At 40.7% G+C, this 72,089-nt stretch overlaps 1 protein-coding gene across 2 annotated transcripts; it reads right to left on the minus strand.

The window, feature by feature from the left end:
• Positions 1-431: 431 nt before the first annotated feature.
• ptgis (prostaglandin I2 synthase) lies at positions 432-46,405 on the minus strand. 2 transcript variants are annotated; one of them, XM_008110129.3, is made up of 10 exons: positions 46,249-46,405; positions 31,243-31,366; positions 28,453-28,631; positions 26,111-26,254; positions 25,645-25,799; positions 22,938-23,119; positions 16,001-16,166; positions 8,002-8,183; positions 5,207-5,358; positions 432-4,487 (listed from the first exon to the last, which is right to left on the minus strand). In XM_008110129.3, the coding sequence occupies exons 1-10, from the start codon at positions 46,257-46,259 to the stop codon at positions 4,340-4,342; spliced, it is 1,443 nt and encodes a 480-aa protein (XP_008108336.2). In that variant the 5' UTR covers positions 46,260-46,405; the 3' UTR covers positions 432-4,339. The 2 variants fall into 2 exon arrangements, with proteins under 2 accessions (XP_008108336.2, XP_008108335.2); XM_008110128.3 differs by lacking the exon at positions 46,249-46,405 and adding an exon at positions 45,298-46,055.
• Between the last annotated feature and the right edge of the window lie 25,684 nt (positions 46,406-72,089).

Below are 72,089 nucleotides of genomic sequence, written 5' to 3' on the forward strand. Positions count from 1 at the left end.
CTGTCGATTTGTTGTAAAACATGTTTTGATGCTTAATTTGTAAAATCATAACGTAATTTGATGTTGAATAGGCTTTTCCTTAATCCCTCCTGATTATCCAAGATTTCCGCTTATCCAATGTTTTGCCGGCCAGTTTATGTTGGATAAGCGAGGCTCTACTGTAATACAATTCAGAGCAAATAATTTGGATTTTACATGACAGTGGAGAAGGCTTTGGATAACTATAGGGAAGAGCACCAAATTTTGTAACATACCAAAGGATCGGGCTCCTGAACTATATAAATGTATGGAGGGTACTTCCCCACTTAAGGGGGTCTCACCAGGCAATGGTCATATGCGTTTTCACAATTCTTGCATTTTGGCCATAAGGACTAGAAATTTGCTCTATGAAAAGAATGAAACTTGACATTATCAGAGTTTTAACTCTTGGATCCAGTATAAAATTCTTTATTGCTTATTTTTCAGTTTTATTTCTGAGCTTTCTATAAAATATTCAGGTGACACAGTCAAAAATAAGAATACATCATCATAAAAAAAGAACAAAAATGTCAATAAAACCGCAGAAACACTGCTTTAAAACACTCTAAAGAGGACCCCCCAAAAGGCAATAGCAGCATAAATGCAACTTAAGCAAGAATTCACTGAAATGGCCTGCCTAAAAGCAAGCAACAAAGGGTCTGAATAATAGACCTTCCTTGGCACTCTGCTCCAAATCTCTTCTAACACATCAAACTGTTCAGTACCTTATTTTTAGCTTTCATTGAACTGTGGGGCACACACAACTTTGCTATTGAGAATATACCTTTCCTTTAGTGCAATCAAGAGGGGCATCTACACCTCAGAATTAATGCAGTTTGACGCCACTTTAATTGACATGGTTCAATGCTAAAGAACCATGGGAGTTATGGTTTTATAAGGACTTTCATAGCGTTGAGCCATGGCAATTAAAAGTTGGGTCAAACTTCATCAATTCTACAGTGTAGAAATACCCAAGATGAGGGGTGGCATTTTTTGGGTAACACCTCCTTTAAAAAAAGAGCTATACTACATATAACTGACCATGAAAACTTGGCTCTTCCATCTCAAGCACACTAAAGCCAATGTGTATTAATTAGAAGATGCATGACAGTTTTGTGAAAAGCTATAGGTTGTAATAAAATTGCATCTCAAAGGAAAAGAACTCATTATGACACTAGCTCAATTATGCCGATCGTTCTACTCAAGTGTGCTGATCACTTCATGCTCAATTTACCTATTAACTGGCAAAATAATCAAAGACTGGCCTTCTGTTCCCTTGCTCCTAATATGCCATGGGCTGCATAAAAATTAAAAACTTGTTGTAATTCAGGAATCCTTCTGCAGTAGTAGGATTGGATTTCACCTTGGGTTGTTATGCTTGTTTGCCTTACCCAGGCATGAGCATCGGTAACCCTTCACACAATTTTAGACTTCATGTCCGATAATATTGCACCTTTGGCTATGCCATTTAAGGCAGATAGGAATTGCAGACTTTAAAAAACCAGTCCCCACTATGCCTACAAGTCTGTCAATCACAGCTTAATGTAAATCAGGGCTCTGCTTGCTCTTTAAGGTCTCAGAGCCCTATCCATTTTAAAATGTGATTATTCTTGTGAAAGCAAACAAAAGCCATGGTTTATATTTTCATGCACCTTTAAACCAGGAACATTTGTTAACCTAAACTCTTCTCTAGACCTGATCCACAACATTTTGAGGGGCACTCCTTCCCTGTCAAAACCCCTCACTCTCATAGGGATGCACGCAACTGAGATCCTGTTCATTGTGTGCTTGGTTTAAGGACTCCAATGGTGCTAGAGTGCATGGCCACGATTCTGAGGTTATCCCATTTATGGCTCTAGGGCAAACAATCTGGTTCCCTCCTCTTAAATGGTTCCACTCTCTTGCCATCTGTGAAACAAAGCTCAGCTGTCCTTCAAACTTGTGACTCTTAAAAAAAATTGGTTCTTTATTTTTTTTTAAAAAATGAACCCAAAAGTGCGTATCAGGAAAGTAACATTCAAAGTGCATTACATTTTGATAACTGCCTGCAAAAACAAAGGAGGAGGAGAGGGAGGAAGAAGAAGAAGAGGAGGAGGAAGAGGATGATGGTGAGGAGGAGGAGGAGACTGCAGGGAAACCAAAACTGACTGATGTTTTCTGTCTTTATATGGCATACTGTAGTAATTGATATTTTATTTATTTACAGTAGAGTCTCACTTATCCAGCATTCGCTTATCCAACGTTCTAGATTATCCAACACATTTTTGTAGTCAATGTTTTCAATACATCATGATATTTTGGTGCTAAATTTGTAAATACAGTAATTACTACGTAGCATTACTGCATATTAAACTACTTTTGCTGTCAAATTTGTTGTATAACATGATGTTTTGGTGCTTAATTTGTAAAATCATAACCTAATTTGATGTTTAATAGGCTTCTCCTTAATCTCTCCTTATTATCCAACATATTCGCTTATCCAATGTTCTGCCAGCCTGTTTATGTTGGATAAGTGAGACTCTACTGTATTTATTTAGGATATTTCTATCCCACCTTTTTCCACAATGCAAACCCAAGGCAGCTTACAAACAGAACACAAACATTAACATCCTTCAATCAGGAAAACAAAATAGATAAAACCATGATAAAACAACAGTCAATAAAATCCCACATTTCAGTTAAAACCATAACCTCTTCCCCAGTGTATCCTCCTCCATCCTGATCACAAAATCCCCAACTCCTACCATGGCTCAATTAAAGGCCTTGTTAAATAAGAAAGTCTTAATCCCCTTCCTAAAGCTGAGTAAAGATGGAGCAGCTCTTAGTTCTTCAGGGAGGGAGTTCCAGAGGGCTGGGGCTGCACCCAAGAAGGAGCCTTCTCTAGTTATGGGTAAACACATATTGGTGCGGGCTCGTGTGTAGATTCGAGTTTCCCTGCTTGATCTAAGTTTGTGTCCTGGGATGAAATGGGGGACACAGTGATCCAGATAAGCTGGACCTAAACCATATAGGGCTTTATAGGTGATGACCAGCACCTTGAATTGAGCCCGGAACCGGACAGGCAACGAATAGAGCTGCTTCAGGATAGGTGTAATATTCAGGATAGGATATTAACAATATGGAACTGTATCTACAATCCCTGACCTCACACACTCACTTAAAAGTCAAAATAGCACTTACACATAGCTGTCAGCACACCTAACTGGAACATATCTTATGCAGGGACCCTTTCTCAGCAGATATTGTTCCTATTACTACATTACTCATAGGCAGTCACTACTTAGGTCCAATGTAGTATGGTAGTTTGAGTATTGGACTAGAATTCCAGGGTTCAGCCAGGAAGCCGTTGATTGCTCTTGGGAAAGTCACTCTTTCTCAGTTGAAAAAGACAGTGTCAGACTTTGTCTTAATAATCTTGCTATGAAATCCATCATAAGTTGGAATCAATCTGAAGGCACATAACAAAATCAAAAGGCCTCTATTTAGGCCTTTGACTAAACAAAGAGATGCCAGAAGAGAAGTGACAAGCAAAATCTTACTTCCCCTCTTTGTTCATCTTCAAATGTATATCTGTGAGTGTATTGGGGGGAAGAGAGAGAGAAAGAAAGAGAAGCAAGGACAGATGGGGCTTTAAAAATGTGGAAAGCTATTGGAGAAAATCAATATGCAACTTCAGAACAAATCTACTGACTTCAGTCATAAGTGGGTATAAAATTGCAACCTAAGTGTTTACAAGATTATAACCTTAGTGATAAAACAGAAGATAAGGAAGTAAAGAACCAGAAAAAAAGATACAAAAATAGTTTCTGACAATCTTGCAAAACAATTGCAAAAGAAACAACAATTTAAATAACTCTTCCAATTTACCATCCCCCTTGCGAATAATAAAAAATGGACCTCTATGGTATTTAGCACTTGGTACTAGAAGAAAAACAGTAAGCCAATAATGAACTACTAGTCATCCTGATATATTTACTAGTTTACTTCATGTTTGTGTTGGTTACATGAAGGTGATTTTCAAAGCTATCATGGGGTGAGTTGTTTCCAATTATCCACTTATACCGCCATACATGTCCAAGAAGGTTGAGCTGAAGCAGTGTGGTAAAAAATAGCCAAACTCAAATGCTGAGGCTTTTGTATACAAAGAGCATACATGTGACACAGTGAACAACTTAAAATGGCCTCTTCATAGTTATTGCTTAGGTCTTCCTTTGGGATTATCATGGAGAAAATGTTTTTCAACAGAAACCAGCAACAAGGTGGTTTTTTGCTGATCAAGAGGTTTCCAGAAGGACTTGGTTAGGAGAAGAAATACGCTGCTCTACTGCTCTTTCAGTTTATATCGAACTATGACATCAATTTCTGGCTGCAACATTCCAAAGCCATAGCGTTCCTTGTCAAAGTCTGGTATCTTTGCCTTAGGATCTTTCAGTTCCAAATCAAAGTATGTTAAGAAGAGAAAAATGCACCTGAAATGATAAAATGATCAGATCAGTAAGGCCTAAGCTGCATAAATATTTTGGATTCATATAAAGCAGTTACAAATATCTCTGGATAGTCTGAATATAATTTCAATAGAACAAATATTATAGAGTTGGCCCTCCAGATTTGGTTTAGATTTCTGTAGATCTGATTACAATTTTCTCTCAATGATCCTCCATTCAAACTCCATGGTTGACCATAAAGTCCTGATGGAGGACCTAGACCAGTGGCTCTCAACCTGTGGGTCCCGAGATGTTTTGGTCTTCAACTCCCAGAAATCCTATCAGCTGGTAAACTGGTTGTAGGCCAAAACACCTGGAGACCTACAGATTGAGAACCACTGATCTAGACATTTCTAGAGAAATGTTTTCTCAAGTAAAAAAAGCTTTTTTCCATTTCATATTTTTTCTACTTTTGATGGGGCCCTGCACCCCTAATCCCAGTGAATATGGAGAAATGATTTTGGTTCTAAAATCCACTTGAACAGAATGCCTATTTGCATAATAGCCTCAATGAATTCTATGGAAAAAGAAAGAGATGCACAGTTTTAATGGGTCCATATTTGCAGATGAAACAACTGAAAACTGCATTGCATCAAAACCTTTCCTTTCCTTGTTCGTTTGAGAGATTTATTTTCTGCCCCAAGCCAAGAATGCTTTCTTTTGATTAATATTACTGTTACAGAGGAAGCTACTTATCCACTCACTGTTTGATACTATTCACTGCGAAGAACTTTCCAATACAGACGTTGATTCCTGCTCCCCATGGCATGGTATAATACTTCAGTTTTTCTCCTCCTTTATAGAAGTCTGTTTTTTCTGTTCCATCGGCATTGAGGAACCTGTCATATTTGAATATCTGGATCAGAAGGGATCAAAAAGTTCAGGAGTGAGACAAACTTTCATCTTATCGTGAACTAACAAGTGTTTAAAATGAGAGTTGCAAGCATTTTAAAATTCTGCAGGATACCATTTGGATGTTCAAACAACAATCGTTTCCCTTAAAAGGTTACAGGATTGGTCCCAGCTATAGTCACACTGAGGGTAGACCAGGCATGGGCAAACTCCGGCCCTCCGGCTGTTAGGAATTGTGGGAGTTGAAGTCCAAAACACCTGGAGGGCTGAAGTTTGCCCATGCCTGGGGTAGACCTACTGAAATCAGTAAGGTTTGTCTCAGGCCCCATCTACACTGCCATATAATGCAGCTTCAGAATGCAGTTTAACTGTATTGAACTGGATTATATGAATCTACATTGCCATATAATGGAGCTCAATGAAGTTAAAGTGTGTTATATGGCAGTGTAGAAGGCGCCTCAGTGGGAGGAGATTAGTATAGTCACATAAGGAAAAAACTGCAATGAGATTCCTTTCATGTTGTTATAGATGCATCCCTAGATAATTTGCCAGTCCAAATAGCATTTTAGTGTTAGTTCATTTTTGGTAAGTTTCTACCTATTTGAAAGATTCAGGATAAGACAAAACTGATATATCTTCCTATCCCTATTTTGGAGTGAAACCTTAAATCCATTGTGATGCAAGGTAGAGAAAAGTGACTTGTTTGAACTGCAGTTCCCAGAATCCATCAAAAACTCACCTTCCCTTTCCTGCCTTTCCTAACAACTTGCAATAATTCTAGACATAGAAGTTGAACATGGTAAAAATGAGAAAATCAATTGCAATATTCATTGGAGATTCTTCCTCACTTCATGTTACAGCAATTAGATATTATTGAGTAGTTTTTTGGTTTGGGCTCCAGAATAGAATACAGGAATTTTATTGCTTTTTGCGATGCTGGTGAGCATCGTATAATGTTGCAAACAATAATTTAATGAGACTTGTATTGCAATAATATCAGCATCATTTCTGCCATGATGGTCCCTGGGAAGCTGTTGTCAGAAGAAAGAATCCCAGTTTGAATCTTTGTTAACAGAGAGAAAATTAATGGAGGGAGGAAAGGAAGGCAGGTTAGGAACACTGAGAAGGAGAAACCTCACTGATATATTTTTAAAAGAGCTTTAGACTGTTGTCACAGCAACGGCCAAAGAAGAATTTCACTCCTCAAAGTGCACCAATGCTGGTCTTTATTTAGTACTGTTTATATAATGCTATTTTAGGGATCTTAAATATACATTCAGAAAACTCGTTTCTTTTCTCTTGGGCGGGGGGTCCAATTTGGCGAGTAACAGTATATTCAAGTTGTCTGATAGATTACTAAAACATTAAGTTATATGGTGTTATATGAGTGAATCATCACACCACATTTACAGAGACTGATATTGTATCAACTGCTGCCATGTTTTTTCAGTGGGAAGTATTAAAACATTCAACATCGAGTCATCGGGTTCAGAGAAAATCAGAAGTGTGGAAAGCAAGTGAGGTGTGTAGATGTGTGTAATCCACTCTTTGTGACTCCAGAATGGAGCTTGCAGCAGATTCGAATTTAATTTTTTAATATTTAAATGGCAGCACAGATGCATTCGGATTTTGCTCCGAAAAGTACTTCTAATAACAGCATCAAGTGACATTCCTAGAAGTGATAATCCCAGTTCAAGTGTTTTCAAATTCAACAGTTCTCATTATGTATCTTGAGTTGTTTCAGCACATGGAGACACTCACAAGCCTTGCACCATGCTGTTGACCCTGGTTGATCCCAAAATGGTAGCCTGGGGACTGTGTGTTTGGAAGATCCAGGGGATGGACTGCAGGGGGATTTCACTGTTGCTTCCCTGCCCCACTTCTGTGTTTTAATACTGACATTGTCAATCATAATCTTTGGACACAGCTATTGAACTAGATTCATTTCCATAAACTGAGCAGAATTTATCCTGGCTCTGCTAGTAATTGAATGCTCAAAACGCCTTCAGAACATCCAGGTCCTCTTTTATTTTAACCTAAGCAGCCTCCCCACTCACATCTCTCTTGTTTTTATTATTTTAGGCCTAGGAAAGGACCAGGAAGGGAAGTAATCTGTTACAAAAAAAAAGAGGATGCACTCCTGGGTCTAAAATGGCACAAGAAGGCCAGAGGGACATTTTGGACTAAAAATGGGAAGATATTTGAAGGATTTGGTAAGGGATGACGCACTAAGGGCTCCTGGGAATTAATGTAGTTCCTGGCTCCCACAGTTGTCCAGTTTTGCTTTAGATTAACATAGACAATCACATCATCTGTGATGGTATCATGTATAGGCTTGGTTTTGTAAAGGCAACTATCTCACATTAGCTTTACCTGTTCCTGGGAAAAGTGAAACTGCCAGAGCTGGTTTGCTGATAGAGACAAACATATTTATGTGCATTTTCTAATTTTCCATGTGGATTTGGATATGGTCACAGTCATGATAAGTGCCTATAGTACAAAATGTATCACTACAGAACTGATTTGAGCTCAAAGGAAGGATGCCACACACTGCATCACATTTTCAAGTTAAGCACAAGCGTACCACAAAAGGAACCTCTCAAAGAAGCTGACGTGTGGGATATGATTCAAAATGGCACTGCATTACCTCTGGCTGCTCATAGATTTCAGGGTCCATTTGAGGGCTTATGTATGGAAAGAGGCAAAGCCTATCTCCTTTTCGCAGGCGGTATTCTCTGCAATCATGTAGTCTCAGACACATGTCTTGAAGGACTTCTCTGGTGATAAAAGGAGCTGCTGTCAAACGCAGAGTTTCATTCAATGCGCTGTCTGCACAAAGAAGAGAACCAAAGGGGGAAATTATGGTAGCCAATAAAAACACAGGAGGAAAGGCGTGGGTGGCTGTCTTTGCATCCAAGCACAAAGGAGAGGATGGCTCGGTTTCCAATACAATGGCTTCCTGAAATTACACAATGAAATGGCTTTCAAAACCTGCCTGCAAATGCAGGAGTTCCTACCATTTCCTGAGCCAGCAACAAATGAAAAGTAATACAAACCATTGTAAATGTGCCAGAACATTTGTTAGAGGTGTATCATTGTAACACCAGCATGAAAAAAATATATGTTTTCAAATAGTTTGAAGAATCAGGTGTCAGTGCTAAACAGTTGTTAATACCAAAGGGATGGGCACAATTATTTGCTCAGGCATGAAGCCCACTAGTGATCTATCTTGTTGGGCTGTGGTGATTATAAGGAAATAACACATACAATTTTGAACTCCTTTGTTCGAAGGATGGAAAACCCTTAGTCCTGCAGTTGAAATGCAACTTTCATAATCCCTTACAGTGGCTATGTAGGTTGGCACTTACGGGAACTGAATCCCCAAATATCTGCAAAACTACTTATAGAGAAGGAAGAGAAAATGGGCATAGCCCCTACACACAGGAACTGTCGCCCTCAAAATTAAATTTTCTAACAGTCCCCAGATGTCTAGTATTGAAGAAAGAGAGATAGGGTTAACATCTAGAACTCATATTTTCTGTGCGCGCATTTGCCTGGCCCTTTTATTTGGATGCTAAATATCTAAATGATCAAAAACTTTTTAAATTACTGCAATACTAGCAATTTGGAAAGGAAGAAAAAGTTTATTGGGGGAAGAGGTCTCACCTCATTTTAGATTCCAAAGGTGTATCCATACAGCACCACACCACTACTGGGATTTGTAGTTTGGGGCAGGGCAGTTAGAATTCTTTAGCCCACATCAATGAATATCTGGCAGAGAATTCAGAAGTCCTAATCAAACTAAAAATCCACCTGTTGAAAGCCTGATACTTTGAGAGCTATCCCAGTGTTACAGTTTTCTAATGTAGATACATTCTAAAACTCAAGTGGAAAGGTGGGATAATAATGTAATAAATATATGTGTGTAAGGACATCTGGCCTGCATTGTCTGTAGACACCTCCAAGGTCATGTGGCCGGCATGACTGCATGGAGCACCGTTACCTTCCTGCCAGAGCGATACCTATTGATCTACTCCCATTAGCATGTTTTCAAACTGCTTGATTGGCAGAAGCTGAGGCTAACAGTAGGGGCTCATCCCGCTCCCCGGATTTGAACCACCAACCTTTCAGTCAGCAAGTTCTGCAGCTCAGTGGTTTAACCTGCTGTGCCACCAGCGGCTCAATCAAATAAATATATTTTTTTAAACCAAGAAAATGAGAACCCAAGAGTCGTGGTTGGAAAATATTATGACTATTAATATTGTGTATATATACTTGTATTTTGTACTAAGCACCCACCCAAAATTTAAGATCAATTTCCATCGAAGAAGAATTGGAAAAGAATATATGAAGACCAGGAGACAATGTGAGAAGACACAAGAAAATACAACCAATTGACTTAAAATTAAAATTGTTATAATCTTCACTATTTTATGAAATGTGTGTTAAAGAAATAGAGATGAAGACTTGGTTGTAACAATGATAACTTTGTAAAAGAACTCCCCATACCCCAACAATCCCCACCCTCTTTGTTTTCTCCTTGCAACATATTAGACATTTGTAAAGATGCAACTATACCATAACAATCATTTTAAAAAAAGAATGCAGACCTATGATTAATTCTGTGCATGTTTGCTTTGGGAAAGATATGTGCATAATGCAGATGGAACTGTGGGAAATATAAAAGACATTTAATGCGTGACACTTTCTCCACATCTACATTATACAAAAGGAGGAATTGGAAATTATCTGTGATAGTCTTTATTTGCTTTCATACAGATACTGCAGGTAATTCATAAAGCCCCATTTTCCACTTCTTTCAGTATAGCAGAGAAAAGAGGGAAAGAATGAATGTCACATGTGTAGGACCTAGACAACATATTGCCTTTTAACAATAACAAGCAGCTAATGTCCATGGTAGTGTATAGAGAACTTAAATGACAATAGATGGGATTCAAAATGCTTAAAAAAAGAGTATGAGGTGATCATTTTTGGCACTGCCCTGTTTCCAAACAGCAAATGCTCCAGAGCGTTTGTTATCCCTTACATAGCTTGGGAAATGCTTCTTATACCACCCAGTTCCCTTATGTGGACATGTTAAAAGGTCTTTAAAGAAACACCTTATCAGAAGATAAGATTGTTCTTGGATTGTGCTATTATGATCTACAGCTGCAGAAGGAGTGAATTATTTACTTTTGTTTGGAGCCAACTCTCCAAGAAGCTACTTTTATATGGATCAGGTGATATTGGGCAGAATTCAATCATGTACTTCTCAGCTGAAGATTTAAGCAGCAGAGCCCAAGCCCACATTCACCATGTGACGTGACAATCTGTCAACAGAGCCTTTTCGTTCCAAGCAGTCGTGCTTAGGACAAACAGTCTTAGCCTTCACCCGTGTTCTCTTGGTTTTAACAAGTGTATTGGGCATCTCCTCTAGCATCCGCAAAAGGTCTTTTGCATGGCATATGCTGATCTTTAACAGAAGAATAGTGTGAAAATGTGTCACTGCAGAGACAAATCAACCCAATGTTAAGAATGGCTCTGAACACAGTTAATGAGTATTTTACTTAAGGAGATCTGGTTAATGAAAAAGAAGCTGTCGACTAATGTGGGATTTATATTATTTGGAACAGATGTGGTAACTTAATAGTTGTGCCAAATAAATTCTCCAGTGAAAGGTTGCTTTAATCTAAGTCAGTGCCTCTATATATAATGAGCTAGACATTGATACTACATTTGTGTTCATTGGCCCACTTATTTATTTCCTGGAAAATCAGTTTGAGACTTAGAAGGATAGCTACAAAGGAACTGAATGAGATCCTCAAGTGGAAAGATATATTATTGAATACCAAAATCAGAATTATCCATTCTACAGTATTTCCAATCAAGGCATTTGAAATGTGATACTTGAGGAAAGTTTCTGTGAATACCATGGAGATCTAAAAAGACAAATAAAAGAGTTCTAGATCAAATCAGACCTGAACTTTCCTTAGAAGTCAAGATTACTCAGTTGAGGCTGTTGTACTTCAGGGATACTGTAAGATGGAAATGAAGGTGCTGCTTTTCAAGATAAAAGACAGAAGGCTTTTCACTTTCTCTTGGGTTAGAGGTACAGACCCAACCACAGTGGAAGCTGAAAAATTGTGAATAAAAACCACAATTTTGTTACCTTGGAGAACATCTTTTCAAGAATTCCCCAGTCCTCCAGTGTGACACTATGATCCATGTCTGGTGGATGTTGACCATAGAGTCACCTGGAGGTCATGGAGATTCCAAAAGATAATATATTATTGAAATCACCACATGATCAAATTCACAAAATAAAACCCACAGATGTGAAGGGCTAAGTATATAAGTAGATCAATTGAAAGAAGCCACAGCTCTGTGTTTGTTAGTCCTGAACAAGATAGTTGACAACTGGGGCTCTTGGAGTCTCTTATCCATAGGACCCCTAAATGTCAAAGTCAACTTGGTGGCAGATAACATGAGTAAAGATGAAAGAGAGGTAATTTTGATGGAAAAATATGGCAAAAAATGTTCCAAACTTTCCACTCAAAGTGAGGGGAGGAGACGTAGCTGATGCTGATTGCTTTTCTCATGTCATGAAGCAGTCAAATCTGACTGGGCACATGACACTATGACATCACACTACATGAGTTCAGATGGGCTAGATCTAAGCATTTTAACCCTAGAGTATCTCTCAAAAATCTTACCTTCAAGGCCTTACATGGTCCAGGGCCGATGTACCTGAGGGACCGCCTCACCCCCTACAAACCCCAGAGATCCCTCCGTTCTGAGGACCAAGACCTGCTGGAAGTCCCCAGTTTTAAGACCTTGCATTTAACTGCAACTAGACGCAGAGCCTTTTCAGTAGTGGCGCCATCTCTGTGGAACACCTTGCCACCTGAAGTCCGTGCCTTGCGGGACTTGTTGGCCTTCCGCAGGGCATGTAAGACACACCTGTTTCGGCAGGCTTTTGAGTTCTGTTGCTGATGTTTTAAAAGGTGCTTTTAGGATGTTTTTAAGATGTTTTTTTTAAAAGATGTTTTTAAAATGTTTTTTAAATTGTTGATTTTAGCCAGTTCTTGTAAGCCGCTCCGAGCCCTAGGGGAGTGGTGGCATATAAGTTTGAAAAATAAATAAATAAATAAATAAATAAAATAATCTTTAAATCTCTGGTGATCCCTTTTTAAAGTTATGATAAAGTTATGATTTTTAACAAAAAAAATGTTAAGAAAAGAAAATTACAAACTCTTTTGTAACTTGTAGTGATCTCCTATGGAATTTCATGGTTCCAGTGAACCCTAGTTGGGAAACCACAGAATAGATTACACTGGCCAATACAAATGTTCCTCAAATGTTAGCCCTCTTTCTGGATTTATATAGCCCATTAATTCCAAAAATGGCACCAGGTTTTGCCTATTACCTCTAGTTTTTGAAATACAATATATATGCTGTATACCTGCTCACCCATAGAAAATCGTAATAATTCTATCTAAGAAACTAGAGCTGATGCAGTCTATCCAATGTAATTTTCTGAATCAGTGCCCCAACTAACCCTAGGAACAGGCCTAAAAAGCAATAATTATTTTTGTTGGGCTTTGTGATGCAACTGGCAATAGAAACCTTCTTCTTCTCCTTTAAGAAAAGTGCAAGAGAGCATTTAGCTTCCTTAATGATTATGTAAGCTCCTGTTAGATTCGGGTGTTGGCCAGTCTAATCCACAAACACTTCCCTTTCCCATTACCAGCCCACATTAACAATAATCACATATTCGCATAAATATTGCAGAAGAAACTCCACAGCAATTTAGATTTATAGTGCATTATGGTGCAGCGTAGGCAAACAAATTAGACACAGTAGGAGCCAAGCAACTCATTGCATTTTGGATATTGATTCCTGGACACAAGAAGTCTGTACAAATAGCAGTGATACATTTCTGCAGCTTTGGTCAATTTCCAGGCGATATTAACCATAGAGTCATCCTAGAGGTCCTAGAGATTTGTGGAGAGGTGTTCTTTCAGGTAAAAATAAACAGGTTTTTTTTAAAATGTGTGTTTCCCACCACTTTTGGATTGGTCTTGTGCCCTAATTCCTCTGAACATGACTATTCTTCTAGTATCAGTATCTGTATCCATTGCTGGTGTTTAAATTTCCAAATCAGGATTCTGCCCAAATATGCAGGATGTTGATACTACCAACTAGCCTGGAATGAAAGAGGGCTCTCTATAAATGTCTAATGTGCAGCTAAACTATAGTTCAATAAATGTCAGAGGAGTAATCCAATAAAGAAAACCATAGGTAAAGGTTTCCCCTGACGTTAAGTCCAGTCGTGACCGACTCTGGGGGTTGGTGCTCATCTCCATTTCTAAGCCGAAGAGCCGGCATTGTCCGTAGACACCTCCAAGGTCACGTGGCCGGCATGACTGCATGGAGCGCCGTTACCTTCCCGCTGGAGCAGTACCTATTGATCTACTCACATTTGTATGTTTTTGAACTGCTAGGTTGGCAGGAGCTGGGGCTAACAGCGGGCACTCATTCCGCTCCCGGGATTTGAACCTGGGACCTTTTGGTCTGCAAGTTCAGCAGCTCAGTGCTTTAACACACTGCGCCACCACCAGGGGCCCAAAGAAAACCATACATGGATATAAAAAGTTTTGAAGTGGCTCTTGAGATTATATGTGATTACATGTGTGAGGCTGTGTATTTGTTACACAGCCACCCACATCCTCTAATAGTAATTGAAGGTCGAATTTAGAAGAAGTCACATTCTCTCAGCATCAGGGGAAGATACTGAGTGACACATAACTAGTGAAGGACTTTATACCCTAACTCCTCTTGGAAGCTAAGCAGGATCAGCCCTGTTTAGTATTTGGATGGGACACTGCCAATGAATACTTGGTGCTATAGGTTCTATTTAAAAATGTAGCTGATAAAACCACTTCAAAAAAATTCCTTGCCTAAGAAAAGCTTATGATACTCATGGGGTCACCATAAATTGACACGTGTTGAGAAGGCACGCACACACATTTTACAGAGCCCTGAGCACTACAGCAGTCATTCAACAATCCCTAGGAGCTGTCCAAGGTCCTTTGAAACCTAATATTTTTCAGCCACACTTTCAAGTCTTGCTCAGTTTCACATGGATTCCCAACTTGATCAATACAGGACACCTTTTGTCTCCCTCTGTGTGTACATAGCTCAAGTTATCTGTTAACTTATGGTGACCCTGTGAATTTCACATGGTTCTTCCAGGCACGGAATACTCAAAGGTTATTTTGCCAGTTCTTTCCTCTACAATGTAGCCTACAACACCTGGTATTCATTGGTGGTCTCCTATTCAAGTTCTAACTAGAGCCAACCCCACATATGTTCCAGGATAAGATATGATTTAGTGTCTTTAGGATATTTAGGCCACTAGACATCCAATCAAATACAGGGACATAATGCTGTAGTGTATGACAGAATGATACACTATTTCCTACACAAAAGGGCTTTCTTTGTGGCTACCTGTAAAGATGTTCTTTCATAGGGCCAGGAAGAATTGACTGAATGAGGCAGGTGCCTCAGGCAGCTCATTTTGGATGCCACTAAAGTGCAGTTGTTAGTTATTTGATTTGTAATATATTTTCACTACCAGAAAGTAGGAAAAATACTTTCATGAATGTCTGCCTTAGATGCTAAAAATTTGCTAAAAATGGAAATAAATAAATAACATATAATAATAATAATAATAATAATAATAATAATAATAATAATAATAATAACAATAATCCTTTATATATGTACCGCTTCATTTCCAAGAGAGGACTCAGGGCGGTTTCCAACATGTGTGCAAAATTCAATAGTCAAAACATCATACAGCAGCATAAATATAACAAACATAATAAAAACAACATCATAAGACAACAGTAAAAAAACAGTTCAATTAAAATAGACACAGTTCCAGTTCCAGTCATCAAGGAGTCAAATACCAGTAATCAGGGCTGTGAGGTAGACATAGTCAGTTATAAGGGATAAAGATTTGTACATCAGCTTACAATAAAATAATATATATCTTGACTTTTGAGCTGAGGAGCACTGTTTGCTGCTCTGACTTGGGCAGTAAAATGTCTCGAGATGACTATAATGGTATCTACCGTAGTTGCTAAAATAATGGTCTATGAGTAGGAATGAATTGCTCGACATAATTTTCTCATATGGTTTGCTTAATAAACCCTACGGCACTTGGGGAAAAAACTATTTGTTTGGACTGCAATTCTAACAATGTCAATGCTTTCTTAGGGATTTTGGGAACTATCATTCAAACTATTTTTTCCAAGACATGTTCTAAGCATAAATGCAAGTCCATCCATACACATGCAACTGCCTTTATCCAAGTAACTACAAAGGAATTTCAAAGATAAGGCAACTGGCCAGTATGTGAAGATAGCTATTGTCACCATAATGAAACTGTAATCAGGGAAGGGGGGTATAGCAAATGCAGCAATCCTTGAACCATGGATGAATGGGAACTGAATGCATAAGGGTAAGTTGAATGGAGGAAGAGTGACTCCAGGACCCACTGGTGGTAGCAATTATTTCAGTGGATGTATCCAAGTACCTGACAAGTACCTGAGAATGACACTGAATGAAAGTTTACTGACCAAAAATGGGTGTGCTGTCCAGTTTCTCTTGACTGATCTCATGCACTTGCCCGGTTGTTTGTTTTCTGGATAATGTTTTTTCCATTTCACCTCTGACTGCTGCCATAGCTGAAGGGTGTTTTAAAAGAAACAAGAGAAGCCAGAAAACTGCAGGTCCTGCATTACTCTGAAAATAAAACAAAAACATCATTTACAACAACTCCAGAACCAGTTATTTAAAACACCATAGATACAAGGAGAAAATCCATGTATCAAAGCCAATGTAACTCTCACTTTGATTAGAAAAATAACACCTATTTCATTCACAATATGAAAGATCTTTGCTGGTAGTCCAGTAAATCAACAACAGAACAGCTCTTGAAGGATTGCCTTGAAAAGCTGCGAAATATCTTTCAGGCACTTCTGCATTATTAATGGCAGTATTCCCAGAACTAATCGACTGGTTTAGAAACATGAAGAATCTGACAATAACCTCATTAAAAAGGCAATAATAGAAGGGAGTTGGTCAAGCTTGGTGAATTTAGACATACATCTGAAAGAAAACCTGGAAAGGAAAGAAATGTTCAGTCTTGAAGCAAATTACATTCACTTTCTTCACTAAGATTCATATGTGGCATGTAAGAGACATCAGTACTTGTAGACCACATATAACATCCATCCCATTCTAACCCAGTTCAAGCATTGGCATCCATGCATTTTCAGCACATGCTGAAGAAGCGAAAGAGCTGAGTGCACTTATAGTTCCCATAATTGCTAGCTGCAGCCTACTCAGTGAACTGAAGTTGGATCTGGAATGATGTCTTTATATATTCAGATCCATGCAGAGAGAATCCTGCCCATAGCACAGGTGCTCTCTCCCAAATTAATTATCTTTTACAGGAGGTATAATTTGGATGCCTCTAGTAGAAATCTGTCAGGGTCCGAATTTTGTGCCCTGTCTGGAAGTGCCCAAAGATTCTACTTTGAGACTATGGTATTCAAAGAAGTGAAACCCTTTTAAGACAGGTGTTGTGAACCTTTGACGCTCCAGGTATACCAGACTACAATCCCACTTATGGTTTAGGAATGTGGGAATTGTAGGCTGAACATCTGAAAGTTCATCCATTTTCTCTCAAGTATGTTGGAGTACAAGACAGCTATCAAAACTTCAAGGTCAATATACTGAGGATAATGTTAACATCTTTACCATGCAGCATATTCGTTTTTCCACATAAATGACTAGCAAGCAAGATTGTGGTCCAGATGGAAACCCCCAGCATTGTCCAGGTAATAGATGAAAACTCTTTCTGGCTCTAATGCATGACAAAAGGGACCATATTTGGGATGGAGTTGTGCTGAAACCACCTTCCCAGAATTTGATGCCTTCCCTAGCTTTATGAAAAATTAATGGCCTCGAGGACTGAAGACATGAATAATGTCATGTCTTACTTGACTTACAGTTCAGCTGTGGAGCTGATTGAAATCACTTGTCTGCCTGGTAATTCTCCACCGAACTGCAGATCTTCTCTTCTACCTGACTGAATTTTGGTGTTGCTTCACCAGCCCTAAATCGGCCTTTGGTGTTGAATCACTGCTGCTTAGTGCCTCCAGTTTGACTTGCGTTACCAGTCCTCAAGAACTACTGCCATTTTTGAACAAGCAAAATAGAATACAGAAAGGCTAGAAAATAAGAATCAGTAGAGGCTGAGAACACATGAAAAGGAGCCTTGGAATCTGGGAAACAGAGCTGAAGATTGAGATTTCTTAGCAAAACAAAGGTTGGGAATTACTGGAGGATGCAAAATCTGAACATGGTACTTTTGCTCCATCATGTGGGGATATCATGGAAAATTTTTATGCAAAGACCACAATAACCCTTGTAAGTTAAAGTGAAAAATGCAGTCTGCCTTAAACAATACCTCATTTGCTCTCAGCATAGGACCCAAAGTGGCTCACAATAATTCAAATTTATCTTATGTAGTCAAAGTCCCAGATTCAATTGTAGTTATAACAAAAGTTTGTTTATATTTAAAATATAATGGTTCCAATTGGAGATCTCTGACAGCTTCTCAAGTTCAGTGATCTATTTAGTCTGCAGCTCAATCAAGGCAGAACAATGCTATCGTTCTTCTTATATCAGGTCTCAAGGGAACTTACAAGATACATTATAGCATACTGAGCACTTATGAGACATCTCCATTTACTTTTTTGAAATAAAGCTCCAAGAATTTTGATTCTGAGTTTAGATTAATTTTTCAACATTTTCTCAAAACTGTTCTAAAAAGTAAAATGTCCAAACTCAGGTGTCGAGAAAGTCTAGAGTTGGAGCATATGCTGCTTTGATGCTGAAGACTACAAGCTAGAATGTGTCCAGAGGAGGGAGACCAAAAAGGTCAAGGATTTGGAAGCCAAGCCCTATGAGCAGTGGCTTAGGGAGATAGATATGTTTAGCTTGGAGAAGAAAAGCTTGAGAGGGGACATGACAGCCATTTTAAAAAAAATATTTGAAACAATGTTATACTGAGGAGGGAGCAAGCTTGTTTTTTTGACTGCTCTAGAGATTATGACACAGAGTAGTGGTTTCAAACTACAGGAAAAGGGATCTCACCAAAACATTAAGTCCCGATTCTTAGATGGGCAGGAGGGAAGCAGGGGAAAGTGTTGGGAAGAGTGGGGAAACCATCTTACCCCATTCTCTCCTGGCAGGGTCCGTCTTTGGGGATGGCTAATCATCCCACAACCTTTCCCCATCTTCTTTTCACTTTCTCTGGCTTCCCCCTATTTTCTAGTACGCTGGAAAGATAGAGTCCCACGGGCAGCCACTGGAAGTGGCTGTGCGTCATGGAATGGTCTCTGTGGGACTCCGCTTTGCCAGTGGGAGAACACAGGAGAAAACATCCATGTGATGAGGTCCTTAAGAGAAACTTTCTGACAGTAAGACCTGTTTGACATGGAATAGGCTGCCTCAGAGTGTTGTGGAATCTCATTCTCTGGATGTTTTAAGCAAAGACTGGATTGTTTTGATTGTGTATTCCTGTATGGCAAGGTTTGATTAGGTTTTCTTGTGTGGCAAGGTCAGATTGGCTGGCCCTTGTAATCCACTCTGTGATTCTATGACTAGGCAAGTTGAACTTGGAAATTATGCAAACACCTGCCAGTGTCTCCTAAATCTCCATTAAAGACAGATTAACAACACATTTTGGGAAACCATGTCTTGTTGTCCCAGCTGGAAAGTTTTGCTCACTCATGACATAGACAAGAGTGAAGATGTCTGCTTCAAGTGACCAAACATAGAAACCCCATCAGCAACTTTCTACAAGAAGATGCTCTGTGAGGTTGTACTTTGCCTTCCTACTCATACAACTAGCAGATAAATGTTCTTGGTAAATTGAGAGCTCATATTTACAAGAGTAGGAGGTCTTTATTACAAGACCCCATTTCTGTTCTCCATTCTACTTTCTGCCATGCCAACAAAGCTATTTAGAATCCAGGAAATATATTCCATGCCCAATCAAGGGGAAAGGAAATAATATTTGATGGCCCAGCACTATCTGCTTTTTTCTCTGTTTTTCTTTTTCAAAATTGTGATGATTAAGTGAAATGCAATATAGCATCCCCACTCCTAGCAAGTGCTCCTGCAGTACATTAAATCCAATAGAGAGGAGTGCAAGCCATAAATAATTCATGATGTTTTTAGAAAGGGGAAGTGCAAGTTGATTCTGCTCAAGTTTTCAAGGAGGTGGCTGCTCTTTTAATTAAAGTGCAGGCATTTAAAGGGGGGAGGGACAAAGTGCACATGGGTTTTTCATTATTCATGTGGTGGGTTTATTAAAAAAAAGTAAAATCTCCTCCACTTCATTGGAGTCTACTTTCATGAAAACTCCTGTAACTGTCTTCTAGGGGAAACTGCTGTATGGTGCAAGGGTGCAAGGTGGGAGGGAAGTTGATGAGCAGTACAGGGATGCTTCAGTTAACAAAACCTCTGACAAAGAAGCTCCTAGATGGAATCCTGTTAGGAAATGGTTCATTGTTAACTGATTCATAATCAAGTAAAGTTGAATTACTCCACTGTGCAATATTTATATTCTCAGGAGGAGAGCAGAGATGCAGCTTCATCATCGAGGCCATTGCGTAAGTGAAACATGTTTGTTGTGCAATATACACAATGCGCAACTTGTTCAGGCATGCAACATGTCTGTTGTTCAATGGTTTGGATGCACAACATGTCCCAATGCACAACTTGTTCAGGCATGCAACATGTCCTGATGTGCAATGAGAGTCCCATTATGAATCATCTCAATTCACTAGGATGTTTGGATATTGTGTCGGTGACATACAGTAGCTCTGCCATTATAAAGTCATGCATTGTACTTATAATGCAGGATCTCGGTTATCTTTTACAGTCTTTTAACATCTGCCTACTCCTCTTTTCATTTTGTTCTCTGCTAACTGGACATTTTTAGTAATATTAACACCAGAAATATATTGAGGAAGGGCTGGAGCCCTTTGGGTGTTGGGCTATAGCAGCATGCCTACAGTAAAAAAAAAAAAAAGAGGCAATAAAGTTTGAGTTGGAAAAGAATGAGCTTCTGCTCCTCTGTTCCAGTCTTTGGATCCCATGTGAGAGAAAAGCAGGATATAAATTAAACAAATTATTCTCTAGCAAACCCTATTGTAGCTATGAGTGCATGGCTACAAGAAGCAGAGTAAATGGCATTTCCTTCCAGGATCCCTTCCTGAGCATATGTGAATAGCAAAAACACATAGAAAAGTGTTAAGAAGATAATCCTGCCTCATCTGTGTCCTCTGGCATGTTTAAAAGTAAGGAGCTGTACATGTAATCATAAAAAATCATAAGCATAGTGTAGCTTTTGTTGTTAACTGTTGTCAATTCAACTTTGACTTGTAGTGACCCCATGAATATGAGTCCTGCAAGTCACCCTCTCATCTACAGTTCTGCTCAGATCTTGCAAATTGAGGAAGGCAGCTTTCTTGGTTCAATCTATCCATCTGGAATGTGGTTTTCCCCTTTTCCTACTGCTGTATATATTATCCAGAATTATTGACTTTTCTGTTGTGCCATGTCTTCAAATGATATGGCCAATGTATAGCAGTCTTAGTTTGGTCATCTTAGCTTCAAGGGAGAGTTCAGGCTTGACTTGCTCTAGGACCCATTTATTTTTAGCAGCCTGTGGTATTTATAGAATTCTGGAAAAAGTTTCCAAATGGTCTCCAGAAGCTGAAAATGTTTTTGTTTACAAAAACAGAAGTACACTCTATAAACCAGGGGAATGTAAATACGCCTTGCAATTAAAGAGATTGTCCTTGAATAGAACTCCTTTCAGTCTTGAACTGAGAATATTTCCAGAACTTTCATAATTGTGGTCTCTCATAGAGTCCAGTATAAAATAAATTCATCAATTATCTTTAATTTTTCTAAAATAGAATCAATATTACACAGTCTTAATTCATTGGTTTCTGTCTCTTCATCCCCTTATTTTGATTTATTAATCCTCTAAGTGTGTGCAGGTGCAAGGGTTGCACAATCATATCAAAAAGAAACAGTAACCTGTTGCAGTCCAATATTGGAAGAAATTAACCACTTATTTATTTTAAAAGAGGGTTGTTTTTCCCTCTGTGGGTGAATACTTCATTTAGAATAGTAATATAATCTGTCTGTCTATCTTTCTGAGAGTGTTAGTGTGAAATGAGAGACAGAATGATATAATGGTTTAAACGTTGGACTCTTGAGTCCAGGGAAATCCAGTGGGCAAGTCAGAGAAAGACAAAGGCAAATATCCTCTGAACAAATATTGCCAAGCTGTGACAGTTTCAGCTATAGATTGCCATAAGTTGGAAACAACTTGAAGGCATGCAATAACAACAACACATATACACTCAGAAGTAAGTCCCAATGAGTACAGTGAGAATTGCTCATTGGTAAATGTGTACAGGATTGTAGCCGGAGACATTCTAAAAGTGTATTTGAATGCACACACTCCTTTGTGATGTTTTTTCCAACAATGTTTTTCTTAACTAATCACATTCATTTTATTTCTTGGTGCTAAAAGTATTGTACATTATTTTCCCCACCCATTCATCCCCATTTTTATCCTAATCACAGCTATAGCATTATGTTGCAAGGGAGTATTGTCTCTAAGGCATATTCTTTACTGTCAACACATATTACTGCCTTTTGTTATTCTGTGCTTTCTAATCATTTCTAACACATTACATTCCTACAGTGAACCTATAACTGGTATGTCTTGGTAAGATTTGTTCCGTAGAATTTGTCACTATATTCCTCTGCGGCTGAGAGAGTCTGACTTGTCCTTGGTCACCCCATGGGATTTGATAGCCAAGGGAGGATTTGGAACCTAGTAGAACACTTACCGTATATACTCGGGTATAAGCCGACCCGAATATAAGCCGAGGCACCTAATTTTACCACAAAAACTGGGAAAACTTATTGACTCGAGTATAAGACGAGGGTGGGAAATGCAGCAGCTACAGGTCAATTTCAAAAATAAAATAGATATTAATAAAACTGCATTATTTGAGGCATCAGTAAGTTAAATGTTTTTGAATATTTATATAAAACTGTAATTTAAGATAAAAATAAGACTGTCCTACTCTGAATACCTATATACTCAAGTATAAGCTGAGCTGAATAGAAGCCGGCCAGGACCCTCACTCGAGTATAAGCCGAAGGGAGCTTTTTCAGCCCTAAAAAGGGCTGAAAAACTAGGCTTATACTCGAGTATATACAGTATATACTTTGGCTCTCACTAAAGCTGCCTCACATAGATATTTTGGCTGAAAGTCTTTATGTCCCTACTTTAGCTCCTCATGAATTACAGAGAGGGAAAGTAGAGCATTAATTGTGCCTCTTGTATTGCAGTTGAGTCAGATCATGAATGAGAAGTATTCCCTGAGAAACTGGGATGGCATTTTCTACCTGAGTGCTCCAGAGCTGGAGCAGCATTGCCCGAGTTTGCATATCTTCATCCACTCCCAGGTCGACCAAATGCTGCTTATAGCTGTCCAGCCAAACACTTCGGTTTGCTCTGCCATCCAGCCGTTTCACAGAAAGTAACTCCCAAAGATCCTTCTTGATGCTATCAAATTTTTTCTTCTCCCCTACATGTAGATAGCCAAAAAAAAAATCATGCTGAATTTTTATAACCACAACATTATCCTGCCTTCCTTTAAGAACAAAAGAGCACATATAGAGGCTGACCCATTTTCCCCTGTAAATATAATACACCAAGGATAGGTTTTAGGGTCAAAATTGTGGATTTTGATAAGACCCATAAATAAGTGAAGGGACATTCCATAGACAGCTGAAGGTCAATAACCTCAGGGAACAGCCACCCTTGGCTGCCACCATTTCCCCAACCATTCAAAAAAGTTATTCATCACTCTACTCAGAGAAGGAGGTTTCCTTTTTGATCAAAGTTAAGGTGCAGCATTAACCCTTATCTAAAATGAATCTTCTCCTTCTCTAGGTAGAGTGGCAAAAGGTGGCAGCTTAGTATATCCTGGGAGGACCTAAAAAACAACAACAACACCAATACCACCTACTTTCTTGGCACACTTTGACGAGACACCCCCTCCCCCCCAAATGCTATTGCAATGTTTTCCCACCCAAACATTTGAAAAGGCCAGAAACGGTGCCGCAGTAAAGAAAGTAGCAGGGGTTGGTGCTTCTTTTAGGTTCTCGAGGATGGACTAAGCTTTCACATTTCACCACTCTATTCAGAAAAGGGGATTGTTTCTTTTTGATAAGAGTTAAGACATTTATATTGAAGTTAGCCCAGGGGTTTGGGAAGAGGGGTGTCAGTTTTTTAATTAAAATTTCTAGACTTATACATGACTATATACTGTAGGTCCAAAACTGTAAGCTTAGCACTGGGATGGGTTTCCCAGTTTTATATATGGGCTATTACCAGTAATTACACTATGTAACACGATTTTTGTTCCTGGGTTATTAATGTCATTTCCTAATTGGTTCAATCACAAAAACATGGAAAAGGTTTATTAAACTGCAAAAACTTTATTTTTGTGGAACATCCTGCAGCACATTATGCTTTGGTTTTTCAATGAATATCTCATCGAGTGTCAACCAATTCAACATAGTTTGTGGCAGCCACAAAAACGATGTTTCTGGAGTATAACAACTACTTTCAAAGTAAGTAATGCACAATTTAACATGAAATAACACTTTCAAATCAGGAACAGAACATTTTTCAAATTGTGTTACATAGTATTATTTAGTAGACCTATTGCAAATGTTTAGTGTTTGTTTATTACATATACAATTACCTATCTACTTTCCAACTGTGTTTGTTTGCTTTTTACTATTTCAAGTTCCTCCAAAGCACCATAATATTGTGGTCAATATTTTGAGCAATAAGAAGAGTTATTGCATTGTTCCTTGTTGTCTGGGGTCTGGGGTGGGTTTCCTTGTTCTTTAAAATGCTCTCCAAAAAGTATTTAAAAAAATAACTGGAAGCATTTTCAAAAAGAAACAAACATTTCTTAGGGTTGTTGTATGTTTTCCGGGCTATTTGGCCATGTTCCAGAAGTATTCTGTCCTGATGTTTTGCCCACATCTATGGCAAGCATCCACAACCTCTGAGGATGCCCACCATAGATGTGGGCAAAACGTCAGGAGAGAATACTTCTGGAACATGGTCATACAGCCCAGAAAACATACAACCCTGTGATCCCGGCCATGAAAGCCTTCAACAACACATTAAACATTTCTTACTATCTCCAAACATACATTTTTAGCAGAAGAAAATTGGGGGGGGGGGGACAAGGGCATTTTGGGAAGTTGGAGGTCCCTGGAGGTGCACTGGACTTCCGCACTGGACTTCCAAACTGGACATATAATTCCCATTTTTCTGTCTTGGGGCACCAGATATAGTTAGCTTACATTCTTAAGGTTGAAAAAGATCATAAGCAATAGTCAGCAAGATGTTTTCTCCCACAAAATGTATTTCTCTATTTTAATTATTGGCTATGAAAACTAGTAGGCTAGAAATGCCTCATACAGTTTATTCTCTTTCCTTAAGGTAAAGGTAAAGGTTTTCCCTGATGTTAAGTCCAGTCATGTCTCTTTTCTTACAAATATTCTAATGGACAATCAGAATTACGTTTTTGAGCCAGTAGATGATACTGAAAGGTTACACAATGGTGCCATCTACTGCTCGTAGGTTTCCTCTTTCCTTCATTACATTGCAAGAAGATTTAGTTCAGCCTCCTTCAACCTGTTCTCCTTAAAGATGAACAAATATATTCTGGCATAATCTACTTGTGATAGAATAGACTGTAGATTGTATAACATAATATATCTGTTGGTTGTTATGGTGCCACATGACTTTTTGTTGTTTGACTCCAACAGTCTAACAGTTTCCCTGCAAATACCACTCCTATCAGCCCTAAATGCCCAGTGGTGAGAAATTACACGAGTTACATCCAGAAACATCTGGAGAGCTGCAGTTCTCCATTGTTGAATTACGTCCATTTAAGTAGAAGAACAAGAACACCACAAATAAACAACCATATTTAACTGTTACTGCAAAACTTAGGAGACCATTAAATCGAGAATCTCCCGGTTTGACACTTCAATATGACAATTCTTGGCCATTAACACCAACCTGCACTCAAGCTGGAACGGGCAGCTTTCATCAAAAGACGGTCTAGCTTATAAAACTCATTATATACTTCTAGTGAGTGAGCCTGATCTTTTGTTTGACTAGCGACGTCTTCATAATCCTTCATTTCATTGCCATAGAGTGTCAGGTATCCAGCTCTGCAAAGCAGGGAAAGTATTTTTTTAAATGCTTATAATCAAAAGATCAGTCTTGAGCAGATGTGTTCAAAGTTTGTCAGTACCATTTGCAGACAGATGAAATCACCTCCTTCCTTCTACTCCAGATAGCTTATTTTCAATATCTGATCTGCCTTCCTGGTATTTCCTTTTCCTTTTCTTAAACTCCATGACACTGTTGGGAGTTAGGGGTTGACCATAAAGGACCTAGATATTCTTAGAAAGACCATAATTGCAATGTGTAGTCCTCAGTGGCACTGTCATCTCCTCCTTTTTAGAGGAATGCCACTCACCTGAGCATTGTACTGTAACAAAGGTGAAAGAGGTCCTCCTCTTTCCACTGCCGACTGGCTATACTTGGGTCATAAAGCAGCACAGTTCGCAAGTTGAAGGACATTGCCTTTGTCAGGGAGGAAAGATTTGGTTTTTGCAGAGTCCTGTGGAAACAAAAGGTGTTCCATGAAACTTTAACTTCCTTTCCATTTATACTTCCAGAACTGAGTTTCATCCAATACCTGTTACAAAACATTTCCCAGTTGTGGTGTTGACATTTTGAAAAATGTCTCATAAAACTACTGTTATGCTGAGCCGTTGTAGGAAAATGCAACCAGCAAGGAGGAGGAAGTAATGTTAGGATCCTACATCTAAGTTTCTGGTGATTAATTTTGAGATGACAGAGCTATAACATCATAGAATAATTATAGAATAATAGAGCTGGAAGAGACCACATGGGCCATTTAGTCCAACCCTGTGCAAAGCAGGAAAAGCACAATCAAAGTACCCTGACAGATGGCCATCCAGCCTCTGTTTAAAAGCCTCCAAGGAAGCTATGTTTCTGTAATGATAGCCAACCAGGCATATATTCCCACCTTGGTCTTACAGGATTGCCCATGACATGCTTGGAACTCATAAAAATGTTATATGGATATTTTATGATTTGGTAATTATCTTATTAAAACCAGACAATAAAAACAATATCGAGTGCTGCCTTATTCTGTCATACTGGTCTACTGAGGCCAGTTCTGTCAACACTGAGTGGCAGCTCTCCTTTAAGGTTTCTGAATCTCTCCTACCTGGAGTTGCTAGCCTGGGATCCTGTGCCCTCTCTCTCTCCCTCTCTCCCTCAGCTACAGCCCTTCCAAAGAGGTATCTGTCCTTTCAAATTGCTTGAATTAGCCTTTCCATGATTTGTAAAGCTGTGGAGGGGAGGATGTGAATAAACAGCCACTTATGTCAATGTTTATCAGTTTGAATAGTCTTGGAAAACAATTTTTGCTGTCTCAAGTAGCTGAACCACGTCGTCCAAGAGTGACCCTCGAATCTCTTGCCAAGTTGCACATAATATTGGCTGTGTTTCTCTGGTAACTTGCTTCTTTTACTTACAGCTCTAAACTATTTTTGCCGGCCCAGAGAAATGGGTCAGCCACAGTTACTCCCAGTGGAAATTGTTCTTTCTTGCAGCTTTCAACTAATCGCTGATACAAATCTGTTGACCCAACATAAGGCTGTTACCAAGAACCACATAGATATTCTGCAGCCCACTCCTGTATTCCTGGACTTGTATATATACTTTTCAGGTGTATATATCCTTTTCGCGATAGTCCCCTCACCCTTTAAATGTACCTTTCTCTGTGGCAGTTTTGTTTTCCTTTCATTTGTCAACATAAACTCCAAAGTCTGCCAAATTCTGCTCTCCAATAGCTTTCTCTTCCCACTCCCCCCATAACACAATCTGTTTTAAAGGATTTAATGAAGTTTGTAGCTACACAAAAGATTTTTAAAGCATGAGTTAATAAAAACAGACACATTTAAAAGTACAAAATTCAAACAGGAAGATTCTTTTTTAAAAAGCAACAAACTGCTGTAAAGCTAGGCTGGTTTTTTAAAATATTGTTTTGGTAAGGAACCTTACATGATGTAATAGAATCAACACCATATGCTATTTTCAGATATATCGCAGCATAGACTTATTAGAGGAGCCCCCGGTGGCGCAGCAGATTAAACTGCTGAGATGCTGAATTTGCTAACCGAAAGGTTCGCGGTTCGGGGAGCGAGGTGAGCTACCGCTGTTAGCCCCAGTTTCTGCCAACCTAGCAGCTCGAAAACATGCAAATGTGAGTAAATCAATAGGTACCACTTTGGTGGGAAGGTAATGGCACTCCATGCAGTCATACCAGCCACATGACCTTGGAGGTGCCTACAGACAATGTCAGCTCTTCGGCTTAGAAATGGAGATGAACACCAACCCCCAGAGTCAGACACAACTAGACTTAATGTCAGGGGAAAACCTTTACCTTTATCTTAAACTTATTTTTGCACATGTTCTTGTTATGTGCCTTCAAGTTGTTTCCAACAAAGATGGGAGGAACCCAAGGACACGGTCATGTGTTAACTTGGCTGCTCCTAATGGACTCTAGGACCACAAAAACCTTCAATAAAACCATTTTCTTTTGTTGTGGGGCATCTACAAGGACCACTGTGTTGTCCGTGGGCCACACAATGCTAACCCCTGATGTAGATAAACATATGAATCATTTTTTTGTCCAGTGTCATGATTAAAATAAGATATTGATTAATTTTGTGGTGTCAGGCCATATTGCCAATGATCTTCCATCTAAGAGCTACACTTACTTACATTCTTAACATGGCCTTTTCTTCATTGGGGTCATATTCTGGGAGTCTGACATCAAACATTCGGTCCATTAAAATGCGTGCATATGGGTTGAAGTCCAACTTGGAGCGAGATTCCCAAAGCACCACATCATATGAGAGGGGATCCAATAAGATGGTGATAAATTTGCCTGCAGCTTGAACCTTAAATACAAAAAAAAGGAAAATAAAGAAAAAAATTAAATTAATGTAAGCCAATGAATTTTAAATTGACTCTGACTTTAGGAAGGTTGTGCTTAAGTCAAGTCGCTTTCCATTTATATTTTGAATAGGTAGGTTTTTTTTTCTCAAGAACCACAAACTAAACAATTACAATGGGGGTGATAAAACTCAGGAAGTAATTGCTATACTCATTCTCAAATAGGTTCTGAAATTAACCAATATGATTTTGTTGCAAATGATTCAGTTAATGAAAGACTGTGTTGAGTAACAATGACATCTAAATCTATTCAGGAAGAGATTATGTAAGTCTCCATAACACTATGGCTTACACTTACACTAATGTGGGAAAGATCCATGTGATTCTGTGTGACTGATACTTTTATGCCTCAACAAAATAATGAGAAAAATTATGGACAAGAACTGGCTTTGGAGACAAAGCGATGGTACTAAGATCATGTTAGCAAATGGCAAGGTCATCAAATGATGGATATTAGTTTGAAAAAGGAGAAGCATCTACACCTAATGTAGGGAAAGTGTCCAGAGTTCAGCTGAGAATTGTCTCATTCCATAGGTTCTTGTTCTTTTCATTTTCTTTGAGATATTATTTATTTAAAATGTATCCTCACTTTTGAGAAATCCAGCAAACAGAATGTGGAGAAAGCATTTTTGGAGTCCAACCTCCCACTGGGTGAATGCGTTTGTCTGTGTTAACCCAAATTAGCTCCCTGTATTGTGTAGCCCTCACAAAGGTGATTCACCCCACTTTGGGATAATGAGTCAGTATAGATGTGCCCCTAAAGTTGGAAAGGGTCACAAAAATCATCTAGTCCAACACTGTGCCATGCAGGAATACACTGCTAAAGCACTCCTTAAAAATGCCCATACAGCTCTGTCTAAAACCGCCAAAGAAGGAGAATTTACCACCTTCTAAATGAGGTCTATTTCATTATCAAAGTGTTCTTACAGTTAAAAAAATCAAATTTTAAGTGGTATTTCTTTCTCTTTTTTTGTAATTTGAATCCATTGGTTGCTGTTTTGTTATCTGGAGCACCAGAAAACAAGTTCACTCCATCCTCTCCCTGACAACAGATATTTAAAGGTGGATATCATGTGTCTTCTCAACATTTTTGCTACTAGACAGTCTAGAAATAATGCAAATGTATACACATAAATGAGTCATCTGAAGGAGCTTTTCCTATAACAGGAGGTATGGATTTATTTTTCTCTGAAGAATGAGCAACAGGAGATTGCAAAAAACAGTTGTCTAAACATAGAAGCTGAATGTTGTTTTGAAGAGCCACAGCTGCTTTGTGACCTGCCAAAGAAATATGACACAGAAGCTATTCTTGTGAGCCATCTTGGATAGAAAGCTTTTCACAGTGAAGGTTGCCAGGTCACAATCTGGAGATCATACCTGCCTGCTTTAAAGCTGTAATTCAGGATGCAGCTGCTCAACCTTGTCCCACCCTGTTCCTTCAAGTGATCCCTTGGTACACCCTCATCTCCTGTCCACTGGGAGGCACAATGAGAACTATGCTTGCCATAGTAGTCCCAATTCTGGGCGGAGAGGCAGCATACAAATGAATGAAATAATAATAAATAAGGGCTGCAATTCTAAATCACGATCTATGTTGTGTATTTTAATGCATACCTAGCTACATAGCAGAGGTACTACAGAACCCTCTTAGTGAATTGTGAAGATATGTATAAAGGCACCGGGGAGAGCACTCCTAGCCAGATTGGGCATTGGTCATGCCTGATTCACATTGGTGCCTGTTGTGTATTGGTTCAAATGCACAATGGTAATTTTGCTTACTCCCCTAAATAGTAATGTCATGGAAGCCTCTTGCCGAATATACATTGAGCAAAACTGTTCCTGTCTCTTTCCTGCAGATGCAAGCCCACTTACATACAAGTAAGTTCCCTAATGAAATCCAAGAATAATCACAAGCAGGAGGAGATGTGTATGGGAAAGTAACGCATAGAGGAGCTCAAGGGGATCAATTGCATTTTCTCCTGCTATTATGGTCAGCAAATTGGCTGTTGGGAGGCTTGATTCATCCTATTTGAATTATTCATTCCTTCATTCATGAAAATATTGATGACTGATTAAAATATCCTGCCCTCTATCTAAACATCTCAAGGTAATGTACAATAAAACCAACCTGATGAATTAAAAATAAGTTAAAAAGTTAAGAATGAACAAGTTATCTAGTTGTTGTTTTTTTAAAAAAAAATCACTATAACAGGTTAATATAATTTTGAAAATGCATAACTATGTACATTTTAGGATTAGGGCAAAAAACAAAATCAATTAGGCTTCACAAACCAAAGGAGTAGCTACATTTTCACTTGATGCCAAAATGAAAACATACATAGTTGGCACCAATCAGGTCTGCAAGGGGAAGGTATTCCATAATTGGGATGCCACAGCAGTGAAAGTTACTTTTTGGACTACAGCTCCCAGAATCCTCTCATGAACATGGGAGAAGTGCCATCCTGGTTTGGGATTTTTGAGGATTATAATCCAAAAAAGAAAGTTTTCCAAATGTCATTGGAAAGCCCATCCAGAATCATTGCAACATATACTCACTGTGAAAATATCCCCATGCTTCTTCTTCATTTCTGATAGGAACTTGACAGCATCTTTGCCAAATTCTAGAGCATGACCAAGCCAAGGAATAAGACCTCTATCAAGAGGAGGTTCATCTGGTCTCCTGGAAACAATATCAATGGATATAGACATGAATCACTACATTGTTGTTTAAAACTTTCAGAATCTTTCATAAATAGCACCAAATTTAACAATGTAACAAAAAAAATCACAGGAAAATAACTACAATTATAATGAAAAGGGGGAATCAGCAGTGATCCATAATATATATTTTCAAAAATAAAGACTGCTGGTTGAAATACACAGCCAAGATATCTTAGTAATAGGTTAAGCATATGTCCTAGGTTATGCAGACAACCCTCCACTTGAAGGTTTCCTGTTTCAACAACTGTCCAGTTCAAGTCCAGTATAAAGATAAACACAAAAAAAGAAAGCAAGGAGTCTTGAAACTAACCACTAATACTTTTCTTCACTTATAACCTCATCACACTGGGGCAATTGCCCCTTTTTCAAATTGTCCCCACTTTGGGGATGGGGCCTGCCAGGCACCCCAAAGTGCCGAGATGTTTCCTTGGCCATGGCAAAAGGCAAGGTAACGCCATCAGAACTACCCACTTTTTTTGTCCTTTTCCCCATCTGATGGGGACAGGGACAGGGTGCCAACACCTTGTCCCATTGAATATGTTGTGATGTATGGTTTTATTAATGGAAATTATAATAATTGGCCAATATGATTTATCAGCAACTTTGTTAAGTACAGTGGACCCTTGGTATCTGCTGCAGTTTGGTGCCAGGGCCCCACATAAATACCAAATCTATGGATGCTTCAGTCCCATTATATACAATAGCATAGTAAAATTGTGACAAACAAAATGGCAAAATCAAAGTTTGCTTTTGAGATTTTTTTTTTTTTGTGGGGGTGAATGTGAATATTTTCAAGCCATGGATGTTGAATCTGTGGATGCAGAATTCATGAATACAGATGTCTAACTGTATACTACTACTACTACTAATAATAATAATAATAATAATAATAATAATAATAATAATAATAATTTTATTTTTGTACCCCGCCACCATCTCCCCAGAGGGACTCGGGGCGGCTTACAGATATAAAACCAGCATATAGTAATATCAAATACAAAAACACACAAATAAATTTAAAAGGCATTAAAATCACAATCATTGTAAAACACATGAAAAACACAGCAATAAAAACATAAAATGAGCTGGGCAAAGTGCACTGAGTGGAACTTGTAAACAAGAAGGAAGTTAAGGTGCTACAAGGTCATGGGAAGAGCCTTAAACTGGGGTGAACTCTGAGGCTATGTCAAGGAGTTAACCAACAGGTACAACTGGTCAGAAGAAACTGCTAGTACAAGGGTTTAGCATACAGTGGGCGGTACTTCTTCAAAGGCCTGTTTGAAGAGCCAGGCTTCCAAGGTGGCAGCTTGCCTAATTTCCCTGGGGAGCTCGTTCCAGAGCCGAGGGGCCGCCACAGAGAAGGCCCTCTCCCTCGTCCCCACCAACCGCGTTTGTGACGGAGGCGGAAGCGAGAGGAGGGCCTCCCCCGATGAACGAAGAGATTGTGCGGGTTCATAGGGGGAGATGCGGTCAGAAAGGTAAGTGGGTCCCAAACCGTTCAGGGCTTTGTAGGTCAACACCTGCACCTTGAATTGGGTCCGGAAGGTGAACGGCAGCCAGTGGAACTCCTTAAACAGGGGAGTAGACCGTTCCCTGTAATTCGCTCCTGTTAGGATCCTGGCTGCCTCCCGCTGAACTAGTTGGAGTTTCCGGGCCGTCTTCAAAGGCAGCCCCACGTAGAGTGCGTTGCAATAATCCAATCTAGAGGTAACTAAGGCATGGACCACCGTAGCCAGATCAGACTTCACGAGGTATGGTCGCAACTGGCGCACAAGTTTTAGTTGTGCAAAGACCCTCCCGGTTTTATTACTGAAAATTATAGTAATTGTTTAGTTTTTGGTTGTTTTAGTAATTATGATACAGAATACCGGCCTTACTATAATTTTCATTAGTAAAACTAAGTAACCTCTCCTGACAAACTGGATCAAAACATGCTCTGATAGCCAACATACAGGACCTCCTTTTCCACTTGCTGCTAATGTCTAGTAATTGAGACTAAATAACTATTATGAATATCCAACAGTTATATAACTTCATTCTGCAATCAACTGAAGGATGGGTGAATTACATTTCCATTAGGTTTGGTGGTGTGTCAGACCAAGAGTGACTTTGTCCCCCATCCCCCAACCTTACTGTTCACATTATCACCATAACCACTTTTTCCCCATTTCTATTCACACACACAGTCTGCCTATAAAGGTCTGTTCCTAGAAAAGTCCATGTATCTATGGAGACAAGCTTACCACTTCATCACATAGGGCTTTTTTTTTTTTGCCTTCCTAGGACACTTCCCCACCAGTCCAGTGATGGATGGGCATGCTGCCCATCACACAACATTGCTGGACTTCCAGCAGAGACCCCACCACAACCAAAGTAGAACCATCCTAGGAAGCTTCCCTCCAAATATGAGAGCCTGCCTGTGATCTGTGCCACTCTGGCAATGCTTCCCCCATGTGATGGAGTCGCCCCTCATCCCTGAGATCCCTGTCATTTTGCAATGGAGGCCGGTAAAATGGCACGGTGGGGGAGGTCCCCCATGAAATCCTTAGTTTACAAAATATTTTGCTACCAACGGTATTTCAAGATCCCTTTGCATTCAACATTCTTAGTATTAATAATATTATTGATGGATGTCAAATAAGCTTCAAAAGAATCCTAAGATTCCTCAAAACCGAGTTTGAAACCCTCGGTACATGGATACAGATAATTATGATGCTGGGAATATATTATATGATAGATGCAAGGTGATTTTTATTTTGCTTGCAAATTTTTACTAAAGTAGGATGCCAGCTGTTTATTAAAAGTATGTTTTTGGGAGAGAGATGACTGAAAGATGTTGCTGTAGCATGACCAAGTATCCGAAGGGGAAAGAGAAAAGTAAATTTTTTGTGTTGGTCTTGCCACAAATAGCTGTCAAGCAATGCTTTTACTGTGCAATTGCCCTACCTCAGTCATATAATTTTATATAACCAGGACTCCTCCAGCCAACCCACAGCAAGGAGAGGTCTGCAAGCTTTTAGAAAATCTAATTTGCAGAAATTAAAAACAAAAAACAAACAAAAATATTTAGAAATGTATTTAGTGACCATGAAATACTATTTTAAGAGGCAAGGGAGTGAGATGGGTAAATGAACGGAACGGCATATTGTGGAAGAAGACAGCAATAGGAAATATAAACAATAGAATTGCAAAGTTCAGTGTGGGACATTACTCTTATAGCTTTAATAGTTATCATCCCAAAACAGGAAGACATGGCACATCAGCCATGGATTATCTCCTTGCTCTGCCTCCCCTTTCTGCAGTTGTATCCTGCTCTCCCTCCTATAACCATTATTGGCTTAAGGAGAGCAGGAGAAAAAGAAGAAACCTGGGTGTCACCAGAGTGGCACTGTTCTCCAAAGAACACCCCACCCCATGAAATTTTCATTCTGTCCCAAAATATATAGCACTGAAATAATGTAACACTTCACTTGAGCATTTAGAAATATAGTATACGGATCTCAAGAAAAGGAAGGCAAAGTAGAGATCTACTGTGGCCCCCAGCAGCTGCTGCATGGCAGTTGCCCTCATGCCAAATATTAGGCCCTCCTATGTGAAGAACAACCAATGATTAAATCTGAGTTGTCAACTGTTGCCTTCCCTCTCAGCTTAAAGATGCAATCTTACTGTGAGCCAATCTTAATTCTGTGTTTTCCTATTTCTGAAGTCATAGATTTTTGTTAGAAAGCGTGACAGAAATGGAAATCAGCATTTCCATTAATCAAAATCTAGCTGGCCACATAGTATTTTTTTGCAGACCAACCACTTTGTTTATATATGCTGTGGGCTGATTTATTCTAAAAGTGGACAAGCAGGGTGACGTCTTGTCTCCAAAATCTTCCTGTGAATTTGAAACTGAGAAGTTAAAAATAAAATATTGCAAAAGGTGTTTATTGTTTTCCATGGGATTTCAAAGCTCTGTAGGTCTTTTCAGCTGCGTTTGTGATAGTTACTTAATACTTATCCATCACCAGAAATGAGCTGATCCTCCAAGTGGGACAAATGGTGACATAATGGGAAATAATGCAAATAGGCAGCTTATGTTCTTGGTTACTTAGTCTGTCCAAATTTATGGTTTTTGATATAACTCATGGATAAGTTGAGGATCCTTCCATGGAGAGGGGAGAGCACCAATGTCAACTTAGGGAGTCAAATATCCTTGGCAGTTGCCACAATTTTCCCATCAAGTTATTTTAAAAGTCCAAAAGCAACACCATAGTGGAGACAGTAGAAAGGGTCTTTTAGGTTCTTCTGGGATACACTAAGTTCTTGCCTTTTGCCACTCTATTCAGTCCTTTTTTTGATAAGAGTTAAAGTAAAGTACTTTTACGGGTAAGTCCATCCAGGTTTTTGAGATTGATCTTTTTTTGGCTAAATAGGTTACACTGAGGAACCTCCAGGCTTTGAAAAAACAAACAAACATCTGATATGCACATTTTAAATTAAAATCACCTGTCAGATTGAAAATTTGATTAAAATGCTCCTTGAGAAGAGGTTAGCCCATGAAAAGGCTGATAGATGCCTTTATTCAAGATACAAAGACAACAAGTGGACATTTATTTTGACCTATGTTGAGGATCTGATAATTTCCGGTGGGAAAAGACAAAACAGTGATGATATCATAGAAAAAGTATGTAAGAAAATAGAAGTGAAGCAATGACGATACATTACATATTATCTAGGAATACAGATTGAAAGAAAAGATATGTGAAGACAACCAAGGATGCTTAAATGTCTCTCAGATATAGGAGATCAGTCCTCATCTTAAACATGTTGACTTAAAGTATCATGAAATGGAAATCCAACCCCAAATAGGGAGACAAGTTGTCCAGGAACACCTGGCGCCTCTAAATGAATTCAAGTCCCCAGGGCCAGATCAGCTACATCCAAGAGTATTGAAGGAACTAGCTGAGGTTATTTCAGAACCACAGGCAATTATCTTCGGGAGTTCTTGGAGAACAGGAGAAGTCCCAGAAGATTGGAGAAGGGCAAATGTGGTCCCTATCTTCAAGAAGGGAAAAAAGAACGACCCAAACAATTACCGTCCAGTCAGCCTTACATCGATACCAGGCAAGATTCTGGAAAAGATCATTAAGGAAGTGGTCTGCAAACACTTAGAAACAAATGTTCTCTTTTTTTCATCCAGTTTTTCATTCTTGACAGCAACAATTACACAGCTCTTCACAGCTGACAACTCTTTGTCAACACATTTGGTTGGCAAACATTGTATTATCGAAGGGAGGTTTCAGGGTTTTTCCCTAAAGGTTTTAACATTTTTGTAATCTTGGACTTGTTTCATGCTTTTTTAGGTCACAATAGTGGTTATCCTCCTCTTGAGGCATTAGAATATAGCACTGAGTCCATATAATTTATAGCCAACTTTTCTGAACATTAGTAATAAAATCAGATATTGTTCACGCAAATGTAATGGAATTGAATACTGCTATCACTAAATCTAATCCTATGGAAGCTTGTATTTAAGGCTGAAATTCTATGCACACTTGCTGGAGATTTTTAATGCACAGAGAACAGAAGAACATATTTTGGAGTGAAGGTGAATAGTACTACTTTGCAATTCAACTAGCATTCATCTGAGCCAGGAATATTTCTGTACAGTCCAAAAGCAACACACATTTCTGGCATGTGCATAAAGTCACTTTGTAGGTGTGACAATATTTTCCTTTCCCTGTAATTCCTTACTAAAATAAATAAAAATTGAAATTCCCTGAGTTTATTATTATTATTGTCAATACCACTTAGCCAATGCGAATCTTTGGATTGGGTGTGTACATATGTACAGTTTGTTTGGAAAATGCTATATGGAGAGAAATTATCAACTTTTCCCTTCCAGTAATACAGTATTGATTAATTGCCCCTGTGAAACATACAGAAAGTCCCCAAGTTACAAACATCTGACTTACAAACAACTCATAGTTAAGAATGGGGTGACACAACAGGAAGTGAGAGAAATCTACCCCTAGGATGGGAAATCCACTCCTGAAAGAGTTATCATGGGGAAAAGGGGTCTCAAGTTAAGTTTTCTACCAATCCTTGTTTCCACAACAAGCCAAATTTTTCAAAATCCAACTATTACAGGGACAGAAAGTGAGGTAGAATATTCCGAACAGGGCCACAGAGAGCAAAAGAAACACCACAGGGGTGTTAACCCTTCCTATACTATACGTTTGGCTGTAGTTACACTTTAAAAATATATATGTTCCGACTTACAAACAAATACAACTTAAGAATAAACCTACAGAACCTATCTTGTTCGTAACTTGAAGACTATATATACAACTCAGCCTTGCTGACCTTACAAAAACATATACTGAGAAATCAAGTCATGAATGTGTGCTGACTGTGCAGTAAAAGCGCCTTGATTTTCTACATCTCAGTGTCATTACTACTATAAATATACAATAGAAAGAAATTTCAACTTGATCTTTATTTCCTATGCTGTCCCTCAATTTCTCACATGCCTTATTTAAAGTGAACCGAGTAATCTAATTGGTTTATAGTTAAAATGAGGTTATAATCTAACTATAATCTATTGCCATCTTTTAATGTTGGTCATGTTCCTTGGTGGCTCCCAAGGCTAGAGTTGGGAAATGTTACTTTTTCTGACTATAATGCCTAAATTCCTGTGACCTGTGTAGCCAATGGCCATGAAAGATTTTGGGAGTTGTAGTTTAAGAATTAACTTTCTTAAACTCCTCTCTGCTCAAGGTTGCAGGAACAGAACAATGACAGAAATTGACTGTGCCAATATCAACAGCATCTGAACAGCAACCAAAATACACAGTTTGACAACAGAAAAGAACAATAACCGCTTGGCTCAGCATCAGGGTAAAACACACATATGAAATTGTTGCCTTAGTATGAAGTAGGACTTTTTAGTCTTTCAAACTTTTAAGGGATTATAGCTATTTTGTTTCATTGTTTTTTTTCAAAGGAATAAACCTAAAAATATCAACATTCCCATGTGTTTTTTTCGTGGCATATAATCTTTGTTGCCATCTTTTAACTACTGAAATTATATTGTTATATTGAACAATCCTAACAATTTTTCTGAGAAAAACTCCCATTCCATTCAATGGAGCATAATTTCATATCAAATACCAGATTGTAACTTTAAACAGCATGCCTAAAAATGGAATGGGAGTAAGTCTCATTGAATTTCAAGTTGTTTAGATCTAGACATACACTGAATTGTGCTAAATGTATTGATTAAACTGTACTATTTCACCAAACCTTTAATATTTAATTCCATTCTTTGATTTTAGAATGTTCTGCTATTTTATTGTAATGAAAATACTTTATCTATAATACATACAGGCTGAGAACCTCTTATCTGGAATTCCGAAGCCCCAAAATACTCCCAAAATCCAAAATAGTCCACATGGATGGCAGAGGTAGTGACACCTTTGTATTCCAGTATTTAAATGTACACATAACTCTTTTCTTGCACAAAATCCTTACAAATATTGTATGAAATTACATTCAAGCTATGTGTACAAAAAACCTGTTAATTTCCTGTTTAGACTTGGTTCCCATCTCCAAGAAATCTAATTTTGCATGTAAATGCAAATACAAATATTCCAAAATTTCGAAAATAAATCTGAAATCCAAACGCATCAAAAGTTTCAGATACATGTAGTAATTTTATAGTAATGTATGGTACATTTTTTCAAATTTTAGGTTTAGGTTTCTATCTTCTTTTTAAATTGTATATTATACTTTATGCTTTTCTTCTAATTTGCCCAAAATGCTCATTTTGTGGAAAGTTGTGGAGGAAGTTGAAAAACGCACCAAATAAATAGTGTAATTATCTCAATTGATAAACATGTGTAACTTGACACAGTAACATAACAAACAGGCATCCTTATCAACTCCTCCTCTGGTGTATGTCTGTCCAGAACTTCCTCAACAATATCCAAGAAAGGAAATTCCATTGACTCCCTAGACATCTTCCTCCCCATGATCAAGTTATTTTCCAGACTGTGAGTATTTGAAAACAACTTAGAGGGTCCATAAATAATAGGAAAGAACGTCAAAGGTAAAATCCTTCGCACATTTGATGTATGTGTGTATAATGCTGCTATATCAGGCATGGGCAAACTTGGTCATTCCCTCCAGGTGTTTTGGATTTCAACTCCCACCATTCCTAACAGCCTCAGGCTCTTTCCTTTTCCCCCTCAGCCGCTTAAGCAGCTGAGGGGTAAAAGGAAGCGGCCTGAGGCTGTTAGGAATGGTGGGAGTTGAAATCCAAAACACCTGGAGGGAATGACCAAGTTTGCCCATACTTGTGCTATATCCCATGGAAAACCTTTGTCTTAAATCCCACATTGTATCTGTTTAACTGCAAATGCAAGTGGTTAACCTTTGTCTAAAATGTGTGGCCTTTCTTACAATAAATCCAAGAATTGTTGTATTTTGAAAGACAATATAGAACACACATGATGAGGTAATTTGACTGCTTCATCATAAGACTGTGCCTTGGACCCAACACTGTTTTTAAACATATATACAGTAGAGTCTCACTTATCCAAGCTAAATGGGCCGGCAGAAGCTTGGATAAGCGAATATCTTGGATAATAAGGAGGGATTAAGGAAAAGCCTATTAAACATCAAATTAGGTTATGACTTTACAAATTAAGCCCCAAAACATTATGTTATATAACAAATTTGACAGAAAAAGTAGTTCAATACACAGTAATGTTATGTTGTAATTACTGTATTTACGAATTTAGCACCAAAATATCACGATGTATTGAAAACATTGACTACAAAAATGGCTTGAATTATCCAGAGGCTTGGATAAGCGAGGCTTGGATAAGTAAGATTCTATTGTATTCTGGATTGTAGAGGTCTGGTCTACAAAGAATGCTGAAGGATAGATATTCTTGCTTTAATCTTTATTCAGAACAGATGGCACTTGAAGTCCTCTGGTCTATTGAAAAAATTGGGAATTTTGGGACATTTTCAAACCCACCTTTATATTCTGTGTATGTATTAAATATGGGAAGGAAGAAATTGTGAGAGCTAGAATGGTGTAATGCTTTGAATGTGTGACTTGGACTCTGGGAGACCAAGGTTCAAATCCCTACTTAGCCATGGAAACCTATTGCATGGTCTCAACCTATGTAGAAAGCAATGAAAACCACCACCATATCCTGAACATGCCTAGAAAATGTATTGCCAAAGGCTTTCATGACCGGAATCACTGGGTTGCTGTGAGTTTTCCAGGCTGTATGGCCCTGTTAGGAGCCACGGTGGCGAAGTGTGTTAAAGCACTGAGCTGCTGAACTTGCAGACTGAAAGGTCCCAGGTTCAAATCCCAGGAGCAGAATGAGTGCCCGCTGTTAGCTCCAGCTTCTGCCAACCTAGCAGTTCGAAAAAAAACATGCCAATGTGAATAGATCAATAGGTACCACTCCGGCGGGAAGGTAACAGCGCTCCATGCAGTCATGCTGGCCACATGACCTTGGAGGTGTCTACGGACAATGCTGGCTCTTCGGCTTAGAAATGGAGATGAGCACCAACCCCCAGAGTCAGACATGACTGGACTTAACATCAGGGGAAACCGTTACCTTTACCTATGGCCATGTTCCAGAAGCATTCTCTCCTGACGTTTTGCCTGCATCCACAGCAGGCATCCTCAGAGGTTGTGAGGTCTGTTGGACACTAGGCAAGTGGGGTTTATCTATCTGTGGAAGATCCAGGGTGGGAGAAAGAACTCTTAACTGTCTGAGGCAGGTGTGAAGAAATCACTGCAACAGGTTCACTTTTGGGTCACCATAATTCAGAAAAGGCATGCGTCAATTCAGTACATGTCTCAACCACATTAGAAATGACATGTGGCTAAATTATTAACTGGGAAATTAAAATGTCAACACAATCAGGACTGATACCCTTGATGTAAAGCCAAAAAAACATCCGAGAACATTTTGTAGCAGTGGCCATGGAAGATCCAGTTTCTGATATGGGCCTATTCCCAAAAAGAAAAGAAACACTTCCTACAGACTAAATATGGCATAGACTTTCAGACGCCAGTCAGAAGTCACTTCCTTGGGTGGCGTCACATATTGTTTTATTTGGTGTGTGTATATATATATATATATATATATGCACCTATGCATACCAAGAAACTTGAGTATGCATCCCACAGACAAAGGAAAACTGGAAGCTTCTTGGAGGAACAGATCAAAGTAAGTCATCATCCTGTTTTCATCTGTGTCAACACATATTCACCTGGAAAGCTCATAAATGGGACATGAATAAAATACTACTTTTCTGATTGTGATCTGCAGAGAAATCATATATCTACTGGAGAGAGAAGAAATCACTAACAGGATAATAGAATCATAGATTTGGAAGAGACCTAGTGGGCCATCCAGTCCAACACCCTGCCAAGAAGCAGGAAAATCACATTCAAAGCACCCCCGACAGATGGCCATCCAGTCTCTGCTTAAAAGCCTCCAAAGAAGAAGCGTCCATCAGTCTTATTCTATGTGATTTTTTGGGTATAACTTCACTTCAAACCATCTCTGCCAATAGCTGACCCCCCTTCTATACTGCTATACAATCCAGATTGTCAAAGTGGATAATCCACATTATCTGATTTGAACTGGATAATATGAGTCTACACTGACATGTAATCTAATTCAAAGCAGATAATCTGGATTTTGTATGGCAGTGTCATCACATCTTCTGGCAGTGCATCTACAACTTCATCATATGTCTCAGTTAAGAGGAAACTTTTTTCTAGTCATTTATTCAGACGTTTCTACCACTCTGTTCGATTCGACAGTATTATGTTCACATATTGATAGGAAGGGGCATTTCCCCTACCCACTTTCCCACCCATTCCCATTAACATTCATATGAACTTTCATTGTGTTCTCATTCTATTCCCTTTAGCCTTCAACACTTCAAATTTTCCAAATATGCTTTGGAAGATACAATAATTTTGGACACCTTCTGTAGCCTCTAGTCTACCAAAATGATATACTCCCTACTCAGCCTGGCCTCAACAGTCCTGCTCGGGTATTGCAAACACATTGCTCTTGCTTCTATATTTGCATAGACACCTGTAATGGGATCTTCTTTTGAAAATAAAGCAAAACAAAGAACTCTCCAAGTCAGGAATCAGCCAGGCTTTGAAGCTGCAAAGCTTTTCAATGTTAATCACATTCACATGCTTGTGGATTTCAATGGCTTGTGGACAATTTCAACAGAAAGAAGGAAACCATGAAAATGAACAAAATCTGGCTACCAGTATTTTAAAAACTCTAAAACCAGAACAGTAAATAAAGAACACCACTCAGAAAACATAGGAATTCCAGACATGAATCAATCAGGGCCAGCTAACTCCTCTCAACAAAAGATTCCCCCAGGCAATAAGCAGCCAGATATGAAGCTGAATAGCTATTCAATGCTAATCAAGTTGACCAATTGAAAGATTCACACGAGCTTCAAATAGACAAGAGGTTTTTCTCCCACCCTGAACATCCACAGATATATAAACCCCACTTGCCTAGTTTCCAACAGACCTCACAACCTCTGAGGATGCCTGCCATAGATGCAGGCAAAACGTCAGGAAAGAATGCTTCTGGAACATGGCCATACTGCCTGGAAAGCTCACAGCAATCCAACCTCAATATAGGTTGAGCATCCCTTACCTGGAATGTTTAAATAACCAAAATCCTTTACATGGGCAGCTGAGATAGCGGCATCTTCACTTTCTGGTGATTAAGTGCACAAAGCTTTTTTCATGCAGAGAATGATTTCTAAAATGTTTATCACATTAACTCCAGGCGGTTGGTACAGTAGAGTCTCACTTATCCAACATAAACGGGCCGGCAGAATGTTGGATAAGCGAATACGTTGGATAATAAGGAGAGATTTAAAAAAAGCCTATTAAACATCAAAATAGGTTATGATTTTACAAATTAAGCACCAAAACATCATGTTATACAACAAATTTGATAGAAAAAGTAGTTCAATACGCAGTAATGCTATGTAGTAATTACTGTATTTAAGAATTTAGCACCAAAATATCACGATGTATTGAAAACATTGACTACAAAAATGCGTTGGATAATCCAGAACGTTGGATAAGTGAGTGTTGGATAAGTGAGACTCTACTGTACAAGGTATATAGAAAAGAGAAATTGGTTTCTCTTTCAGACTTGGGTTCTGCCGGGAGGATAATAGCTCATGATTTATGTATATGCAAATACAGGTGTTTCAAAATCTGGAAAAGCAAATCTAGAATCCCAAATGCTGCCTGGTTCCAAACACATAGATATTTTGTAGCCCACCCCTGTATTGCTCGACTTGTATATATATTTTTCAGGTGTATATATACTCTTCACAGTAGTCCCCTCACCCTTTAAATGTGTCTTTCTCTGTGACAGTTTTGTTTTCCTTTCATCTGCCAACATAAACTCCAAAGTCTGCCTAATTTTGCTCTCCAATAGCTTTCTCTTCCCATTCCCACCACAAAACACTGTTTTAAAGGATTTCATGAAGCTTGCAGTAGCTACACCGAAGATTTTTAAAGCATAAGTTAATAAAACCAGACACCTTTAAAAACACAAATTCAAACAGGAAGATTCTTTAAAAAAACAACAACAACAAACAGCTGCAAAGCTAGACTGGTTTTTTAAAAAAAAAATTGGTAAGGAACCTTACATGAAGTAATAGAATTAGAACCATATGCTATTCTGAAATATATTATAGCATAGACTTATTATAAGAGCCTCTGGTGGTGCAGTGGTTTAAACTGCTGAGCTGCTGAACTTGCTGACCAAAAGATCAGCAGTTCGAAACTGGGGAGCAGGGTGAGCTCCCACTATTAGCCCCAGCTTCTGCCAACCTAGCAGCCTGAAACCACGCAAATGTAAGTAAACCAATAAGTACCATTCCAGCAGGAAGGTAACGGCGCTTCATGCAGATACGCCAACCACATGACCTTGGGGGTGTCTATGGACAACGCTGGCTCTTCAGCTTAGAAATGGAGATGAGCACCAACTCCCAGAGTTGGACATGACTGGACTTAATGTCAGGGGAAAACCTTTCCCTTTGCCCATAGACCTCAGAAGCTAAACGGAGAAACCTGCACCAGCTCTCTTTTCCTGCAACAAGAGACACATCAAGACTGTAGAAGAAATGCAATCGGACCTTGCTTTAACTGCCAGCACTCCATGCTATGGAGTCAAGGGAGTTAATGCTTCGGCTTCTCTGTCAAAGAGTGGCAGTGCCTCCCAAACTACGACTCCCAGGATCCGGCAGCACTGTGGCAAACTGTGCCAATGTGTCAAACAGCATCCCTTCAACAGGTGTATCTCGCCATCTCCTTCTGTAGGAGCTCCCAGTGGTGCAGTGGGTTAAACCCTTGTGCTGGCAGGAACTGATGACTTGAAGGTTGGGTTGCTGACCTGAAAGTTGCTGGTTTGAATCAAACCTGGGGAGAGTGCGGATGAGCTCCCTCTATCAGCTCCAGCTCCATGCGGGGACATGAGAGAAGCCTCCCACAAAAACACTAGGCAACATCCTTGCAGCCGGCCAATTGTCTCACACCAGAAGCGACTTACAGTTTCTCAAGTCGCTCCTGACAGGAAAAAAAAATCCTCCCAAAGGACAACTCCCAGGATCTGGCAGCACTGAGTCAAACTGTGTCAGTGCGTCAAAGGGCATCCCTTGGACAGGTGTATCATAGAATAGTAGAGTTGGAAGAGACCTCATGGGCCATCCAGTCCAACCCCCTGCCAAGAAGCAGGAAATCGCATTCAAAGTATCTCTCCATCTCCCTCCGTGACCCCTTGCGCCGCCATCCCTGCCACTCACCGGCATCGCCCGAAATGCAAAATTGCCAGAAGTATCGCCAGAAGCCCCAGAAGGGCCAGGACGGCCATCGGGAGGGAGGGAGGGAACGGAAAGGAACGGAAGAGAACGGAAAGGAACGGAAGAGAACGGAAAGGAGAAGGAAGGAAGGGAGGAAGAAAGGGAGGGAGGGAGGAAGGAAGAGAGGAAGGAAGGAAGGAAGGGAGAGAGGAAGGAAGGAAGAAAGGAAGAAAGGAGGAAGGGAGGGAGGAAGAGAGGAAGGAAGGAAGAGAGGGAGGAAGGAAGGATGGAAGGAAGAGAGGAAGGAAGGGAGGAAGGAAGGATGGAAGGAAGAGAGGAAGGAAGGGAGAGAGGAAGGAAGGGAGGAAGGAAGGATGGAAGGAAGAGAGGAAGGAAGGGAGGAAGGAAGGATGGAAGGAAGAGAGGAAGGAAGGGAGAGAGGAAGGAAGGGAGGAAGGAAGGAAGGAAGGGAGAGAGGAAGGAAGGAAGAAAGGAAGAAAGGAGGAAGGGAGGGAGGAAGAGAGGAAGGAAGGAAGAGAGGGAGGAAGGAAGGATGGAAGGAAGAGAGGAAGGAAGGGAGAGAGGAAGGAAGGGAGGAAGGAAGGATGGAAGGAAGAGAGGAAGGAAGGGAGAGAGGAAGGAAGGGAGGAAGGAAGGATGGAAGGAAGAGAGGAAGGAAGGGAGAGAGGAAGGAAGGAGGTGCGGCCGGCCGGTCCAAGGAAGGAAGGAAGGAGGCTGGGAGCCGCTGGGCTGCTCTCTTCTCCGTCTCCCGCTCTCCTTCGTCCGAGGCCTTTTGAGCAACTCGGTCTCCGCCCCTAAAGGAGATCCACGCTCCCCTGCTTCCAGCCGGTGCCAAGCTAAACGCGTGGGTTGTTTTCCGGCGAGGGTTCCCCCCCCTTTTTTTTTCTCCCTCTGCTGTGGGTGGGACGGGGAGTCGGGGACCGCTTGGCTCACCTTCCCAGCATGTTGTGGAGTGGACTACCCCGATTCGGCCCCGCGAAGTATTTCACATCTCTCTAGAGGAGGCTTCCCTTCGCCCTTTGCCTCCCCCGGCGGCGCTACCGTCCCATCGGCAAAGCCACCGCCTCTGTTCGCTCACAAAGCAACGGTGATGCCGGGCGGGGGAGCAGGAGGTGCGCTGGCATGGCAACTACCCCGACGCCAGGCATGGGCAAACTTGGGCCTTCCCTCCAAGTGTTTTGGACTTCAACTCCCACCCTTCCTAACAGCCTCAGGCCCGCTTAAGCGGCGGAGGGGGAAAAGGAAGGGGCCTGAGGCTGTTAGGAAGGGTGGGAGTTGAAGTCCAAAACACCTGGAGGGAGGGCCCAAGTTTGCCCATGCCTGATATAGATAGATAGATAGATCCTTAAAAACATCCCTTTGGAAATAAATGGCACTCATATTAAAATCTTATTGAAAAGGCAATCTTATTGAAAAGGAAAAAAATGATAACATATCCGTTTGGCAAATGTGAATCTCCATGAACATGTGGAGGCCACCTTTTGAAAACCACAAGTCAAGAAAAGCATGACCTTGTTAGAAGTCAACCCTTTGAACAAGTGATATTCATAAGCATTCGGGCAGTGGCACACAGGTAACTCAGCTGTTAAACTGAAGAACCATGTCTTTGAACTGTCAAGGACCCAGGAGCCTCCGGTGGCCTAGTGGATTAAAGCCTTGTGACTTGAAGGTTGGGTTGCTGACCTGAAGGCTGCCAGGTTCGAATCCCACCTGGGGAGAGCGCGGATGAGCTCCCTCTATCAGCTCCAGCTCCATGCGGGGATATGAGAGAAGCCTTCCACAAGGATGGTAAAAACATCTGGGCATCCCCTAGGCAATGTCCTTGCAGACGGCCAATTCTCTCACATCAGAAGCAACTCAGGTTGCTCCTGACACGGAAAAAAAACCTGTCAAGGTCAGAGACATGCCACTACAAAAATATGTTTTGTTAGGAGAGGATGGTTGTTTCTTTGAAATTTCAGTTGCAGTTGTAATTGTGATTGCCCGAAAAGATATACACTCCCTTGAAACCTCTTAGTCTAAAACATGCACTCAGAGTTTTTTTTTAAAAACAAAGTCTTCTTGGAAAAATAACATATCTTGTTTACTCACAAACATCTTGTATTAATTCACCATACAGGCACATTTCTTATTAAAGTTCAGTTATAGATAGAATATAGTTCTCTGTGTGTTGAGTACACAGGGTATCATTCTTAATCAATAGTCCATAGTCTTTAGGTATAGTTGTATTCACTGAAGTCCATAAGTCACACTTCCCTACTGAAGTCCAAACAGCAGCATGTAACCACCTCCACTGAGATCTGATACAAACATGCCTCCACCTCCACTGAGGGGATAATAGATACACATCCATCTCCACTGAGGTGTTAACATCTGTGGCTGGCATTTTAAGAGAATCTGATGGTAATCAAGCAAGTGGAGTATATACACCTGTGGAATGTCCAGGGTGGGAGGAAAGAACCCTTGTCTGTTCAATAAGTGTAAAGGGTGCAATTAGCAAGCTAGATTTTTATGTGTTGAGTGGGATCCACCCATTAGCATTTGGGTATGGAAGCAACCTGGCCTTTGTTTCCTTCGAATGGTCTGCTGCCTGGAGACCTCCTGTGTCTGGGTGGTGTCTGTTAGTCACTGTCTTGATTCTAGTGTTTTTCAAGGCTGGTAACTACCACATACCGTGCAGCTGTGGACAAGTCCACATAGGGACCACCAAATGCAGTGCCCAGACACAAATCAAAGAACACAAAAGGCACTGCAGACTAATTCAGTCAGAAAAATCAGCAATTACAGAACACATGATAAACCAAGCTGGGCACAGCATATTATTTGAGATCACAAAAATTCTGGACCACTTTGATAACCACTATGTCAAACTACACAGAGAAGCCATTGAAATCCACACACACACGGACAATTTCAACAGAAAGGAAGAAACCATGAAAATGAACAAAATACCCCAGGCATTCCACAGGTATATATGTACTCCACTTGCTTTATTGCCATCAGATCATCTGAAGATGCCAGCCACAGATGCAGGCAAAATGTCAGGAGAAAATGCTGCTAGAACACGGCCATACTGCACAGAAACCACACAACACCCAAATATTAAAATACAGGCTGAAGATTTTTAAGAATTGCAATTACAGAAAGAGAGTGAGAGAAGGAAGGAAAGGGAGAGATAAGGAATGCATTTTTACTGTGGGCTGTCTTTCCTTCCTTTCTGATAACTCCATCCATTTCATCAACCAATAATCTTGGGTCAGAATTTTTGTATTCTTCCATTTCTGAGCATTTCTAATCATCTCACTGTCACAGTTATGTATTGCAATAATCTTCCACAATTCTCTATTTGATAATTTAATAATCCCAGTAAAAACAGTTCTAGCTTAAACTGTGATTTCATTTTCAAAATCTTCCAAATCACATTGTGTATTTGTTTCCAATTTTTGTTACTTTATTATAGCTTCACCACATATAATAAAGAGCCCCATTTATTGTGCTGCCTTGTCTTTAAAAAGTATGGTGATTAATTCTAAGGATTTCACCTTTCTAATCAACTGATTCCTGGTTTTATTATATATATATATCAATGAGTATTTCCTCCCTCATTTGTGCAATGGGGAAAAAGACATTAGTGTATGTTCTATGTCAAAAAAAAATACAAGCAAAAATATAAGCAGGATTTTCTATCATATATGGTGGAGTTGTGATAAAGCAAGGAAATATTGGAAACAAATACATAATGTGACTCAGAAGATTTTCAAAATGAATTTACAGGGGTTCTTTTTAGGATTATTAGGTGACTGAATAGAGAAGTATGGAAAATTACTACAATATATGATTACAGGATGAGACTGTTATATGATCAGACACAGAAAAATACAGAGAATTCAATACAAGATTTGGACTTGATGAAATGTCTGGACTTATCATTTATTGAGTTCTTCTTAAAGGACTTAGTGATGCAAATGTGTCTCACAATCTTACCTATTCACCACCATGACTCTCTGAGGATCTATGTGCAAAGCAGACACACTGAAAATATATTGAAAGTAGTAGTGGTTGGGGCTTTCATGTCAGTAGGTCACTGAATCCACTCTTGGGTTGTAGTTTGAATTTTAAAAGACCTATCCAAAGCATGGAACCTAGTTTGGGGATGGGATTCAGCAGTATGGATGACGTGATGGATGCCTTGGGGAACAAGAGCCACCCATCTGTCTAAAACAAGATGGTAACATGTGTTTTCTTAAGCTTTACTAAAATAGCTTCAAGATTATAGAATTCAGGACATAGCAAAATCTGTGTTGCTGGTGAAAATCTGGAATGAGAAGACATCTAAAGATGTTGTAGCCCTCAGCACAATTTTCAAGCTCTTTTTTTCCAAAGGACACAATGTCTATACTTCATCAGACTGGTTTTGGGGCATTCCTCTCTAATTCTTTTTTATATCTACACTTTTGTCAAATTCAGGTTTGCCCTGAAGATGCCAATAATTCCTTCATGTTTCTCAGCAACTCAGTCCTGGTTCAAATCCTGTGGGTTATTTTCCCTACAGACCAACTGAACTGTATGGGAGCTGCACAGGCAATTTTGCAAAGATGCTTCCTGTTTCTACCATCCACTGATGTGCAAATTGGAAAAGAATTGTACAGTAGAGTCTCACTTATCCAACATAAACGGGCCGGCAGAATGTTGGATAAGCGAATATGTTGGATAATAAGGAGGCATTAAGGAAAAGCCTATTAAACATCAAATTAGGTTATGATTTTACAAATGAAGCACCAAAACATCATGTTAGACAACAAATTTGGCAGAAAAAGTAGTTCAATACGCAGTAATGCTATGTAGTAATTACTGTATTTACGAATTCAGCACCAAAATATCATGATGTATTGAAAACATTGACTACAAAAATGCGTTGGATAATCCAGAATGTTGGATAAGTGAGACTCTACTGTAATTAAAACAATAAAGAAAAGGGAGGGAGAAATCCCTCCGGTATGTATGTTATTTCCATTTATATTCTTTACGGTATATTTACTGTAAATTCTTTTAACTTATAGCAACCCCATGAATTTCATAGGGTTTTCTTAGTCAAGGGATACTCAGAGGTGGTTTTGCCAGTTACCCCCTCTGGACTATAGCCTATGACATCTGGTATTCATTGGTGAACATCCAAGTAATAACCAGGGCTGACTCTGCTTATCTTCCAAGATTACAGAGAACCTAATACCTTTAGGTTATTTAGGCACTCACTAGAAGTTTAGAGAGTAGTATTTGGAAGCCACCCTGAGTCCCTTCGGGAAGAGAGGGTGGGTTATAAATAAAGTTGTTGTTGTTGTTGTTGTTGTTGTTATTTAAAATTCTTAGCCATAGCACTCTACTGCTTCACCAAACTACAAACTGCAGGATTCCATAAGATGGAACACAGACTTTCCCAATACAGTGGAACCTCAACTTAAGAGCACCTCAACTTGAGAGCATTTTGAGTTAAGAACCATTGCTTGGCCCAGGTTTTGCTTTGACATACGAGCAGCATTTTGAGTTAAGAGCTAGCACCAGAGGGAGTGCTAGCGTGAGATTACAGGGCTTTAGGGCTTCAAGGAAGCAGCTTCCATGCCATGTGTTCTTGTCCACTCAGGGAGGTTGCTGTCCACTTTGCTCTTGTCTGCTTTGAGGAGCTTTGGATTAGTTGATTTTGTGTGGTTTTTATTCCTGGTATGTTTGGCTTCATGAATTGGGGGGGGGGGGAGAGCAAGAGAGGGAAGGAGGATAGGATGAGTACAATATAAAGAAAATGATGCTTCTGCCTCTTCACTTTGTGCTTCTTTGCCACAACTTAGTGCTTCAACCATTTTGCCACAATTTTGTGCTTCTACTATTTTAAAGTTGTTTTTGCTTTTTTATTGTTCCATGTAAATGTGCATTTTTACATTATTTGATATTTATAAAGTATATTTTCATATTTAAAAGCATGTTAAAAATTGGGTGGGGGTCAGGGGCCCCGGAATGGATTAATAACATTTCAATTGGAAAAACTGCTTTGAAATGACAGTGATTTGAATTAAAAGCTTGGTCATGGAACAAAATAAACTCTTAATTCAAGATATCACAGTATTATTATACTTCAAACTGTTCTTTTGGCTTCTCAGGATGTTGGTCATATTGTTTGGCTAGGTGGGCTAACAAATACTGAGATCCCCGTAAGCACTGCTTGTGGTTTAGACGAACTCAACATTTGGTAGCAAATATCCTGTTCCAGGTACATACAAGTGCCATTTCTCTGCTTCTATGTGTCTCAGCTATCAGCATTTGGCTTGCTTTGGAGACATTATTTATTCCAGTAGGAAGAGCCAAATGGCCTGCCCAATATCCTGGCAGAACCTAAAGGAGTATAATTTAAAAGTACAATGTGTGGAATTTGGCACTGCTAAGTAGTGAAGCAATACAATAATTCTCATTCACCACTCAGGAATTCCAACTCAAGAAATAGCCTTGTGCTGATGAGCAGAGTGCTCTCCCATCTACAATACCTTGGTAGGGACTGTGCAAGGATAAATAGAAATAAAATTGCGTTATTAGAAGAATTTCAGCAGATACAGGTCTTCTGAGACACCTGTGTGACCTCCTAAAATGTCTTCTTGTCTTCTTCTTTCCTTAGCCAAATGTTCACTAAACATTTCAGGCTCTGACCTGCAAATGTGAGTAGATCAGTAGGTACCACTGTGATGGGAATGCTTCATGTAGTCATGCTGGCCACATGAGCTTGGAAATGTCTATGAACAATGGCGGCTCTTCGGCTTAGAAATGGAGATGAGCTCCATTGCCCAGAGTCGGACACAACTAGACTTAACGCCAGGGGAAAGCCTTTGCCTTTACCTATGGAGAGAACTTTTATTCTTCTCAGGAATGTCTTGCCACATGATGTTACACTACCAGCTAGTTTGTTTGTGACAGGCACCATTATAGTGGGGCCCACTGGTCTAGACTGCAGGTGTATTAGCAGTCTAGCATTTCTATATCACAAGTATCTGGCATTAAGAGAAATGTAAACGGCAAGACTCAGTTGACCATTTGCCTATTAAAAATTACAATATTACTGCCATTGCCCATCTCTAGCAGATAATTCCCTCAGAAGGTCTACCAGAATGGCATTTTGTCCAGAGCTTCTTAAAGTCTAGAGCGTGCCTGGATACAGTGGTTTGTATTTATAGATTGCATTCTTTAGCCCTATAAACCCCCGCATTTCAGGTCAAAGCAATCTGGAGGCATAATCAAACCATTAAAATGTAAATGATAAAACATCAGTTAAAATGACAGACTACAAAAACAATGACACAATGGAAACAATCCATTCTAAGGCTTAGAACATTTGTAACAATCTGTCTAAAGCACAGCATGGAACATTAGTTAAGTATGTTACTTCAATAATGTTCAATACCAGAAAATGGGAAATAAATGCAGCACCACCAACATTCTTGTAGGCTGACTGATTAACTCCTTATTGAAGTCATTTGTTTCTGGGACAGGCTATGGGATTTGCAAATAATGAATTGGGGGTTTTCACCATTGACCCTAGGAGCATAATTTGTTATTGGCACCTTCAAAAGTACTCTTTTGATCATGATCATTTTAAAGTTGGCTCTCCCCAAACCTGACTTCCACCCAAAATATTGTAGAAAGCCCACCATACAAGACTTCTACAGTAAGCCTCTATTAAAAATGGCCACTGCAGTTTTTCTGCAGAGAGACTTATACCGTAAGCCTTTCTTAAAAATGGTAATCGTCATTCTTTTCTATTTCAACCAACCCAAATGCCAAGCATGCTGCATTTTTCAGGACTCTCTATATTGCTGCTGAATGCCGTTTGGACCAGGGAGGGGGCGGGGGTAAGGAAAGAGGAAAAGGGGGAAGGAGGGCTGCATTTCCTTCCCTGGTTTGAATAAGGAAGGGGCAATTGGGACGGAGCTTTTCACCTCAACATCTTTACACTAGATTCCTTATAGAGGCAGTTGCTTTCCTTGTTCTTCTCCTACTCAGCAACTTTATTTCCAGGCTACATTCTTATTCTTTTTTCCCTATCTGTATTTGTGTAGAAGGGCTGGGCTGTGGCGCAGCTGGTTAGTAGCCAGCTGCAATAAATCACTACCGACCATAAGGTCATGAGTTCGAAGCCAGCCCGAGTCGGTTTGAGCGCCTGACCATTAAAATAGCCCAGCTTACTGTTGACCTAAGCAAACCGAAAGATAGTTGCATCTATCAAATAGGAAATTTAGATACCGCTTAGGCAGGGAGGCTAAATTAACTAATTTAAAGGTAAAGGTAAAGGTTTCCCCTGATGTTAAGTCCAGTCATGTACAACTCTGGGGGTTGGTGCTCATCTCCATTTCTAAACCGAAGAGCCGGTGTTGTCTGTAGACACCTCCAAGGTCATGTGGCCGGCATGACTGCATGGAATGCCGTTACCTTCCCGCTGGAGCGGTACCTATTGATCTACTCACATTTGCATGTTTTCGAACTGCTAGGTTGGCAGAAGCTGGAGCTGACAGCGGGTGCTCACTCTGCTCCCTGGATTTGAACCTGGAACCTTTCAGTCTGCAAGTTCAGCAGCTCAGTGCTTTTAACACACTGAGCCACCGAAGGCTCCTTTACAACACCATAAAAATCATCCAGCAGCGTGCAGATAGGAATGAGGAAGTAATCCATCAAGGGCTCGGTGTTATTTATTTTTATTTATTTCGTGTCAAAAGCATTGCATAACAAATACATTTAAAAATGATGAAAAAAATAGAGGAAATCACAAACAACTAAATAGTTTTAGACCAGAAACGGGCAACAGCAACCGCATTGTCCGTAGCTTTAAACAACTCCTCCTCCGTGCATGAGGCAGGACATTGTGGGCAAGCATACATATGTGTCACGACCCAGGCAGCAGAGCACCAATAACCATACACAGAGGCCAGAATCTATCTAATATCTTTATTAAGGAAATATATAAAGTTAATAAAAGCAAGCGTATGAATTAGTCCAGGAGTAGACCTTTCAGGAAAGGTCAAAATTAGTCCAAAGAAACAATGTCCAATATGAGATATTAAGGTCCAAAGTTGTAATCCAATAACCGAAACACTCACTTGCCAAGCAAGTGAGGGGAGATGACAAGGTCCTTTAGTCCATGAACTTGAGCAAGGCTAGGAAATAACTTGATTCTTGGAACACAAGGCTTGATTCAAGGCAACAAGGAAACGAGGAGCAAGAATAGGATCCGTGGAATTACTTGGCGAGGTCCGGAAAACAAGGCAAGATCCGGAGAGCAAACAAGGCTGGAAACGAAGGCTTGAAATCGGGAACAGGGCTTGAAACAGGAACGAGGCTTGGAAACGGAGTAGCTGTCCACACACGCTACTCCGGTAGCTGACGAATTGACTCCGCAAGATCCCTTTGTGGGTAAAACACCTAAATAGGGTCCCGTTTTTCCCGCCAAAGAGCAGTTCTCTGGAGAACCAGAAACGAAAGCTATTCTCTGAGTCCAGATGTGTGACTCCTTAAAGTTTCCCATGGAAAGCAGACTTAATCAGCTGAATGCTTAGCAGCTATCCTCGCACTCCTGCGAGAGGCCGCTTGAACTCCCCTCTGTTGTTTACAAAACTCATGGCGAGAAAACATAGGAGATTTAGGTTCAGGGCTTGTTTGACAGACTTCTGGAAGACAAATCTCTTGCAGGTGCAAGGTTTCCAAATCTGGCTGGGAAAGTTCCAATTCTGACTGAAACGGTGAAAAACCCAAGTTTTCCTCTTCATCTAACACAACAGTGCCAGGAACGGGACTACATGGCCCATGACTCATCACACTATCCCCCTCCTCAAGCCCCCTCTCAAACTGGGACTCCCTCCCCGAGGCGCGAGGCCGCGGCTTGGCGGGATAGGTCTGATGGAAGCGGCGGGTTAAATCGGGAGCGTGGACTGTGGAAGCGTCTTCCCAAGAGCGTTCCTCGGGGCCAAAACCCACCCAGTCAATGAGATATTGTAGGCGGCGGCGGTGAAAGCGAGAATCCAAAATGTCCTGAACCTCGAACTCCTCCTCCCCATCTACTAAAACAGGAGTGGGAGCCGGCCGGTCTGCATCAGGGCGCACACCATCCGCCGGAAGGAGCAGGGAGCGATGAAACACTGGATGAATGCGCATAGAGCGCGGAAGTTGGAGTTTGAAAGTCACGGGGTTAAGTTGCGCCACCACTGGATAGGGGCCAATGAAACGGGCATCTAACTTCCGGCAAGGGCGATGGGAGGGCAAAAAACGAGTGGACAGAAGAACCCGGTCTCCTACCTTGATTTCGGGGCCCGGCTGGCGATGTTTGTCAGCGTGGCGTTTATAGTTCTCCTTGGCTTGGTCCAGTTGCTGGAGCAAAAGTTGTTGCACCGCTGTGAGTTCCTGCAGCCAGTCCTCTGCTGCGGGAACTTCTGAGGTTTCAATGACTGGGGGGAAGAAACGTGGATGGAAGCCGTAGTTTGCAAAGAACGGGGTTTCTTTAGTTGAAGCCTGGACCCCATTGTTGTAGGCAAACTCTGACAGCGGTAACAGGGAAGCCCAATTGTCCTGTTGGTAGTTCACATAACAGCGAAGGTATTGTTCCAAAGTGGCATTGGTGCACTCAGTTTGCCCATCCGTTTGGGGATGGTGAGCCGAAGATAAACGAGAGTCTATGCCCAATAGTTTTTGTAGTGCTTTCCAGAAACGAGAGGTGAATTGGGACCCACGGTCTGTGACCAAACTCTTGGGCAATCCATGTAATCTGAAAACATGTTGGAGGAATAGATCTGCAGTCTCTTTGGCCGTGGGAAGGCCATCACAGGGAATGAAATGGGCTAACTTGGTGAAAAGGTCCACCACCACTAGGATCGTGGTGAATCCACAGGAAGGTGGTAGATCGGTGATAAAATCCGCAGAAATTATTTCCCATGGGCGAGATGGGGTAGGGAGGGGATGTAGAAGCCCTGAGGGCTTCTCCCTTCTTGTCTTGGAGCGCTGGCATACCGGGCAGGTGTTGACATATTTTTCCACATCCTTGCGGATCTTGGGCCACCAGAAATCTCTTAGGATCAAATGCATGGTTTTGAATAGTCCGAAATGCCCTGCTGGTTTGCAGTCATGACACAGACGAAGTGCTTTTTCCCTGCCCGGCCCTGGGGGGATGTAAACATGATTTCTATAGCAAAGTAGCCCATCCTTAAGCGAAAAGGGAAAATGTAGCCCTTGGCGAAGTTGATCCTGTGCCCAGGCATCTGCTTGCTGACTAGCCCTGATTTCCTGAGCACAAAGGGGCCCTGGAGTAGAGGGAGTTGATTCAATGGGAGTGGATTTGGTGTTTCCCACCGTGAGCGTGGCAAAGTTCTCGGGTTGTAGCAGCTGGGACTCAAAGGTCTCCTTGCGCCCTGCAGCGTATTCCGGTTTCCGCGACAGAGCATCTGCTTGCTTGGTCTGGGCTGGGGTTACATAATGAATTTGGAAGTTAAAACGTTCAAAGAATAAAGCCCAGCGTTGTTGCCTCTGATTAAGCTTGCGGGCAGTTCTTAGATGCTCCAGATTCCGATGATCAGTATGGACTTCAATGGGAAATTTGGCCCCTTCTAACCAATGCCTCCAGGTTTCAAAGGCTGCCTTTATGGCCAATAGTTCCTTTTCCCAAATGGTGTAATTTCTCTCTGGTGTGGTCAATTGACGGGAATAAAAGGCACAAGGATGAAGATGATCTCCCCCTGGTTGTAGGAGTACAGCCCCAATTGCCACATCGGAGGCGTCCGCCTGCACGACAAATGGGGTTTCAGGATCTGGGTGCTGAAGGATTGGCTGAGACGTGAATAATTTCTTTAGTTGCTGGAACCCTTTCTCTGCTTGATCTGTCCAGCGGAAGGGCTGTTTCCCACGGATGCAGCTGGTGATTGGGTCAGACCAGCGGGCAAAATCTGGAATGAACTTGCGGTAATAGTTCGCGAACCCCAAGAATCGTTGCACCTCTTTTTTGTTGGTTGGCGCCCGCCATTCCAATACTGCTGAAACCTTTGCCGGGTCCATGGAGAGCCCTAGTGGCGAGACGCGGTACCCCAGGAAATCTACCTCTTGTAGATCAAAAGCGCATTTTTCCAGCTTGGCATAAAGTCCATGATCCCGCAATCGTTGTAATACCATTCTGACGTGGTTCTCATGTTCTGATTGTGATCTAGAAAACACCAAAAAATCGTCCAGGTAGATGATCAAGAACCGATCTAGATAATCCTGAAAGATGTCATTGACAAAATGCTGGAACGTTGCGGGAGCTCCACATAATCCATAATTCATAACTCGGGACTCGAATAATCCGAATTTAGTCTGGAAGGCGGTCTTCCACTCGTCCCCTTCTCTGATGCGGACTAGATTATAAGCCCCCCGAAGATCCAGCTTGGTGTAGACCTTGGCTCCTCGAAGTCAGTCTAGTAGGTCCGAGATTAAGGGCAGGGGATAGCTGTTCCGCTTAGTGATATTGTTCAATGCTCTATAGTCCACCACCAAGCGTAAGTCCCCTGACTTCTTTTTCACAAACATCACTGGGGAGGCGGCTGGGGATTGAGAGGGTCTGATGAATCCCTTGCGAAGGTTTGTCTCTATGAACTCCCTGAGAGCTTCTTGCTCCGGTTCAGTCAGGGAGTAGAGATGTCCTCGCGGGATCGGGGCCCCCTCCACCAAGTCAATGGCACAGTCATAAGGTCTATGTGGGGGTAATTTCTCGGCTTCCTTTTCATTGAATACATCCCAATACTCTGAGTACTTCTTGGGCAAGGTGATAATGGGTTCAGTGTCTGTGGCATGGCAGACCTTGGCTACAAGGCAATGGTTTTGGCAATATTTTGAAGCAAACTGCAGTTCTCTGTTGGACCAGGAGATGCTTGGGTCGTGAAGTGTCAGCCATGGAATTCCCAAAATCACAGGGAAATGGGGAACCTCGGTAACAAAGAAGGAAATCTCTTCCATATGTTCCCTTATCCACATTCTGGTGGGTTCCGACCACTGGCTTACGGGACCTGTCTTGAGGGGGCGGCCATCGATGGCTTGCACCACACGGGCATTCTTGAAGTCATGATATTGTAATCCCAGAGAGTCGGCATACTCTCTATCAATGAAATTGTTGGTGGCTCCGGAGTCTATCATGGCATGGACCATGACGGGTCCTTTTTTTGCTGACCACAAGGTGACCACTAGAAGAAACAGGACCCCGGTTGGCGGCTCTTGAGTGGGTTTTTTGACCGGGTTGGCGAGCCTCTCTACGCCCGGTCGCTGGCTTCCCCCGCCGGCTGTGCGCCAGCCGCCTCAGACGTCTTCGTCTCCGTGGAGGACGCCGCCGCCAGACGGGCGGCGGGCTTCCCTTTGGCTGGGCACTCTCTGGCGAAGTGGCCCCCGTTTCCGCAGTACCAACAGAGATTTAGGCGTTGGCGGCGGGCCTTCTCGGCGGCATCTAATCTGGGACGCACATTGCCCAACTGCATCGGCACCTCCTCGCTCCCTCTGGGGTATGGGGCTGGTGGCGGGGGTCTCCATACTGGGCGCGGCTGGACGCCGGTGGGAGCGGGAGGTTTCACCCCAGCTCTACCGCTCTGGCCTCGGACCCATTGTTTTCTGTTGGCAAGCATGACTTCAGCTCGTAAACATTGATCAATGAGTGCTTCAAGAGAGTGGGGAGGATACACCTTGGAAATTTCTTCCAGCATCTCAATGTTGAGGCCCTCCCGAAATTGTCCTCTAAGGGCTACATCGTTCCAGCCGGTGTTGTGGGCCAGCACTCGGAACTCGGCTATGTACTGGGACAAGGGTCTGTCCCCTTGGGAGAGGCGCCGGAGTTTGTGGCCGGCTGCCTCCAAATTGTCCTCGATTCCCCAGGTCTCCTTAAGGTGGTCCAAGAAGTGTTGCGCTGACCTTAGATGTGGGGAGACTTGGTCGAACAGTGCCGTCGCCCAGTTGGCCGCTGGCCCGTCTAGGAGACTGTAAACCCACGCCACCTTGATGTCTTCTTGGGGAAACTCGGCAGCACGGGCCTCTAGATAAGCCTGGCATTGACGACGGAAAACATGGACCTTAGAAGCTTCTCCAGAAAACTTGGTTGGCAACGCCATGGCCGGGAGACGGATTCCGCGTTCCTTCAAACCCTTTATTTCCCCATCCTGCGCATTGAGCTTATCACGGATCCGGTCCACCTCATCCTTGTCGATGGTGTAGCTGATCGGTTGGCCACCCGGCCCGGCTCCGATAGACATTCTGGCCTAGGTTAATTGGTGCTTAGGGTGGCGGAGTCAAACTGTCACGACCCAGGCAGCAGAGCACCAATAACCATACACAGAGGCCAGAATCTATCTAATATCTTTATTAAGGAAATATATAAAGTTAATAAAAGCAAGCGTATGAATTAGTCCAGGAGTAGACCTTTCAGGAAAGGTCAAAATTAGTCCAAAGAAACAATGTCCAATATGAGATATTAAGGTCCAAAGTTGTAATCCAATAACCGAAACACTCACTTGCCAAGCAAGTGAGGGGAGATGACAAGGTCCTTTAGTCCATGAACTTGAGCAAGGCTAGGAAATAACTTGATTCTTGGAACACAAGGCTTGATTCAAGGCAACAAGGAAACGAGGAGCAAGAATAGGATCCGTGGAATTACTTGGCGAGGTCCGGAAAACAAGGCAAGATCCGGAGAGCAAACAAGGCTGGAAACGAAGGCTTGAAATCGGGAACAGGGCTTGAAACAGGAACGAGGCTTGGAAACGGAGTAGCTGTCCACACACGCTACTCCGGTAGCTGACGAATTGACTCCGCAAGATCCCTTTGTGGGTAAAACACCTAAATAGGGTCCCGTTTTTCCCGCCAAAGAGCAGTTCTCTGGAGAACCAGAAACGAAAGCTATTCTCTGAGTCCAGATGTGTGACTCCTTAAAGTTTCCCATGGAAAGCAGACTTAATCAGCTGAATGCTTAGCAGCTATCCTCGCACTCCTGCGAGAGGCCGCTTGAACTCCCCTCTGTTGTTTACAAAACTCATGGCGAGAAAACGTAGGAGATTTAGGTTCAGGGCTTGTTTGACAGACTTCTGGAAGACAAATCTCTTGCAGGTGCAAGGTTTCCAAATCTGGCTGGGAAAGTTCCAATTCTGACTGAAACGGTGAAAAACCCAAGTTTTCCTCTTCATCTAACACAACAGTGCCAGGAACGGGACTACATGGCCCATGACTCATCACAATATGCGGAGTTGTTTGTTCTGCTCCACAGTCACACAAGGTGGAGGATTCCTCCAAATAGTGCCATCTTGCCAAGTTGTCTTTAGATCTGCCCACTCCACTTCTGAGTCTGTTCAGGGACTTCCAAGTTGCCCATTCTTGGTTTGCCCCTGGAGGAAGACCCTCATGGGGGGCCATCCAGTTAGAATTGCCAGGTTTAGCTGCCCAGAGGGACACCCTTGCTGCTGCTGGAGGAACGTCAAGAGGAGTGGTGGTTCTCATGAAGCCCTTCCTTGATTTGAATCTGGTGGGAGGAGGCTGATAGTCATGCAGTGGATGGCTTTCACAATGCTCGACCTTATTTCTCTCACAGTTAGCAGCAACTTCCCGTCGCACGTCAGGAGGGGCAATGCCAGCTAACTTGGACTCGGTGTCACGGTGACTCGGTGACTCGGTGTCACGGTGGATGATGAGGCAGCAGCTCCTCCTGTGGCTGGAATCAAGCGTACCCTCATGAAGCCGGTAACTGGAGAATGTTAAATTGCCCCTGTGTCTTTGTCTCTGTCTGTATGTCATATGGCATTGAATGTTTGCCATGTATATGTATATTGTGATCCACCCAGATTCCCCTTCAGGGTGGGAAGTGTGGAATATAAATACTGTAAATAAATAAATAAATAAATAAATAAAATGTAGACATTTTAAGACCAGCACAATACCATCATCTCCACTCATGTCAGCATTGGTTCCTGCTGTACCTAAAGAAAGAGAACTGTACTATAGTAGCAGCCTGTGTGGCCTTCTTGAAAAGTAATCTTTCCTTGTGGTTTTGAGAGTGTGTGCATAGATCAGAACAGCGAAGTGAGTGAAATTTCAAGTTCTGCATTTGCCAAGTCACTGTCCAGGGACTGTTGATTCCTTGGGACCTTTGCCATGGGAAACACTCTTCTTTCATGCAAAGTTATTTTTAGAAAGAGATTCTGAAAGAAACTGATGAAACAACAACATCTTCTTATGTGTATACTTCCCCTCTTTCAAGCTGCGGGCAATATGCATGCATTCACTTGCTTTTTGGCATAGGTGCAAAATGCAGCTTAAAGGATTAAAAAGTTTGAGTAGCTTTGAATGGAAAAAGTGATGCAAGATTGGTCACGTTTGTTGTGGAACATTTGTTATGCTCTGTCCTTCCCACTTAATACGTTGATTGCTGCCTACTTAAAAAGTTATTACCACACAAATTTCTGTGATGAAGCACCCTCCCATCTCACCCCACTTCTTTCTAGTAATTTCTCCAAAATTTCCGTAAGTTGCTCATTTCAGAGAGAAAAGAGTTCCCTTATGTAGCCTACATTCCCTTGAAAAACATAGCGAAGAAAGTCATTGGGTAGATCAGCTGTCTCCTTCTAAGACCAGGGAAAGTGGTCTGATACTGGGGATTTCTTGGGCAGGCTTCCCAGCTTTGGATGGTTTTGAGCAAGCTACATACTCTCAGATTAAAAACGGCTTAAAAATGGAGATGAGCACCACTCCCCAGAGTCGGCCACGACCAGACTTAATGTCAAAGGAAACCTTTACCTTTCCCTTACATCCAACTATAGACTAAATCTGGGCTAAATAACTACCCTGAGTCCCCTCGGGTGAGAAGGGCGGGGTATAAATAATTGAAATAAATAAATAAATAAATACCATCAGGGCATCAAAAGAGTTCTAATTTTCAGACTTCAGAAACATTACTTTGAGATATTACAAACAGCTTGATTCTATAATGCTAAAGGTAAAAATTCTGCTTTCTCCTGCTTCCCACTAGCCAAAGACGAGAAAGTTTATGTGTGTTATATGTGGGCAATAACAATCTCCCACCACCACCAATAGTTATTCAAAAACTAATTTTTAAGACAGAGTTAGGGAACATTTGCTTCTCTGGATTTGTTTTGGCTACAGTTTCTACATTCTCTTACTATTGGTCCAATTCGGTGATGTTAATGGTTGATGTTTGTCACTATATATTTTTTCAACAAATGCTGTTCCTGAGTCTGGTGGTTCCACATCTCCCATCATGACTAAGAAAACCATAGCTGTAATGATTCATTCTGCTAAACACATAAGATATGCTATGATTTAAGTGAACCAATGGTCTTTTCTATTTTGGACTATGACATTTTTCTTGCGGTTTCTGATGTCTGTCCAGTTCAGGAAAAGCTTTTGGGAAATAACACTATTTGCAGAAGGAAAGTGACTAAATGTATTCACCACATTCTGTTTGTGGGACCTCTTACATTTAAGGCAATTGCTTTCTAGCTGGAGAGTCAGACCTTGGTGTCAACATATGCATAATCCCTAGGAATTTCTGAATTTATAATCCAGAATGCTAGTGAGAGCCTTCTTTTCTCCTTTCTTTTTCTTCCTCCCATCTCCTTCTCCTTCCCAGAACTTGTTATGGCAAAAGTGTCACTCAAATGTATGCTGGTGAATGGCAATAAAGAATAATATGTACATAATTTTTTCCCCAAAATATTATTCTAATCTGTTATCACAATCTGTCATTCCAAAACTAAGAGTTCATCTGCACTATAGAGTTGTGCAGTTTGAGACTGCTTTAACATCCATGGCTCAATGCTTTGGAATCCTGGGATTTGTAGTTTGATGAGGTACCAGCACTCTTTGGCTGAAAAGGCTAAAGGCCTTGGCAAACTACAACCCTCAGGACACCAAAGTGTTGATACACAATGCCTTAATTCCTAGACTGTGTTCCCAATTAAGATTAGAAATGAGGATATTTTTAAGATTACAATAATTTATTCGGCAGAAGAAATTGGGGAAGGGCGGCTGTGTAATTAATCAAGCCAGGAAAGTACCACACAGAGAAAAGAAGGGGAAACAGCTATATACATAGGTTTTAAAACTAACACCATGCCCACATTTCTACCATTTCTTCATCCCCCTTCACCTTCTCGCTTCAGGCAATCTGAGCATGCACTTTAAAACATTTCAGTTCAGTAGACCCCTTGTTTGTCTCAAGAACTCCACAGCTGGAGGCTTACCTATCAAGCTGTCTCACTTCTGTTTAAAAACATCACTCCCTTACAGAGCTGTGAGCTGTTGTTGTTTCAGAGCTTTTGTCTCACTCCTTCATCCTCCTCTCTTCTGCTTAGGCCCTTTCCACACAGTTGTATAAAATCCACATTGAACTCACATGGCAGTATAGACTCAGATAATCCAGTTCAAAGCAGATAGTGAATTATCTGCCTTGATAGCCTGGATTATATGGCAGTGTAAAAGGGCCCTTAGATGCTGCCTGAACAGTGCAGCTATGTAAACAGCAGTTAACAGATAACAATACAATTGACAAAGCAATGAGCAAATGTATATTTTGATTATACTTTCTCCCGTAGTACTGTTTTGCAGTTTCAACAATAGTATTAAGCTATGGCAATGCAAGCAATGTCAAACTGCATTCTTTCTACAATGCAGGTACACCCTAAGGCCCCTTCTACACAGCTGTATAAATTCAGATTATCTGAACTGGATTATATGGCAGTGTAGAAGGGTCCTAAGTGACTTAATAATGAATTGGAGTAATTTTTTGTGTTGTTGTAGTTGTGCTTCTATGGTTTTACTGAAAACTAAGGGTTCACCTATGCTCCTTTGTGACTTATTGTCACATTCCTGTCCAAATGATGCTAAATTTCCTCTTGCCTCTTTTCCCACAAAAAAGAAGAGCACCTTGAACATATTTCAACAGACGTTTTATTCAAAACTAAAGATAGGTACTGATCCATTATTTGGGTAGAGCCCAATAGGGAGCCTAGGCAGAGAATTGTCCATTTTATGGGAGGAGGGGGTTGAAGGAGTAAAACCATTTCCCCCTGTTTTCCTGTTATTTCCTTCACCCATGGCGCCTTCGTCACAACAACTGTCATTTATGATATGGGGAGGGGGGGGGAATAACCAGTAAAAATGGGGAAAATGGTTTTCCTCCTTCAACCCCCCTCCCCCTGTGTAAAATGGACTATCCTTCTCTGTCTTGATCCCCTTTTGGAGTCTGCATGGATAATGGAACAGTAACTAAAGATACAGCATGACTCCTGTACCACAGAACTGATAACTTTGGTTTCACCTATCCATATTTGACAAAATATGTCCTTTCTAGGAATTTCCTAGGCTGACACCATAAAGCCTCCCTGGAGGACCTATCAAATTCCTAGAAAGGAAGTTCTGGAAGATGTAATTCATTTTAATGTGTTATATCACAGGGTTTTTTTCTGTTCCCGCAGTTAGTTCAGGAACATATCCCCTGCAGGTATGAGGATTATATTGTATTGCATGCACATGTGAAATGAAAAAGCCAGATCAGATAAGTATTGCATGTATAAAAGAAAATATTTGGAATCTTTTATAGACCACCTGAAGTCTTATTTCAAAACACATGTCTTTCACCAGCTACTGATGTAGTGATAATTTACATTTTGTGGCTGAACGTTTGTTTTATAGATATATATTTCATATACTGGAGTTTGCTGTTAAGGCTTAGCTGCTCCCCTCTTGTCTCTCTGTTTTGCTGTTCCGGGAGCATGTGCTGTTTACCTTGTATCTTGTAAGGAAGCACACATAGCTATGGTTGGATCGGCTACTCCAGAATCTTGCCCTTGCTCCAGGCAAGCTTTATTATATGGCTTATTGCATGCTTCTGCGACCTAAAACCAATGTTTGTGTTTCTCCAGCCCTCCTTCTACTGCGATTGTTGCTAAAGGATACCCTTCTAACTAGACGAAGAACAAGAAAGGAAGCAGAATTAGGCTAGGCATAAAAAGCCTTTGTAAAATAAAGCTGCTTTGTCAGAGGCTTTGTTTCCTGTGGCATGGCTGTAACACTATACTCCTTTTGATGCAGCCTACAATCACATTGACTTTTTTGGGCTGATATTCTTGACAGAGTTTGTCTTCTAGCAGATGTTGAGATAGTTGAAATCTCTCATTACTGATACAACTCTCCTTTCAAAATGGGTGGTCTGTTCCAGGTCTGTGGCTTGGTGGGTTTAAAGTAGATCCTCACATTGAGATCCCTGTTTTTCCTTTTCTCCTTAACTTTTACTCAGATGATCTCAACCTGATTTCCAAGCCATGGATATTGTGAGGTATAAATCCTTAAACATACTGTATAATGCTGCTCTTCCTCCTTTCCTGTTTGCTCTATTTCTCTGAAACAGGTTATGCCTCCATATTTCTTCAATCACATATTATTCTAATCACAAGACTTTTCTCACATTTCAGTGATTCCTATTACATCATATTGCTTCAATAGTTCAAAGTTGTCTTGTTTATTTCCAATTTCTGTGCATTAGTTTAGAGTTGAGTCCCTTTGGATGAGAAAGGTGGGATAGAAATGATGGAAATAAATAAATAAATAAATATCTAAGACTGCTGAGAGGTACAATCTATATTAGGTATGGGCAAACTTCGCCCCTCCAGGTGTTTTGAACTTCAACTACTGGTAGCCAGTAGGCTGTTAGAAATTGTAGGAGTTGAAGTCCAAAACACCTGAAGGGTTGAAGTTTGCCCATGCCTGATCTATATCAATCAATAGGCTCTTATGCTATGGATGAAGGTTAGCCTATGGAAGAAAAGTTAAAGCTAAATGGGGCAGCTGCCATAGGCAGTAGTTGCTGAGTAGACTCATGACAGTCCTATGGCCATTCATTCCTCTTGGCTTGAAGATAACACATATGTTCCAAGCAATCTTTCCTCTATGCTGTCAGGTGCGGTGTCCTACCAGAAACGTTGAGGAATGATTCAGCCTTCTTCCTGTTAGCTTTGGCAGGGAGAAGTATTTCCTTCTTCAATTTAAGTGTCTTTGGGCAGGACCTGCTCTCTGACTCTGAGATGAATTCCCTGTGGCTGGTACCGATCAGAAGCCAACTGGCCCAATTTGCAGTAGTTGCTAGTTAATATTTGAGGAGTTATTATATTTCTTGGTGACTGAACAGGAAAAAAGCATAAAGGTAAATGCTTTACTATGTTTTAGGTTTATGTGGGAGTTTCCCACCAACCCACAAAGATCATTACTCTGGGATTACAAATTTCCTGATCTCGTATGTGTGAATGAAATCCTCTTGCCGCATTTCCTTATGGCTGAACAAGAGGAGCACGCTATTAGGACCAGAATAGAGTTATGCACAAAAAATTGCTTCTTAGTGTTTTGTTTTTTTTAATAATCTCTGCTGCGGAAAAGATATTATGATTGGCTAGAGTCCAAAGAATTGAGTCAACTATTACTTAGAATGTCCTCAGGATGTGACTACATATTATTAAGATTGTCATATTCCAGTCCCTCTAATCCAGGCATCTCATGTGTTATGCAAATTATTGTAATAATTTATATTATTAACTTGCATTCCAAACATTTAAATTCAGAGTAGCATTTAAAGAGCTGAATTTAGAATAGAGAGACTCATTTTTAAATTCCTGTTTGGTCATGGAATTTACCATGTGACCTATTAATGATTTTGCCAGGGGAGAGTGTCTTCTAGGGAGATTTTAAAAAAGTTTAAAAGGTATATGGATCCATGAAATCATCAGAGGACGCTCCCAAGAGTGACTGCCATCTGATTCACAGGGGAAAATTCAGAGGTAAGGAAGAACAAACTTAAACACCACATACATCCCTTGAGCTCTGCTTAACGGTGTCTATCATTTTCTTCTTGCACCTCTGACCCTCTGTTCTCAACTTTCCTTTCTTTTGCCTCACCATGTCTTCATCACCCTTCCCTTCCTTCCTCTGCAGCTGGACATGCATTATATGTCTCATTTGCAACTTCGGGATGCTCTCCTTCCAGTATTTGTGTCTTCAAGTCTCCTTATCTCACCTTGAGCTATCCCTACCCCCTCTCTTCCATCTTTCGCCACCTTATACCTATCTGTCTTGCTCCTTGTACTTTGCCTCTGCCCCTCTCTTTCTTTTCCCATCCCTTGCCTCATCCCACAACTTCTTGATACCTCCTTCCCTTGCTTCTTGCACTCTGCCACTTGAATGTCCCTGCCTCTTTTCCCCCTCACTTCATGCTATCACACTTCATTTTTCTGGAAAGTTGCAGACCTCTCTCCCCTCTTTCTGTCCCTGGCTTGTGTCCAAAGAAGGGCAACCAAAATGGTCAAAGGTCTGGAAGCCAAGCCCTATGAAAAGCGTCTTAGGGTCCTGGGTGTGTTTAGCCTGGAAAAGAAGCTTAAGCAGAGACATAACAGTCTTGCTTAAATATTTGAAAGGATGTCATACTGAAAAGGGATCAAACTTATTTTTTTCTGCTCTAAAGACTTGGGATATCTTCACACATATCTTTTTTTTAGCAGTGACAGATGGATTTTTACTCTTCAGCCACAGAGCCCAATGGCTCCCATCAGACTCCAGGGATGGCTCCGTGGCTGCAGTGCTGCCACCATTGAAAAAATTGTGATAGCAGACAACGGCAGGTTCCCCATCTTTCCATAAGGAAAGATAGATTGAGCTGCCAAAAAAGGGCTTCCCCATGTGATGAAGGGGGGAAGCCATGATGGAAAGGAGCATGGGATGATGGGTCCCCACACCCCCTGCGTGATCTTTGATGGGACAAATTGATCTAGGACACCTTCAGTGGCATGTGTGACAAGGTCATAACATGCATGGCAATGGATTCAAACTGCAGAAAAAAGTTTTCCACCTAAATATTAGAAAGAATACACCGCCTCAGAGGGTGGTGGAGTCCCCTTATCTAGTGGTTTTTAAACAGAAGTGGAGTGGCCATCTGTCAGGAGTCTTTGATTATGTGTTCTTGCATGATAGGTGGTTGGACTGGATGCCTTGTTTTCTCTTCAGACTCTGTGATTCTATAAAGACACAGCAGTAGGTATGGCTCCAATTGGGATACTGGTGAGATGAATATCATCAGAAAAGTAAATGGGTTTGAGCTGAGATTGCCATAGATGGGTGGCTAGACCTGTCTTCACCCTGATGAAATTGTCACTGTCATACCTTAATCTTGCAGTCCTTCCTGGAAAATTTCTGTGTGACATCCGAGCATCCGTTTCATCAGTGCAAATGCAACACTGAATAAGGTTTATTTCTTCTTCCATACATGATGCAACCGGATGACTTGAAAGGGTTTTTTTTTTGATGTTGTGAATGTTCTTGGAGTCACTTCATGATAAGTTCATATTACGGCCAAATAGATTTATCTTGTGGTCCATTAGGAAATATTTTACGTATGAAATAAGCCGAAAATGGACATTTCCGACAAGCAAAGTGTTCTGTTTCTTTGAAAAATCTGTAGGGGAAATTAGCAGATCATTGACATGTAACAGCTCAAGACTTTCTGTTACTTAGAGCTGAATTTGGGATTGCTACCTTTTGGACTATAAATCCTACTGGCAATGCCACCTGAAATTGTAGGAGTTGTAGTCTTTTTTTTTAACTAATTTTTCAAGCTTTAGAGTGAAACATGTGTCCTGTTTTCACATGAGACCTGTGATTCCCATGCTTATCGCACAGACAGATTTGTAGTTTTTAAATATGAACAGTTGAAATGTGAATTGAACTGAAGTGAGGAAGGGTTTGGCACAATGTCTTTAAAAAGGTGTTTTTTTAAATCTCCAGAGTTCAGTTTGAAAATAAAAAACAAACAGTTTGGCCAAGTTTGAGTCACAAATATGCTGATTGCTTCTGGCGATAACGCTATAAAATCACTTATCTCTGAACTGGTTTTACACTTCTTTAAAACAATTTATTTAAGGTGACTGCATAAGATAAAAGCAAGAATTTTCATGCTAGACTTACATGAAGAAAAATGTAGGTTGACAAACCTGCTTGAAACACAATGGAGGAAAGGCAGAAACAGAAAATAGATGGCTGGTTAAACATTGCATTTCAGCTGAAAACCCCGGAGGAAGGTGAGTGATGGTTGAAAGATATGTAAACCTATATTCTGTTTTAATCCTGAAAAGAATAGATTCCTTGACTCTTTTAGTTTTATCTAAGAGTTGACTCACCATTCAGCAATTGGGGTCTATTCTATTTGGGACTAACTAACAAGATGACAACTGCTATCTTCAACTCACCTCATCTCTATCTCTTTGTTGTATTTTATGATCTGTTTGTCTTTGTCTCATGACTAGCCTAAGATATTTCATTGTTTAAGGCAAATGACAAAGTGGTATGCCATCCAACTTCATGTCCATAAGCCAACTGGACTAACAACTGAGTTTTATTTCAGTAATGGTGACAGGACAGACTGTAGGAGGCTTGGGAGGAATAGCCATGGGATTGTTATTGTTCTCTTCCTGCAACAATTGCTATTTCAGGTGGTTACCTCACTCTGGCTAATAGTGGTGCTAGCAGTGCTCCATCTTAAAAACCCATGGAGGATTTTTGAAATGTTAGTCTGTGTTTTAAAGCAGGAGAGGTTACCTTATGGCCCTGCTTCTGGTGCCTTTTGAAATGCAGCTTACACACTGTTAACCAAATCATTGAGCAGAATGAAATACAGACCTAGAAACATTAGGGGACTTAGGGATCCCCAGTCTTCATACACTGTGCAAGAAGATCTGATGGACATTTCTACAGATGTTCAGTTGACCCTGCTGAACATTTTCTTGTAGTTAGTTAGTCATACAATTGGCCCTCTGTATCCACATTTTCAAACGTCCACAGTTTGAAAATATTTAAATAAAATAAAAACTATATATGAGAGACCCTTTCACTACATCATTGTATATACTCAAACTTGAACATCCATGAGATTTGGTATTATTATTATTATTATTATTATTATTATTATTATTATTATTATTAACAACTTTATTTTTATATCCCACCTCCATCTCCTCAAAGGGACTTGGGGTGGCTTACATGGGGACAAGTCTGATCCAACAAAGATTAAAACCAAACATAGATTAAAACATGGGGTTCTGAACCAAGTCTCAGTGGATACTAAGGACTCACCATATATAAAATGCCCCTTTTTGACTTTCTTGATCAACACTGCACTGTTAGTTATGAAAAGTGTGCAGGAGTATTTGAGGAAAGACCAGAGATTAGAAAAATTGCTCTTTTGAACTTCACATCACATTATTTCCCTGCCCACCATAGACAGTCATATGAGGAGTTATGATCCAACAAAATAACGTATCCTATCTCTGCACACACCACCGTGACCACTCTAAATGAGGCAAGCAGAGTGCTTGGGAAACCTAATATATCTGTTCCCCTCAGTTGAAGGATAGAGCTACATGGCTTGGCTTGCACTCACCAGGGGAGCATACAGCTGTCTGGTGTTACTGAGTGTACGATTGCTTGACAGTACCAGGACATATAGCCAAGCTTCTTGTGCATACAGCTTTTGGAGGTTGAATATTGATATCTCAGCTATCAATGTGATGGTTCTATATCACTTTCTATTCCAGATGTTGTATGCCTTGGTCTAACAATGGCTAGAGAACATCAGTGGGAGAATGACATTGTACTCATGTTGTTTCCAACTTATTGTGACCCTAAGTTGATCCTATTACAGGATTTTCTTGGCAAGGTTAATTCAGAGGAGAGTTGCCTTTGCCCTTCTCTGAGGCTGACAGATTGTGACTTGCCCAAAGTCATTCAGTGGTTTTTAATGGCTGCAGAGATCTAGAGTCCTTATCCAACACTCAAACCACTACACCATGCACTGGCTTTGCGTGTGTTTATTCCTTTCACTGCCTGATTGATTCTCCCTTTGGAGGATAGGAGAATGCTTAAATGCTGATGTCATATTTCCCCTGTAATCTATCTAGATGTGCGTGGGACAAGACATATCAGCAGTGTCCATACATTTCCCCATAGTGCAGCATTTGAGACCCACCTTTCCACACAGTTGAATAAAATCCCACATTTTCTGCTTTGAACTGGAATATATGGCAGTGTGGTCTCAGATAATGCAGTTCAAAGCAGATATTGTGGGATTTTCTGCCTTGATATTCTAGGTTATATGGTTGTGTGGAAAAGCCTTGAGCTTTCCTGGTATAAGAAAATCTTCAATTCTGAATTTCAACACATTTTTATTTTAAAATGATCTCCTTAGTCCAAAATTATTTTTCATATTCTAACTGGGGTGACTAATTTTCCTAAAGGCACATCAGGTCAGTGTTTCTTGAACCTAGGCTTGCTTTTCTGTAAATACATCTGTTCTTTTCCCCTCCCTCCTCCAGAGTGAAAGGATTTCACTCGCCTCTGTTAAAACATGAGCCAGATGTTATTTTTCTTGGCATAAACTTAGAGTGGAAAAACTGTGCAGAAATGATACATACCCTGGAGTCAGGGTGTGCCCAACAGAGCCAAACCATTGAAAGACTTCTTGCTCACTAAATTGGTGTGCAGTGACAACTGTGGTGGGTGGTTAAAGGGAAGTAAATGCATTATTTTGTCCCCTGACTCAGGCAATGTCAGGTTGCTGAAGAGATGTCATAGTTATCCAGAGTATGGCAAAAATTATTTCTTTGGATTATGATTTCCAGAAACCCCCTATCCATTGGCCATGCTGGCTGGGGTGA

The sequence above is a fragment of the Anolis carolinensis genome, chromosome 4 (assembly GCF_035594765.1).
Source record: "Anolis carolinensis isolate JA03-04 chromosome 4, rAnoCar3.1.pri, whole genome shotgun sequence".
Lineage (NCBI taxonomy): Eukaryota > Metazoa > Chordata > Lepidosauria > Squamata > Dactyloidae > Anolis > Anolis carolinensis.

What these genes read in the sequence shown, in the direction of transcription:
- ptgis (XM_008110128.3), bottom strand. Translation starts at nt 45,365, where the DNA reads ATGGCCGTCCTGGCCCTTCTGGGGCTTCTGGCGATACTTCTGGCAATT. An exon ending in GGACAGCACACCCATTTTTG is followed by an intron (nt 8,184 to 16,000) that starts GTCAGTAAACTT and finishes TTCTTTGTGCAG; the next exon opens with ACAGCGCATTGAATGAAACT. An exon ending in GCAGTGAATAGTATCAAACA is followed by an intron (nt 4,488 to 5,206) that starts GTGAGTGGATAA and finishes TTATCATTTCAG; the next exon opens with GTGCATTTTTCTCTTCTTAA.